This window comes from Podarcis bocagei (genome assembly GCF_964188305.1).
Source record: "Podarcis bocagei genome assembly, chromosome: 5".
NCBI lineage: Eukaryota > Metazoa > Chordata > Lepidosauria > Squamata > Lacertidae > Podarcis > Podarcis bocagei.
Genome location: NC_138129.1, coordinates 2,694,314 through 2,764,608, shown reverse-complemented (window position 1 = coordinate 2,764,608; position 70,295 = coordinate 2,694,314). Strand labels below are relative to the sequence as shown.

The 70,295-nt window shown below is 46.8% G+C and overlaps 2 protein-coding genes across 7 annotated transcripts; one reads left to right on the top strand and one right to left on the bottom strand.

Moving 5' to 3' along the window:
- Window positions 1-15,220: 15,220 nt before the first annotated feature.
- Window positions 15,221-33,308, top strand: CDK5RAP1 (CDK5RAP1 mitochondrial tRNA methylthiotransferase). Its single transcript, XM_081196258.1, has 14 exons — window positions 15,221-15,375; window positions 16,220-16,551; window positions 17,411-17,514; window positions 17,834-17,868; window positions 18,006-18,106; window positions 19,393-19,603; window positions 21,633-21,753; window positions 22,096-22,326; window positions 22,423-22,520; window positions 26,119-26,174; window positions 27,232-27,362; window positions 29,145-29,294; window positions 31,449-31,589; window positions 32,982-33,308. Exons 2-14 carry the CDS (start codon window positions 16,236-16,238, stop codon window positions 33,069-33,071), a joined length of 1,785 nt encoding a protein of 594 aa, XP_081052384.1. The 5' UTR covers window positions 15,221-15,375; window positions 16,220-16,235; the 3' UTR covers window positions 33,072-33,308.
- A 1,710-nt stretch (window positions 33,309-35,018) lies between these two features.
- Window positions 35,019-52,905, bottom strand: LOC308588098 (uncharacterized protein). Of its 6 annotated transcripts, XM_081196372.1 has the most exons (16): window positions 51,303-51,869; window positions 49,972-50,098; window positions 48,283-48,412; window positions 47,580-47,684; window positions 46,768-46,908; window positions 44,883-44,967; window positions 44,372-44,435; window positions 43,474-43,553; window positions 42,575-42,784; window positions 41,445-41,501; window positions 40,024-40,164; window positions 39,836-39,903; window positions 38,491-38,518; window positions 37,665-37,731; window positions 36,665-36,744; window positions 35,019-35,220 (listed from the first exon to the last, which is right to left on the bottom strand). In XM_081196372.1, exons 2-16 carry the CDS (start codon window positions 50,078-50,080, stop codon window positions 35,188-35,190), a joined length of 1,398 nt encoding a protein of 465 aa, XP_081052498.1. In that variant the 5' UTR covers window positions 50,081-50,098; window positions 51,303-51,869; the 3' UTR covers window positions 35,019-35,187. The 6 variants fall into 6 exon arrangements, 5 of the variants coding, with proteins under 5 accessions (XP_081052498.1, XP_081052497.1, XP_081052496.1 ...); XM_081196371.1 differs by lacking the exon at window positions 51,303-51,869 and adding an exon at window positions 51,909-52,905 and having other exon boundaries at window positions 35,019-36,744; XM_081196370.1 differs by having other exon boundaries at window positions 35,019-36,744; window positions 51,303-51,871.
- Between the last annotated feature and the right edge of the window lie 17,390 nt (window positions 52,906-70,295).

Here is a 70,295-nt window from a genome sequence, read left to right as displayed (position 1 = left end):
CCTTCTTGGTGGTGGCACTCACCCTGTGGAACGCCCTCCCACCAGATGTCAAAGAGAAGAACAACTAACAGACTTTTAGAAGACTTTTAGAAGGCAGCCCTGTTTAGGGAAGCTTTTAATGTTTAAAAGACCACTGTATTTTAATACTTTGTTGGAAGCCACCCAGAGTGGCTGGGAAAACCCAGCCAGATGTGTGGTGTATAAATAAATAAACAACAACAACAACAATATTCCATGTGTAGCTGCCCTTCTGCCACGTCACTCAAGGCAGTCTACCATTTAAAAATGTTTTAATTCATTAGAATGCTGAAGGTTGCCTGGGGTGGAGGACGGTGTGCTGAGGTGAACTGCAGAAAGGCCCTCCTATCCATGGAAGGGAAGATCTGTGGTCCACTTGTCTCTGCTGCCCCAGCTGAGAAGCAGAAAGAAAAATGCCTCCAGCGCGTAAAAGCCTGTTTCTGAGAGGTGAAGTGTGGGGTGGGCACAACCCAAGCTGTGCAAATCCCTGTGAAATCTCTCTGAAAACGAAGCCGTTGTCTGTCTGCAGACTTCCTTGCACAGGCACACTGCTTTATATAGCTGTGGGTCATGCATTGCAGGGGGCTGGACCCCAATTGAAGCCCCTTCCAACTCTAGGACTCCACAATTCTTTTTGGGAGAGATTTGAGCCACATCCTTTGGCCTACAATCCACAGTCCCTAATCCCAGAGGGAGGGGGGTGAATTGTGGTTACTTAATGCTAGAATTGTGGTTACTTAATGCTCTCTGGCCAGAACTCCTCTGACATGATTTTTTATCTCCTCGCAGACACAGATAAGTATGTGACCTGGCATCTAGCACGCTTTGCAACTGCTGCTAGGAAAATTAGAGCAAATTATATAGCCAAAGTGGGAAGCGGGTGGCGCTGTGGGTTAAACCACAGAGCCTAGGGCTTGCCAATCAGTGGTTCGAATCCCCATGATGGGGTGAGCTCCCATTGCTCGGTCCCTGCTCCTGCCAACCTAGCAGTTCGAAAGCACGTCAAAAGTGCAAGTAGATAAATAAGTACCCCTCTGGCAGGAAGGTAAACGGCGTTTCGGTGAGCTGCTCTGGTTCGCCAGAAGCGGCTTAGTCATGATGGCTACAGCTGTACGCCGGCTCCCTCAGCCAATAAAGCGAGATGAGCACCGCAACCCCAGAGTCGGCCACGACTGGACCTAATGGTCAGGGGTCCCGGTGTGGAGTAGTGGTTAAGAGCGGTAGTCTCGTAATCTGGTGAACCGGGTTCGCTTCCCCACTCCTCCACCTGCAGCTGCTGGGTGACCTTGGGCCAGTCACACTTCTCTGAAGTCTCTCAGCCCCACTCACCTCACAGAGTGTTTGTTGTGGGGGAGGAAGGGAAAGGAGATTGTTAGCCGCTTTGAGACTCCTTCGTGTAGTGATAAAGCGGGATATCAAATCCAAACTCTGATGGAGTGCTCTGATGGTGTTTCCTGCTTGGCAGGGGGTTGGACTCGATGGCCCTCGTGGTCTCTTCCAACTCTATGATTCTATGATTCTAACTCTTCTTCTTCTTCTTCTTCCCTTTACCATTAGATTACATCAAGCTATATTCTATCTTTATCATCAAACTCTGAATATAATTGCACATTGTATTAATTAACATTATTTTTTAATATATTAGTGGCCATGTGATAATTTTAGCTTATAATTTTTATTGTTTAATGTCTTAACTTTTATAGCTCTGTTTAGAGTAGGTAATGTCTTGATAATATAAATGTTTTAAGTTTTTTGCATCAATCCAGTATATTTTCTTTTAATTGCTGGATGGTTCTGTGTACATTGCGGCAGCCTTTGGCTACGTGCAATAAAACTGAGGGACTGGCTGGTGTGTCCTCTATTTGGATCCATTTCTGCCTTCTTGAATTATGTTCCTCCATATTATCCCAGCAAGGAACAAATCCATTTACAAGTCACAGGTAATTGGTCACTAATGTGAAGGCTTTGAAAGAGGAGGAAGCAGCCGTTTAGGAAAGCCATTTGGGTAATGGGACCCCCGCTGCCCCCACAGCCACAATTATTATGCTCTGCCTTTGACATCCCATCTCCTCAGGAGGAAGCAAATCTATGCCTGGCAGTTTCACATAAGGAGGAAACCTAAATCAAGCACAGGACAATCCATCACTTCTGGGGAGAAAGGAGGTCATCCTATATGCTCCCCCCTCCTAATCTGGGCAGCTGCAACAGCTATCCTGAATTCCAGAAACCGTCTCCTTCCGCATTCATTTCAATTTGCACAACTCTCGTTAGGCAGCCAAATGCAGTTTTATGTCATTGTGGAAATGGGGGTGAAGAAAACATTTTTGTGTCTTCTGACAAGTCACTTCTGGAAGTTATTAACACAGCACGGAAAGAAAGTGAGGATCCTCCAGGGATTCCCTTTTTGAGAATGCAGTTACGAAATAATCTGAATTTAGAACTTTTGGAGGAATGTCCTTGTTTTGTACTGAGTTGAATAGGATCCAAAATGCAGCAGTCTGATTGGTCCTAGAACAATAGGATTCAGAATGCAGCAGTCTGATTGGTCCTAGAACAATAGGGTCCAGAATACAGCAGTCTGATTGGTCCTAGAACAATAGGGTCCAGAATGCAGCAGTCTGATTGGTCCTAGAACAATAGGGTCCAGAATGCAGCAGTCTGATTGGTCCTAGAACAATAGGATTCAGAATGCAGCAGTCTGATTGGTCCACAAGAGCCATCCAATCCAGCTCCAGGTGGAAGTGAATCCGCAACCTGATTGGCCTACAGGTGAATCCAGGAATTAGCCAATCACGTGGGGCCCATTGTGTAAATAATGTATATAAAGCAGACATTCTGGGGGAACTTCCATTCCTCCTCACCACTATGAGCTGAATAAAGAGCATGAAATCCACACTCTCGACTCTGAGTATATTTCAGTCTCGATTGCACTTCTATAAAGGCTGTGACAATGTATACCTTGTATGGGGTGCAACTCGCATCGCCTACACCTCCAAGATATCAGGGTCTCCTCCAGGCCGACCTGGGAAGGGATGCGGATGGAAGGTAGCAGGTGCAAACATAAGAAAAGCACACGGAAAGCCAAATACTCATGCTAGAATATTTGCAACTAGCAAAACTGATGGGAAGAGTTAGAGGAGGATTGAACCAGAAAATATTTGGAGAATGGAGATCTCCAATCACACCATATTAGGAGAACTTGAGTGATACTTGTAAACACAACAAATAATGTTTGTGGAGTAGATGGGAACAATATTAAAGACTATAAAACTGTGCAGAAAAAAGGACAGTATAAACAGTACAATGAGAATGATTGGAAGACTCGTTTTGTCAGAAATCTTTTTTATTTAAGTGTTTAATTAAGTATTAATTAGGAAGATTAAGTTTTTTTATGTACATAAATTTGCTTTTTCTTCTTTCTTTTTTCTGTATTTTCTTTTCTTTTTTCTTAATTGTTTTTTCTTTAATTTTCTTTTTGTAGTATGCGATTGTAAATTCTTTGCGTAAGCGTGTAATTTAAATTAATAAAGTTGTTGTTGTTTTTTTTAAAAAAAGGAAAGCCAGTTGCCAAGACATGCAGCAGACAAGCTCTTAGCAGTCCTGGTTACCTTCTGGCTGTGGCTTCTCTCTCTGAGGGCGCAACAAGGCAGGGAGTCCTGTACAAGGTGCGTTAAACACACACCTGTTTGAGCATAATGTGTGGGACCATCTAGTGGATATTTAAAACCCTGCAGAGAGAAGGGGCAGAACATAAGTCTCCTGGATGAGGCCAATGGCCCATCCAGTCCAGTATCCTGTTCTCACAGTGCCCCAAAGGGAAACCTGCAAGCAGGATCCGCGCACTAGAGCCCTCTCCCCTCCTGCAGTTTTCTAGTATTCAGAAGCATCCCTGCCTTGACCCTGGAGACAGGGCAGAACCGTCCTGGCCAGGAGCCACTGAGAGCCCCCACTCCCCTGAAATGGTCTAATTTATGCAACGTGAAATATACTCAGAGTCGCAAAGTGATTTCATGCTCTTTATTCAGCTCATAGTGGTGAGGAGGAATGAATGGAAGTCCCCTCACAGTATCTGCTTTATATACATTATTTACACAATGGGCTGCACATGATTGGCTAATTCTGGAATTCTACTGTAAGCCAATCAGGTTGTGGATTCACTTCTATCTGGAGCAGGATTGGGTGGTTCCTGCCAACCAATCATACTGCTGCATTGTTCTAGGACCAATCAGACTGCTGCATTCTGAATCCTATTGTTCTAGGACCAATCAGACTGCTGCATTTTGGATCCTATTGTTCTAGGACCAATCAGACTGCTGCAGTTTGGATCCTATTCAACTCAGTACATAACACAACGCTTGATTGCAAAATAAACTGCAGAGTGGTTTACAAAGAGAATGAAATGGTAAAATTGTCTGTAGAGACAGCACTTTAAACTATAGTTTACTTTGTTCTTTGAGAAGCAGGTACTTGGGAGGGGGCAGGAAGCACGGTTGATAACAGTGGTCAATGGTTGACTCAGGTGACCTCCTGAGGACTGCTCCCTCTTTGTGACATATTTGTGATGTGATGCTGTTGCAAATGTATCATGGGAAAGGGAAGAGAGGGCTTAAAGTGAGGTGCAACCCCATGCTCGGGGTTCTTACTCTTTGTGTGTGAACCTTAGAATAGAATAGAATTTATTATTTATACCCCGTCCATCCGGCTGGGTTTCCCCAGCCATTCTGGGCAGCTTCTAACAAAGATTAAAAATACATTAAAAAACTTCCCTGAACAGGGCTGCCTTCAGATGTCTTCTAAAAGTCTGGTAGTTGTTCTTCTCTTTGACATCTGGTGGGAGGGCGTTCCACAGGGCGGGCACCACTACTGAGAAGGCCCTCTGCCTGGTTCCCTGTAACTTGGCATCTCACAGCGAGGGAACCGCCAGATGGCCCTCGGAGCTGGACCTCAGTGTCCGGGCTGAACAATGGGGATGGAGACGCTCCTTCAGGTATACTGGACTGAGGCCGTTTAGGGCTTTCAAGGTCAGTACCGACACTTTGAATTGTGCTCGGAAATGTACTGGGAGCCAATGTTGGTCTTTCAGGACTGGTATTATGTGGTCTCGGCGGCCATTCCCAGTCACCAATCTAGCTGCCGCATTCTGGATTAGTTGTAATTTCCGGGTCACCTTCAAAGGTAGCCCCACATAGAGCGCATTGCAGTAGTCCAAGCGGGAGATAACTAGAGCATGCACCACTCTGGTGAGACAGTCCGCGGGCAGGGAGGGTCTCATCCTGCATACCAGATGGAGCTGGTAGACAGCTGCCCTGGACACAGAATGGACCTGCGCCTCCATGGACAGCTGTGAGTCCAAATTGACTCCCAGGCTGCGCACCTGGTCCTTCAGGGGCACAGATACCCCATTCAGGACCAGGAAGTCCTCCACATCTGCTCACCTCCTGTCCCCCCAAAACAGTACTTCTGTCTTGTCAGGATTCAACCTCAGTCATAGAATAGAATCATAGAATCATAGAGTTGGAAGAGACCACAAGGGCCATTGAGTCCAACCCCCTGCCAAGCAGGAAACACCATCAGAGCACTCCTGACATATGGCTGTCAAGCCTCTGCTTAAAGACCTCCAAAGCAGTCTGTTAGCCGCCATCCATCCTTGTTGCAACAAATAAAAATCAGGTCTCCCAATTTGCTTCTTTTCTTGGCTGGAGACTCCTTTCTTCTGCTGACTAAAGGGACCCGTGGCGAGTTGCACCCCAACGAGATGGGCAGCAGAGCAAATCTGCACCCCAGGATTTTCTGTAGCAATACAAAAGATAAACTGAGCAAGAATCTAAAATCAGATTCAGGCACACGTTACACATAAAACAGGCAGCGTCCTCCTCTGCCTGCAGGCTGCATGGGCACGAGGTGGAAGGAGAAAATCCATCCTGGACTGGGAGAAGTTGTGGCAGGCACTGGTGCTTACTGGGAAGAAGGTGGGAAGGCAGATGCGGAATGAGCAGGCAGCGAGAGAGAAAGAGCCCCCGGGGCACTGTTTGGATGAGGATAGCATCTTACGCATTCATCACGGAGAGCAGTTGGCAACTGACAGCCCAGAACATGGGACAAAGATGCAGCACGTGTCCTGGTGGGAGTCAGAACTTCTGGGAACTCTGGGTTGTCTGGAAGGGAAATGATCTGTGGGGAAAAGGAACAGGGAACATTCCTGACAAGCATGTCCCACCCCCCCAGCGGTCTTCTGCTACTCATTAGCTCACCAGAGACTAACAAGGTGGGGGGTGGGTGTTCTGAAGATGAGCATTAGGGGGGCAAGAGTCGCAGGAGAATCAGCTCTCTCTGGGTGTGCAGATTCTTTGCAGTTTCATAGAATTGCAGAGTTGGAAGGGACCCGCAGGGGTCATCTAGTCCAACCCCCTTGTCACTCTCACAAAATTACAGGGAGGGTTTCCATGTAGCACCAACCAGATTGCTCCATCCTCACAAGCATTTGTGCTTGCCTGATGAAACGATCTGGCTGCTTCTGCATTCATGCACTCTTAGGCGCCAACTCCCTGCGGCCCTGGGAAGGAGGGGGAATTCTCCAGGATCCCAGGGGGCTGATACGGAGACATCAGAACAAAAAGCAACAACAGAGCGTCCTTCACACAGGTCAGCTTGCCCAGGCTGAGCAAAGCAGGGGTTCTCTTTAACCAGAGTCCAAAAATAGAAAGGGATCCTGAAATCTACTCGGAGTCGAGAGTGGATTTCATGCTCTTTATTCAGCTCATAGTGGTGAGGAGGAATGGAAGTTCCCCCAGAATGTCTGCTTTATATACATTATTTACACAATGGGCCCCACGTGATTGGCTAATTCCGGGATTCTCCTGTAGGCCAATCAGGTTGCGGATTCACTTCCACCTCGAGCTGGATTGGGTGGCTCCTGTGGACCAATCAGACTGCTGCATTCTGGATCCTATTGTTCTAGGACCAATCAGACTGCTGCATTCTGGGTCCTATTGTTCTAGGGCCGATCATACTGCTACATTCTGAATCCTATTGTTCTTGGGCCAATCAGACTGCTGCATTCTGAATCCTATTTTTTCTAGGACCAATCAGACTGCTGCCTTTTGGATCCTATTGTTTTAGGACCAATCAGACTGCTGCATTCTGAATCCTATTGTTTTAGGACCAATCAGACTGCTGCATTCTGAATCCTATTTTTTCTAGGACCAATCAGACTGCTGCATTCTGAATCCTATTGTTTTAGGACCAATCAGACTGCTGCCTTTTGGATCCTATTCAACTCAGCACAAAACAGGCTCTATAGCTGTTTGGTGTCCAATGCATCTAAAAGCAGTCTTTCAAAACTTGCTGCAATTTATTTATTATATATTTCTTGCACCGGTATCCCATCTTTCACACACACACCCCCCCCCCCAAAGCAAAAGGTGTCAAAAATGATTCTCCCTCCTGCAGCAAGACTACTGATCGCGAAGTATTGGAAGACCCAGGAGCTACCCACATTGGAAGAATGGCAGATGAAAGTGATGGACTACATGGAATTGGCAGAAATGACTGGCAGAATTCGTGACCAGGGAGAAGAGTCGGTGGAGGAAGACTGGGAGAAATTTAAAGACTACCTGCAGAAGCACTGCAAAATTAAGGAATGTTAAAACGATGTCTGATGGAAAATAAGTGGTATTGGTAAAAAGATTTTTAAGAAAATGTAAATAAGGATTGATAACTGGAAAATTGATATTTATAATAGGTTAATATCTGGAGTGAGGATAAATGCTAGAGGGTAAGGACTTGCTGAATTAAATATTTGAACTGGAATACAAAAAGGGAGGTGTGAGGAGGTCAAGAAACTAGTGAATGAAGTATAAGATATGAAAATACTAATCTATTTTCTGTTTTGTTTTTTGCTTTTTCTTTCCTTTCCTTCTTTCCTTCCCTTCTTTTGTTAACTGTTTTTTATTGTGTATTTTTTATGTGTTTTGTTTTTGTATTTTTTCATTTTTGTAGTTTTTCTTATGTTGAAATTTTGAAACTTTTCATTGTTTGTGAAACTTTCATAAACATTATTTTTTTAAAAAAGGTTCTCCCTCCCCTCTCGTTTAATCCCTACAACAACCCTGTGATGTAGGTTATGCTGTGAGGCAAGGGCACCCGGGGAGCTTCAGCGGGTTGGACTAAATGACCTTCGGGGTCCCTTCCAACACTATAATTCTACGATTCATGTCCGAGTGGGGATTTGAACCCTGGCTCTCCCAGGTGCTAGTCCAGCACTCTAACTTCTATACCACACGGGTTCTCAGTAAATCCCTTTTACAGCTTCAAGAGTTCGGTGCCATATGGGCCAGATGCTCTTGGGATCACCCCTCGCCCCCATTTCTGCTTTCACCTTATTTCTGTTGCCTGGGGTTGTTGCTTTTTCTCTCACCTCCTCCATTGCAGGGGGTTGGACTAGATGACCCTGGCGACCCCTTCCAGCTCTATGACCCTATGATTCCTCCTCCTTCCTCCAAGAGGCGGCTGCACTCCCAGAGTCCTGTCTGCAGTTGCCATTGCCATCCATGGAAGCCAAGCCTTTTCAGAGCTGTTGACAAACTGTTAAATAATCATTTACGATTGAAATCCATGGTGCAAACCCAGGGAGATTTTGGAAGCTCTCCCAGAGCTGAGAGCAGCTTTGAGCTAGCGTGGGAATCCCTGGGTGGGGGGCTTTGCAGAGACACAAACACCCACCCACACACTCTGTACGTAAACACAGGGACATCTGGGCTCGCACAGACAATTCTGTGTGCACAATCGCTGCTGGCTGATGTGCAGCTAATATTGATGCAGAGGCTGGGAACAGGGAGCTTGTGACATGTGTGAGAAGCAGAGGGCTCACACAACAGGCTTCTTCCAAAACCTCAATTATAATTCACTGTAAAACCCAAGGCATCTAAACCACAGAGACGGGCGCTGGAGAAATTCAGACCACATTTGCACTTTCTGAAACAGTACATGGACTGAGACACAGCTGTCCTTCAGAATCAAGGCCAGATCACCAAACAGACAGGGTGGGCAACGGCTGATGGGCCCCAAACCTTTTAGGGGCTACGCCTGGGCGATATATCGATATATTGAGGGGCAGACTGCGTTGCTGTTTTCACTCAATGGTATATCTGCTGGGGGCAGAGTGCAATGGGGGTTTTGCCCAGCGGCACAGTATTTTTCGCTCCATAAGACGCACCTAGTTTTTAGAGGAGGAAAACAAGTAAAAAAATATATTCTGAATGAAACAGTGGATGTATGATTTTTGTGGTTCATGCTGTGGCCACAGACATGATATGTGATTTGACAGTGAGTTTGGGGTGACCCAATGTAAGAATCCTGAGGATACATGTGGATCCGTGCTTTGTAACCACGTTTTTGCGCCATTGCAGCCCCACGAAACAGTGGGTGCGTGATTTTTTTGGTGCAGGCTTTAGACATGGTCATGCTATGTGATCTGATGGTGAATTTGGGGTGACCCAATGCAAAAATCCTGAGGATCCTTGTGCTTTTACCTCCCCCCTCCCAGACAGCCTCCTTTATCTCTAGAGTCCCTTATCTCCCTCCTGATCGCTTGCCGCTCAGCGGCTTTGTTTCAACACCCCCTTCCCTCTTTCTCAAAAAAAAAAGCACCACCTGCTTTTCACCCTGGGCAATTCAGCTCTAGGGACCACACATTCGCTCCATAAGACGCACAGACATTTCACCTTACTTTTTAGCAGGAAAAAGGTGCATCTTATGGAGCGAAAAATACGCTATGTCACTGGTGAAAACCGCTGCCGCTCCTGAGTCCCTCCAGCACCAGGCGCAGCGAGGAGCAAAGAAACAGGAGGCAGAGGGACTCAGAGCCGCAGCGGTTTCAGCAGTGATATACCGCTGGGCGAAACCACCATTGCACTCTGCCCTGGTAGAGGGAGAATCAAGCTGCATTTGCCAGTCACCGATACAGCTTGTTCCTCTCTCCTTTTCTTTAAACTGCTTGGCTGAGGATCGTATGGCTGCCCTCGCCCCAGCCAAGCTATTTTACAGAGCCCCCGACCCGCCACCGGCTCATACGAGCCATGGGCAGGGTGGGGGCTCCGTTAAACTGTTCCCACTCCCCAGCTGAGGAAGCCCCAATCCTTCTCCTGTGTAATAAACGGAAATCTGCCCATTGTCTTTTCCTTCACAAATCCTGTCTTAAGGGTATGTCTGTGTATGAATAGGGTGAGCCTGTGACCTGGCTCAGGAACTAAGTATTTATCATTACAAAAGACTGGCCAAGCTCCCCAGAGTATCCAATCAAGTGAGCATTAACAGGTAACCTGTCAGACAGGAGGTAAAAAACGCACTCAGATTTCTGTTGTAGACCGCTCTTTCTGTGATTTAGGTATGATGTTTCTGGGGATGGTCTTGGACTCCAGGGTGGGCAATTAAAAATGTCTATATAAGTGCGGACACACCTTTCTTCTGGGTCCTCCTCCTTTCCTGCGAGTGAGGGGAGCACCCTGTTGCAACAGATCAATAAAGATCAGGCTTATGAGCTGCTTTGCTTCTCAATATTCTCTGGGTGGCCTCTGTTCTTTTCTCTGACCAATGGAGAACCTGCAAAGGACTCTATAAAGGCTCTTGTGTCCCCCATAAGGGCAGATTTTTGTTTATTACACTTGCAAACTGAACCTGTCAGACTCCGTCGCAGGACTGGCTCCCTCTGTCTTGGGGAGTGGAGGGCTAGTTCAGCTGGGGCCGGGAGCCTTCGTGCCCCCCAGCTGAGCAGTGGGCGGGGCCAGATGCATTGGCCCCGACCTGCAAGGCGCTGGGGTGAAAGCGTCTCAGCTCCCGCCTGGTGAGAGCGGAAGCAGTTGCACCCAGGCCTTCGCAGGCTGGGGCCGAGGCAGGTCTCTCAACATCACGATATATCGCTATGCCACAATGTTTGACTGGTGATACTGAAAACCTATTTTTGCCCAGCCCTATTAGGGTCCCCGCGACAATGGAACAAGATAACATTGATTTGATCTTGAAAGAAAATTACAATCAGGCTTTCTTAGTTCAAGGCACTGTTCAGAATGTACACTTTTCTGAATTTTGCAATGCCTTCTACTACCATTGTTTAATGCATATATTAGGTGAGAGGGTGCATTAAAATGAATTTATTAGTGAAAATGATACATGAAATGCACTTTTGGATGTTTGTTTTTAGAAGGCTTTTAAAAATGCCGATGTTTTTACCACCCTGCACTCCTTCAGGAAGGGTGGGATAAATATTCGGTAAATTATATTATTATTATTATTATTATTATTATTATTATTATTATTATTATTATTATTATTTTATTATTGTTGTTGTTGTTGTTGTTGTTGTTGTTGTTGTTGTTGTTGTTTTGTTGTTGTTGTTGTTGTTGTTATTACATGGGGTAATTTTTGCAAACATGTGTACGTTAGTCAAAGCTGCATCCAAAAAAATGTGTTTATCAGGAGAAATTAACTTAAAATGTTGGTGAATTTTCCAGAGGGCTTTTGGCAAAAAAATAGCAATTGCAAATTTATTCCAGAAATGTGGAGAACTGAATTTATGGTTGGAAAAATGAGAAGAGGAGGGAGAACCGAAAGGGGCAAACTCTTCCACCCCTGACTGAAGTTACAAGAAATGAGATTCTGACTAAACCTTAGGAAGAACTTTCTTAGGATAAGCGCCATTCAGCTGTGGAACCGACTCCCGCAGAAGGTTGCAGACTCTCCTTCCTTGGAGATGTGCAGACAGAGGTTGGCTGGCCATCTCTCAGGGCCATCGGCATGGTTCCTGCATTGCAGGGGGTTGGACTAGATGGCCTTTGGAGACCCCTTCCAGCTCTAAAATTCTGTGATCTCCCTGACCGCCCAACTAGCCCCACAGGGAGCGTGAGGCATGTTTATCCTTTTATTCCCTTGGCTGCCTCAGCCAACAATTGCAGGTGGCAATCACAGCGCCCTTTTGAAGTGTGGCAAGATAAACGTTGCCCAACGCCTCTCAGATAGATGTTTCACGCACAACAAAGGGTGCGTTCAAATCAATGGCAAGCGCCCGTCCTTTGCTGAAGCCCCCACCCATCAGGATGGGGCTGCTATTTATATTTATTCTGCTTCAGAAATATCCTTCCCAGAAAAGTAGCCATAAACAGCTGGCAACCTCCTGGGGAATAATGGAGCCATCTGCAATGATGGAGAGCAATCTCTTTCCAGCGGGTCTGATGTGATCCGCCCCCTTTCAAAAACGGACCAGGCAGAAAGCTCAGCGCAAACGAAGAATGCTGTTTGTGCAAATGTCTGAACTGCAGAATGCTTGGCGATGCACCAGTGCGATGTGATGGGTGACCTTGAGCGCACCGTCATCCAGTGCGGGTGTGTGGCTGGTTTATCAGCCCCCCTATCTCACAACGGGGTGTGTGGGGTGCTAGGGGAAAGGGTATCCCTCTGGTGGGGACACATCCTGCTCCTTCTGGGGTCGTTTGTCCTCCTTTGCGCCCCCCGCACTCATCTCACACTTTTTTTTGGGTACAGTTTTTATTAGAAATTTCAACAGAACATTTCATCAAAAGACATATCATCCTTAAAGGTAAAGGTACCCCTGCCCATATGGGCCAGTCGTGTCCGACTCTAGGGTTGTGCGCCCATCTCGCTTAAGAGGCCGGGGGCCAGCGCTGTCCGGAGACACTTCTGGGTCACGTGGCCAGCGTGGCAAAGCTGTTCTGGCGAGCCAGCACCAGAGCAGCACACGGAAACGCCGTTTACCTTCCCGCTATAAAGCGGTCCCTATTTATCTACTTGCACTTAGGGGTGCTTTCGAACTGCTAGGTGGGCAGGAGCTGGGACCGAACGACGGGAGCTCACCCCGCCGCGGGGATTCGAACCGCCGACCATGCGATTGGCAAGCCCTAGGCACTGAGGTTTTACCCACAGCGCCACCCGCGTCCTTAGTTCCCCCCTATTTTTCCCCTCCCCCCTCCTGGGAAAGACCCCCCCCCCCAGACTTCCCTCAGCTCCTCTCCCTGGTTTTTCAATACCTGTAATTCTCTGCATATTATAAAATTGTAAAGAACCTTAATTTATCTATCTATATCTTGTTAATAATAAATATGTGTGTGTTTATTCCAAACCTGCCAAGGAGTCCAGTTCATTTTGTTGTTTCTTTAAGTACTTCATAAAAGGTTCCCATTCTTCTTTAAAGTCACAGTTCTCCTTCTCACGCAGTTTGTGTGTCAGTTTCGCCAATTCCGTGTAGTCCATCAGTTTTTCCTGCCACAGGTTTTTAGTCGGGACTTCTTCATTCTTCCATCCTTGTGCTATTAAGCCTCTTGCCGCCGTTGTTGCATACATGAAAATATTCTTAAACTTCCTTGGCAGGTCTTTTCCTACAATCTCCAATGCTTCAGGTTTTTTAACAAATGTTAATTTCATCTTGCACTTGAAGCTCCTATAAGCTGTTGGCACGCAACATCGGCCACATCCCAGGAACGGATTCGACTGGCCGGCTAAACCAGGTGAGGGTCGCCAATAGGTCTCAAGCCCTCAGACCTTCTCAAACCATCAGACCCATCCAGCACGATAAATGGTCCAGGATGATGGGAGTTGTAGTCCAACAACATCCGGAGATATACCAGCTCCTCACCCCCCAAATTTAAAGCAACTGCATTTGCAGCCAACCTTTTCCGTGAGGGAGGGGTAGTTATTTTTCTGATCTGCACGCTGAAGAATTCTGTGTAATCTGGAAGACTGCATCATCGTTCATGATCACACTGACAGCGCAATTCTATCCATGTCTACTCAGAAGTAAGTTTTAATTCATAATAATAATAATAATTTATTATTATTTAGGATTTTTCTAGTGTATAGTTTAGCTATGGAACCCCCTCCAGCAGGAGGCAGTGACAGCCACCTACCTAAATAATAATAATAATAATAATATAATAATAATTTATTATTTATACCCCGCCCATCTGGCTCGGTTTCCCCAGCCATTCTGGGCGGCTTCCAACAGAACACTAAAACACAATAATCTATTAAACATTCAAAGCTTCCCTAAACAGGGCTGCCTTCAGGTGTCTTCTAAAAGTCTGGTAGTAGTTTTTCTCTTTGACATCTGCTGGGAGGGTGTTCCACAGGGCGGGCGCCACCACCGAGAAGGCCCTCTGCCTGGTTCCCTGTAACTTGGCTTCTGGTAAGCAGGGTTAGGACTGCAGCCTAAGACAGAGAATCAGTAGAGTTGGAAGGGATCTCCAGGGTCATCTAGTCCAACCCCCTGCAATGGGGGACTGAGCTCCTTCTCTCCTGCTCTGGAGGACAGGATTAGAATCAATGGCTTCGTGTTACAAGAAAGGAGATTCTAACTAAATATCAGGAGGGGGTTTCTGACGGTAAGAGCTGTTCAGAAGTGGAAGGAACTCCCTCAGGAGGTGGTGGACTTCTCCTTCCTTGGAGGCTTTGAAGCAGAGATTGGGCGGTCACCTGTCACTGATTCTTCAGCTCTGATTCCTCCATTGCAGGGGGCTGGACTAGATGACGCTGGAGGTCCCTTCCAACTGTACAATTCTGATTCTATATAATAATAACAGAACAGGTTTGGGGGAATGGTTTTAATGAAAGGGCTGGTGCCCTGCTATTTTTATTGTAATTATTTGTATGGATTTAATAGCATATTTTATTTTAACAGACTATTCTATTAAATAGAATATTAAAATTTAAAAGAATTTTCTATTAAATAGAATATTAAAATTTAAAAGTTTTCTATTAAAACCACGCAAATAATGTAAGCATATACAAATATCGATATCTCTGTCTATACCCATCAATGTCTGATTGCTTTTCAATTGCTTTTTCTCTATGTTTTTATCTTTAATCTGCAAACTACGGAGGGTGGAAGTACAAATAAAATACATTTTGCTGATTTGGACGCTTCACCCGACGAACCTCTGCCTGCCCGCCCAGCAGCCCCAGGCGCGGAAGCCTCTTGCAACCGGAAAGCAGCGTCGCCGGCTCCGCAAGGAAGCCGCCCTGGGCCTCCGACGGAGCCGGAGAGAGAGAGGAGAGCCCGAGCAGAGCCGCCCAGGGTGGCCTTGGCCGGGGAAGACGCGCGGCGGGCGGGCGGGGGAACGTTTCCAGGGCGGAACGGAGCAGCGCCGGAAGCCGTTTCCACGCCGAGGGGAAGGATTTCACGGCGCACCGGCGTCCCCTGGAGGCGCCACGTGGGCGAGCAGGGAGGGCGGATCAGGCTGGAGGCGGAGGCGGAGAGACAGCTGATTGATTGATTGATTGATTGTCAGGAGCCTGGGGGGCCGCTCACCTGGCCGCTCGGGTCCCCTGGAGCCCCTTTCCTTCCTCTGCCAGGTAAGCCCAGATGCCCTCCTTGGGAGTGGACCTTGTGGGGGGCCCTTCGCCCTGGGGTGCGGGGTGGGGCTCGGGGCAAGTGGGCGGCATTGGGGCGAGGCTGCTGACGCGCAGAGTTTGAGGCGGATCGGACCCTTTGCAAGCACAGCGCCACCCCCGAGCAACCAAGGCTCCAGTCCGCTTCTTTCTTAAAATATTTTTTTTAATTAAATTTTCAGTTTTGCAATTCCCAAAAACATTTTACAAGCTTTAAAATATCCAATGACTTCCCTTTCTTTCCTCCTTCCACTGTTCATTTTACATAACATACATCCCTGCGTAGTTTACTATAACCATTCAAATCAGTTTTCCACTTTTACATCCGTCAAAAATTATTTACTCTGCTGAATTTATCTTAATGCTGCCAGCATTTTCAGCTGTATACAGTCATCTTCCACATATTCAATAAATGTTTTCCAATATTCTTTGCTCCAGCCTGCTACTGTTGTTTTTTGTCCCACTTCTGTTGAGCTGTAGCTTGAGGCTGCCCCTCCAGAGGGCAATAATCTGGTAACACCGGGGAAGCATCTCAGAACAAAGCAGAACGATATATATAAATTGACCATTAACACACTATTGTTTTTCCAGTCAGTCTGGAGGGGCACTCAGAGGAGGCTGTGAAACTCTGGAGAACCACAACTTCTCCATTCATGTAGAAATGCGCTGTTGTTGCACGTGGTGATGTTTTGCATTTGTGTCTGTGCTCTTTCCAGTACTCAAGTGCTTTCCGCTGGTTGGATTGTGTTTCATTTGATGCTGCCTTTGGAAAAGGTTGCTGCAGTCACTAATCTGCCGGTTGTCTTAGGGCACAGGAGGTGAAGATGCAGTCCATACGCAGCTTCATCGTGGGAGGTCTGAGGGTGTGCCGTCGGAGGCCTCCATGTTGGACCCTGCAACCGGCTGGACCCTGTGCTTGGGCTTCCACCAGGGGCTTGGATCCTGGGGTGCCCAGCAGAGAAGCAAAGTGCAAGGGAGGCCTGGAAGATTTTCATGCTAAGTTGGCGGCAGGGCCATCATTGCAGCATTTCCTACAAGACGCTGGACCTGTGCAGGAAACTCACCGTTTGCCAGCTGAAGCAGCGGAGGACTCAGCACCCTATCTTGGCTCCAGAACCCTGGCAGATGCCCCAAGAAAAGGTCTGTGTTCTGCCTTGCTTTGTCCTGCCACACAGCACCACACACCTTCCAGAGCTGAGGATTCATCTGGAGACTGGAATTGCAGATCCTCAATTCTGGTTTTGCAACCTGTGTGGAAAGGAGGGAGGTTGGAGTGGGCTGCAGGTGGGGATGGCGGGATGAGTCCTGATGCCTTGCCAATGTCATGCTCCCTTTGATTCCCAAACTCAGGCGTGATGTGTCAAGGGAATTGCATTCACACAGCAGACATCACAAACATGCTTCCAAGATTATAATTTAGGCCTAAACACTTTGGAAAGAAATGCCTGAACCACAGTTCTCTCTCTATAGATACAGCCTCTTGTGTGTACTTTGCAACTTTAAATATCTTTATTGCATAAACAAACACCTTCCTCACGAAAACACATTATTTTTGCTAGGCTAATCAGATCTCTGCTTGGAGAAGGCAGCTAATCAATTATAGCAGCAGATTATCTTCCTTCATCAGACACCAGCATACAGCACAATAAGCATGGTTTTCTGTTCTCTGGTTAGAAATTAGTTGGGGGACGAAGACTGTGGGTAAGTCTTATTTCAGTTCCCAGCTGCAAAACAGGAAGAACCATCCACCCATATCATGGGGTTATCGTAAAGATGACATTTAAGTGTCTTTGCTGTGTTTCATAAATTGATGGTTCGGTTTTTGATTGTTTTCATAGAATTGTAGAGTTGGAAGGGGCCAATGGGTTATCCAGTCCATTCCCCTGCAGTGCAAGTATCAGTGATGGGAATGGGAGACAGAGCGTTTGATCCCCTCCCCAAGAAACCCACCCTTTTCTCCTCCTCCTCCTCCTCTTCTCCTCCTCCATACCCCTTGCAGTGTACCTGGAGACTTATGGCTGTCAGATGAATGTCAACGATACAGAGATCGCCTGGTCCATCCTCCAGAAAAATGGCTACCTCAGGACCAGCAGTCTGGAGGAGGTAAGCTTGGCCTCCGCAGTTGTTTGTGGCAGGGAACTGAGAGCGTGGGGATTTATGGCAGTCAGAGAAACACTTGTGATTTTCCGGTTTCGAAGCCCATGGCACATGTTTCCCTCACCAATGGCTCTCTCCCACCTTAAGGGCTAGAAAGTTTGCTTTTTCTTTTTGAAACAGAATGATCTGAGTCTGAGGGTTCTAGTCCGGTACTAGAGTTCTGTCCCACTTAGATGGAGCATTTGGCCTCGGATGCTTCCCATCCGGTTTTAGAAATATTTTTTCTCCCTTTCATTTCTCCCCTTCTCCTTCTCTCTTCCATTAGGCAGATGTGGCTCTCCTTGTCACGTGTTCAATCAGGTACGGAAGTATTATCTGGTTTGCAAAAGGGGGGCAAGAGAGGGAACCCTGGCTGATTGTGACGTGCGTTGGCGTCCTTCGGAGAAATTGTTTCCTGGCTCTGGCAGAAAAGCTGTTCCTTTGCTGATCCTTCTCAGGGAGAAGGCTGAGCAGACAATCTGGAACCGCTTACGATACCTCACGGCTCTGAAGTCCAAGCGGCCCCGATTGCAAGCGCCCTTACGGATCGGGATATTAGGTAAGGCGAAACGCCACAGCAGGGGGGATTGGCATTGGGTAGGGCATAGGAAGGGGGAGAGGGTTTATTGTTTTGTTCTTGCTCTTGTTTTTATTATGCACTTTGTGTTTTTATCCTGTATTTTTATGCTCTGAACCTCCCTGAGATCTACAGATGAAGGGCAGTATACAGATTGAACAAATACCGTATTTTTCGCCCTTTAGGACGCACTTTTTCCCCTCCAGAAATGAAGCGGAAACCTGGGTGCGTCCTATGGGGCGAATGCAGGCTTTCGCTGAAGCTTGGAGAGCGAGAGGGGTCGGTGCACACCGACCCCTCTCGCTCTCCAGGCTTCAGCAAGCTATCAGCAAGCCTGGGGAGCCCGCAGGAGTTCCCGCAGGGCTCCCTAGGCTGCGGATATCAGCCTGCTGCCCGGAGCGCGGGGCACGCTAAAAGCAGAGCTCCTGGCGCTTCGGGAAGACACCCGCAGCCTGCTTCCTGGAGCGCGGGGCGCGCTGAAAGCAGAGTGCCCGGCGCTTCAGGAAGACATCCGCAGCCTAGGCAGCCCTGCGGGAGTTCCTGCAGGGCTCCCTAGGCTGCCGATAGCAGCCTGCTATCGGCTGACATTGGGCAGCCCCACAAGCTCGGGGGACAGCGGAGAGGTGCAGCGCCGTCATCCCGCTGTTCCCCGACCTGGTTTGGATTCCCCGACCTGGTTTTGGGGGGAAATAAAGGGGAAAAAATTTCCTTTATTCCCCCCCCCAAAAAAAAACTAGGTGCGTCCTATGGGCCGGTGTGTCCTATGGGACGAAAAATACGGTAAATTAGAAGACAGTGAAATTAACAGTTGTTGTTGTTGAGTCGTTTAGTCGTGTCCGCCTCTTCGTGACCCCCTGGACCAGAGCATGCCAGGCACTCCTGTCTTCCACTGCCTCCTGCAGTTTGGTCAAACTCATGTTGGTAGCTTCGAGAACACTGTCCACCCACCTCATCCTCTGTCGTCCCCTTCTCCTTGTGCCCTCCATCTTTCCCAACATCAGGGTCTTTTCCAGGGAGTCTTCTCTTCTCAAGAGGTGGCCAAAGTCTTGGAGCCTCAGCTTCAGGATCTGTCCTTCCAGGGAGCACACAGGGCTGATTTCCTAAAGAATGGATAGGTTTGATCTTCTTGCAGTCCATGGTACTCTCCAGAGTCTCCTCCAGCACCAGAATTCAAAAGCATCAATGAAATTAATGGTAAAAACAGTAAAAATATCTCCTTAACGTGCAAAGTATATATTCAGCAGTAAACAGTTCTCCCCCGTTTGCAGGTTGCATGGCCGAGAGGCTGAAGGAGAAGATCCTGGAGCGGGAGAAGTTAGTTGACGTTGTGGCAGGCCCTGATGCTTACCGCGACCTTCCCAGGCTCCTGGCAGTGGCCGAAACGGGCCAGCAAGCCGCCAACGTCCTGCTCTCCCTGGATGAAACTTACGCAGACATCCTTCCTGTCCACACCAGCACCAGCCCCACGTCAGCCTTCGTGTAAGTGCCAGGTGGGCTGCATGCTCCTTCGGTCAGGCTCTGCGGGGTTGTGAGTTCAAGTGTGCTTGCACACGGGTTGTGAATCCGTTCAAAGTGATCAGAGCCCTTTGAGGTCCCAAGTCTCTCATCTTCATGCATGCACCTGCCTCCCTCTGAGTTGCAGAGCCTGCTTCTTTCTACGAGCCAAGCTCCATGGGCTGCAGGCAGTTGGATCTGAAATAGCCTCATTTTAAAAATCAAGATGCTAACCCTCATGTTTGAATATACAATTTGAAGAAATTGCAGTTGGCATTTCCTGAAGGCTTTTTTAAAAAAACTTTTAAGTTCTGTTAGCTTTTAATTTCTTTTTAGTGATTATATTTTCCATATTTTTAGCTTATTATGTTTTATTTCTGTCATTTTGATAAACTCCTTGAATCCTGGGATATAAATAGTGATTGCACACACATATAATCTACACTACTTGATAGTGAAAAAACTGCTCAAAGTGGTTTACAAAAGGATAAAACAATAAAACTGAGAAAAAATCACCACCGTGTTTAAAACATACAAAAAGTTAAAATACTAAAGCAGGCTAAAATTCGCACCGACTTTCTAAGCATGTGGGTAGACTTGGCTGAACAGGAATGTTTTTAGTAGGTGCTGAAAACCTGCCCCATAATTAATATTAGTACAGTGGTACCTCGGGTTACATACGCTTCAGGTTACAGACCCTGCTAACCCAGAAATAGTACCTTGGGTTAAGAACTTTGCTTCAGGATGAGAACAGAAATTGTGCTCTGGTGACGCAGCAGCAGCAGGAGGCCCCATTAGCTAAAGTGGTGCTTCAGGTTAAGAACAGTTTCAGGTTAAGAATGGACCTCCGGAACAAATTAAGTACTTAACCCGAGGTACCACTGTAAAGAGAAACACGGGCTTTTGGGAGGCTCCCCAGAGTCAAATCTTGGCTCTCATTCCCTTTGCTTCACAGCTTCTTTTAAGCACCCTGATTTTCCTCCCTGTCCCTTGGAGGAAAATTAGATACTGCAATTGGAACAGACCATAGAACTTGATTTAAGGTTGATCCCATCCTTTTTCTGCAGGGGCCTTGGTCTGTCCAGCTGGGGAGGGGTGTCCTAAGTGTCAGGAGTTCAGCCTACACTTGAGTAGGACCTTGATAGAGACACATGCCTGACTGGTATGTTCTCTCCCTCCTGGTCATTTGTTTGGGAGCTTCAAAAGCTTTCTTCTGCCCGAACATCACAGTGACCGATGCCAAGAGACATTGGCACACTTAGGGATCAGCAAAGTCTTCGCAGTTTACGTCACAGACCTCAGCAACTCAGCATTTTGGCTAATCTACTTTATTGACATATAAACACACACGGAACACTGCAACATGGCTCCGTCTCTCTCTAGCATCAGACAGCAAAGAGAAAAAGAACAAAGGACAATAGTCCCACTTCACGGAACACAGGAACAGAAACATCCTGTCTCCGTCACTTCCTACTCTGTGGAGTCAAAACATACACCGCCATGTGATAGACAACAATCCCATGACTGCAATCATGGAGCAGGAATTCTAACAATAAGAAGAGCCTGCAGGATCAGGCCAGTGGTCCATGTAGCTCAGCATCCTGGTCTCACAGGGGCCAATCAGATGCCTCTTTGGGGAAGCCAGCAAGCAGGAACCAGCTCTCCCCTCCTCCTGAAACTGGGACTCTGTTGAGGCAGAGTGTAGCCATCTTGGCTAATATCTGTTGATACCCTCTTCTCCGTAAATTTGTCCAGTCCTCTTTTAAAGGCATTTGAATTGCTGGCCATCACTCCCTCTTGTGGGAGGAAGTTCCACTGCTTAACTTTGTGCTGTGTGAACAAGGACTTCCTTTTAGCTGTCCTGAATCTTCCAACAAATTGGTCTGGCAGACTTGGCGTATATCTCAGTCCTGGGAGGGGAAACGGTGACAAACTCCCCTGCCTTGGAAGCAAACTGAAGCCAGTCTGGCCACCGCCCACCCACCCCATGGGGACTTCCCCCTCTCTCTCACAGGTCCATCATGCGCGGCTGCGACAACATGTGCACCTACTGCATCGTCCCCTTCACCCGCGGGCGCGAGAGGAGCCGGCCAGTGGCCTCCATCCTGCAGGAGGTGCAAGCACTCTCGGACCAGGTGACCAGCCCCACTGCGAAACTTGCCTGCTGCATTGTGGGCAGGGATGTGGGAGGAGACCTGGAAGCCAGAAATGGGGATCTCCAGGAGTGGGTGTGCTCCCCCCAGGCCTCTCTGCCTGGGCCCAGCCTCATTCCTCACCTTGCTTGCCTTGCACCCTGGGACCCTCCACTCCTGAGTTTTTTTTGCCTCGGCTGGAATGCTGCTGTGACCTCCGGTGATGCTTATTGCTTGCCTGGATGGAATGTAAAATGCCTCCGGTTCCTGGCTTCTCCCGCCACCCTCTCCCTCTGTGCCTCCTTGCCCACGTTGCCAATAATGACCCACTGCCTCCCTCTGCAGGGGGTGAAGGAGGTCACCCTGTTGGGCCAGAACGTCAACAGCTACCGGGACACCTCCGAGGCCCAGTTCCTCTCGGCAACCCCAACTCAGCTGAGTCGCGGCTTCAGCTCCGTCTACAAGCCCAAGCAGGGTGGGTTGCGCTTTGCAGACCTCCTGGACCGGGTGTCCGCCATCGATCCGGAAATGAGGATCCGTTTCACTTCCCCGCACCCCAAGGACTTCCCAGACGAGGTGGGTTTAGCTCCCCTTTCTCTGCTGGCCTACTGGCCAAGGGCAAGTGGTTTCCCACAGCCTGGGGTCCACTGATGGCCGCTCTGTTCTCTGCAGGTCTTCCAGCTCATGAAGGAGAGGCACAACATCTGCAAACATCTGCACCTCCCAGTCCAGAGCGGGAGCACCCGTGTCCTGGAGGCGATGAGGAGAGGGTGAGTTGGAGCTCTTGCACATTTTAGACATCCCTACTATATCATTAGGGATGCGGGTGGCACTGTGGGTTAAAACACAGAGCCTAGGACTTGCCGATCAGAAAGTTGGCAGTTCGAATCCCCGTGACGGGGTGAGCTTCTGTTGCTCGGTCCCTGCTCCTGCCAACCTAGCAGTTCGAAAGCACGTCAAAGTGCAAGTAGATAAATAGGTACTGCTCCGGCGGGAAGGTAAATGGCATTTCCGTATGCTGCTCTGGTTCGCCAGAAGCGGCTTAGTCCTGCTGGCCACATGACCCGGAAGCTGTACGCCGGCTCCCTCGGCCAGTAAAGCGAGATGAGCGCCGCAACCCCAGAGTCGGTCATGACTGGACCTAATGGTCAGGGGTCCCTTTACCTTTTACTATATCATTATCAGACGGTCATTAAAAATACATATATATCATGGAATTACAGTGGTGCCTCGCAAGACGAACGCCTCGCAAGACGGAAAACCCGCTAGACGAAAGGGTTTTCCGTTTTGGAGGCGCTTCGCAAAACGAATTTCCCTATGGGCTTGCTTCGCAAGACGAAAGCCCATAGGGAAATCTCTGGGACAGCGGGGAAGCGCAGCGCATTTAGAAGCGCTCGGGGAAAGCAGCGCACTTCGCTGCTTTCCCCGGAGTGCTTTTAAATGCGGGCGGCTGGGAGGGAATCCCTTGGCCCCCCGCGGGACTTCCCGAAGCTCTTTTTAAGTCCGGCGGGGGGCCAAGGGATTCCTTCCCAGCCGCCCGCTTTTAAAAGCACTCTGGGCAAAGCAGCGCACTTCGCTGCTTTGCCCAGAGTGCTTTTAAATGCGGGCGGCTGGGAAGGAATCCCTTGGCCCCCCGCGGGACTTCCCGAAGCTCTTTTTAAGTCCGGCGGGGGGCCAAGGGATTCCTTCCCAGCCGCCCGCTTTTAAAAGCACTCTGGGCAAAGCAGCGCACTTCGCTGCTTTGCCCAGAGTGCTTTTAAATGCGGGCGGCTGGGAGGGAATCCCTTGGCCCCCCGCGGGACTTCCCGAAGCTCTTTTTAAGTCCGGCGGGGGGCCAAGGGATTCCTTCCCAGCCGCCTGCGTTTAAAAGCACTCTGGGCAAAGCAGCGCACTTCGCTGCTTTGCCCAGAGTGCTTTTAAATGCGGGCGGCTGGGAGGGAATCCCTTGGCCCCCCGCGGGACTTCCCGAAGCTCTTTTTAAGTCCGGCGGGGGGCCAAGGGATTCCCTCACCGCCGCCCGCCTTTAGAAGCGCTCGGGGGAACACCTACCCCAGCCGCCCCACTTCGGAACGCTGTTCCGAAGTGGGGCGGGGGGGCGGGGACACCTGCCGCCGCCGCCCCACTTCGGAACAGCTTTCAGAAGTGGGGCGTGGGGGCGGGGACACCTGCCGCCGCCGCCCCACTTCGGAACAGCTTTCCGAAGTGGGGCGGGGGGGCGGGGACACCTGCCGCCGCCGCCCCACTTCGGAACAGCTTTCCGAAGTGGGGCGGGGGGGCGGGGACACCTGTCCCATCCGCCCCACTTCGGAAAGCTGTTCCGAAGTGGGGGGGGGGCGGGGACACCTGCCGCCGCCGCCCCACTTCGGAAAGCTGTTCCGAAGTGGGGCGGGGGGGCGGGGACACCTGCCGCCGCCGCCCCACTTCGGAACAGCTTTCCGAAGTGGGGCGGGGGGGGCGGGGACACCTGTCCCATCCGCCCCACTTCGGAAAGCTGTTCCGAAGTGGGGCGGGGGGGCGGGGACACCTTCTGAAGGCGGGCAGGGGGCGAAAGTCTTTGTCCCCCCTGCCTGCCTTCCCAGGGGCTTTTAAATCGCCCCGGACAGCGGAGAAGTCCTCCGCTGTCCGGGGCGATTTTAAAATGCCGCCCGCCAGCATTTTAAGATAGCCTCGCACAGCGGAGAAGTCCTCCGCTGTCCCAGGGTTTTTTAAAATGCTGGGGGTGGGAAGAAAAGCCCTTGTCCCCCCCCCCCCAGCCTTCAGAAGAGGTCCGGGGACAGACTGTCCCCGGACCTGGTCTGAAGGCGGTTTCCCTAGGAACGCATTAATTGATTTTCAATGCATTCCTATGGGAAACCGTGCATCGCAAGACGAAAAAACCGCAAGACGAAGAGACTTGCGGAACGAATTAATTTCGTCTTGCGAGGCACCACTGTATATGGTTGGAAGGAACTATAAGGGTCATCTATTTCAACCCTCTGCAATGCAGGAAACCTTTTGCCCAACGTGGGGCTCAAACACACGACCCTGAGATAAGAGTCTCATGCTCTACCGACCGAGCTATAAAGTACTGCCTCCAGTTTCAGTCCAGGCGAATAAGAGCTGACGTGATAAAAGTTTATAACATTTTGCATGGCACAGACAAAGTGAATAGAAAAAAGCTTTCCCCATCTCTCATAAAAGCATCAGTATCCCCTTGTGTACATGGCGTTCATTTAATAAGCCAACAATCTTCGTTAACAATTCAGTTGGTCTCTAGAGTTGGTGTCCATCTCATGCCTTCCATACGTGAAGCCTTTTTTTTGTTCCAAAAGTCTCTTGGAAACTGACTGCTTTTAACAAAACAGCCTTGCTGTTTTCATTGTAATGACTTGCATGGTTTTTAATAGATTTTATATTTGTATAGTTTTACTTCTATGGATGTTTAATTGCTTTTTCTGTGTTTTTAGGGGTTCTTAGTTTTTATGTAAGCCACGTTAAGTTCCGTCCGGGAAAAGGGCAGGGTGTAAAGAAATATACTACTTCTCCTACGACTGGAACTTACGGACATCCAGTGAAGTTGCATGTTGGAAGATTCAGGACAGATACATTGCAAAGAGTTAAACTGCTGAACTCTCTGCTGCAGGAGGCAGCGATGGCCACAAACTTGGATGGCTTTTAAGAGGATTAGATAGATTCATGGAGAAGGAGAGGGCTATTGATATCTACAAGTCAGGGTGGCTGTGCTGAAGCCGGGCTCAGAGCGGCTAGCAACAATAAAAGTAACACAGTTTACATAAAATCACAATCAATTAGTTGAAATACATTCTAAAATCAATTCATTCTAAAATCAATTCAGAGTCAAATTAATGGCAACCATTGGGCTAGAGTTCTATGAGGATTACCAAAGGAGGGGGTCAGACTGTGCCTTGGCCAAAGGCCAGGCGGAACAGCTCTGTCTTGCAGGCCCTGCGGAAAGATGTCAAGTCCTGCAGGGCCCTGGTCTCTAGTGGCAGAGCGTTCCACCAGATCGGAGCCACAGCCGAAAAGGAACAGGCATTCCGTGTCCTAATGTTGCTTCATGTTGCTCAAGGCGGTTTACAATATGAAAAGATTTACATAGTTACCAACATAGCAAAGTAGTCATAAAAGTAAATAAAACACATCAAAAACTACATAACCAAACTGAACAATTTCCACATAAAAATAAAGATATAGAAAATTAATATCATTAACAGCAAAAACTCCCGACAAAACTTTCCCCAAAATATCCCAGTCCTTGCAGGGCAGCAGCAGCAGTTCTTATGAAGCCTGTCTGTATCTGTATGCCACAGGGTACCTGAGGCTGTATCGGTGCCTCCTAACTTCGCCCTCTCTGCTTCACCCACCCAGATACACCCGGGAAGCTTACTTGGCGCTCGTACACCTCATCCGAGACTCTTTGCCAGGTTGGTTCCTCCTGTAGCCGTCGTCGCTGATGGTTACTCTCCCCCCGTCCCTACTGGCTTGACTTCCATCTTTATGGACTTTCCGCTTCACCTGTGAGCCCGTGTGAAAGTGCAGTGCTGGGGCTGCATTGCACAAGGTGTATTTCTCTGTGTTGGTGTGATGGGGAAATAGTTTTGCTTCTGGAGACTGGAGATTCGTGGGCAAGGGAGCGCCAGGAGAGGGTGCAGGATTGGGGAGCTGAAGAAGCAGGCTGGGTTCAAGGCCAGGTGGCCAGGATGATATTAAAGGCAAGGTTGCTCAAAATGTATGGTGCTGGTGGTGTCACAGATTGCATAGATTTGTAGAACGGGAAGGGACGCCAAGAAGAACGTGACAGCCAAATTCTCAGGCTGTCAGATGGAAGCATAGAGCGGCTGGGAACTGATCCGCTCCTCTCAAGCCACACGTACACTTTTCCTTGGAGCAAGGGGCTGGGCGAAAGGCTGCCCTCTTCTTGCTGAGGTTTTCCCAAAATGAGAGTTTTGACGGGCACCTCATTCCAGACCTGAGCGAAGTTAGGAATTCCTTCCTGAGGTTTAATGGTCATAAGTGGGTTCTTGTTTTTATTTCGATTATGTATTTTTTGGTTTTATATTTTGATTTTGTTCTGTGAACCAGCCTGAGACCTCCGGGTATAGGACGGTACAGTGGAACATCGGTTTAAGAACAGTCCTGTTTACGAACAGTTTGGTTTACGAACTCCACAAAACCACAAGTAGTGTTTGCAAACTTTACCTTGGTCTAAGAATGGAATCCGAATGGTGGAAAGGCACTGGCGGTGGGAGGCCTCATTGGGGAAAGCGCACCTCGGTTTGAGAACGGTTTCGGTTTATGAATGGACTTCTGGAACGGATTAAGTTCGTAAACTGAGGTACCACTGTATATAAATTCAGTAAATAATACGTGGGTGCTGAGACAGAAAGAACCTCCTTGTTCTTCGCTGGTTTCCACCTGCTACACCATCCCATTCTCCCTGATTCCCGCTGAGTGTCTCACTTTGTCCCCTTCACGTTGCAGATGTGACTCTCAGCAGCGACTTCATTGCTGGCTTCTGCGGGGAAACAGAAGACGACCACCGGCAGACGCTGTCCCTCCTTCGTGAGGTCGGCTACAACACGGCCTTCATCTTTGCTTACAGCATGAGGGAGGTGAGAACGGCAGCCCCTTACTGAACGGACAAAGCAAGCACATTCTGCCTCCAAGTCCTGGGGGGGGGGGGAGATCCTGGAAGGGACCCCCAAAGGTCATTTAGTCCAACCCCCTGCAGTGCAGGAATCACAGTTAAAGAAGCTCTGGAAGCCATCTTCTGCTTAAGAACCTCCGAGGGAGAGGCCACTACCTCCTGAGGGAATCCATTCCGCTGTAGAATGGCTCTTGCCATCAGAAAGTTCTTCCTGATGTTGTGTTGGAATGACATGAAATGACATGAAAGGGTTCCGCCCTCCAGATCAGGAGAAAACAAGCTTGTTCTGTTCCCTCTTCCATGTGAGAGCCCTTCAGATATTTTTTTAAAAAAATATTTTTTATTGTTTTCCTTATACATACTTTTATAATATAATACAATACAATACAATAAATCACTTAAATACCTTTAGCTCTGCTGAGCTTGCGACTTCCTCCCTTCAGCGAGTATCCCTTATTTTCTTATATCGCATATTATGTTTTTTAACTTTTATCTGTCGTACATTGTAAGAGCTATTTCAGTCCTGCCAGTGTTTTTAAAGTTTTACAATTATCCTTTATATGCACCATAAATTTACTCCAACTTTATTGAAACCTCTGATCATCCTGATCCCGGAGTCTTCCCGTCAGTTTGGCTAGCTCTGCATAACTCATCATTTTCGTCTGCCACCCTGCAATAGTAGGAATTTCTTGTGATTTCCAGTTTTGGTCGAAGCCCTTCAGATATTTGAAGGTGGCTGTCATATCACCTCTCAGTCTTCTTTCCTCCAGGCTAAACATACCGTATTTTTCACTCTATAAGACGCACTTTTCCCCCTCCTAAAAAGTAAGAGGAAATGTGTGTTCGTCTTATGGAGCGAATGCAGGCTGTCCAGCTATCGCTGAAGCCAGGAGAGCGAGAGGGATCGGTGTGCACGATTCCTCTTGCTCTCCTGGCTTCAGCGATAGCCACGCAAAGCCTCCTGAGCGTGGCGGGAGGAGCGCACCCCCTGCCCTGAAGAGGCTTGGCATGGCTATCCCAGAAGCCAGAACAACAAGAGGGATCGCTGCTTTCTCTGTGCGGTGATCCCTCTTGCTGTTCTGACTTCGCTTCGCTGGAGAGCCGCTGTGCAGCATCCCTCTCTGCGCAGCGCCTCTTCAGTGCTGAAGAGGCGCTGCGCAGAGAGAGAAAGCTGTGCAGCGCCCCTTCAGCAAAGCGGGAGGAGAAACGGAGCACCTTCCGTTTCTCCTCCCGCTTTGCTGGAGAAAAGTGGGAGGAGAAATGGAAGGGGCTCCGTTTCTCCTGCCGCTTCACTGAAGGGGCGCTGCGCAGAGAGGGAGAGAATATTTTTTCCCTTGTTCTCCTCTAAAACAAGGTGCGTCTTATGGTCGGGTGCATCTTATAGAGCGAAAAATACGGTAACCAGCTCCTTCAACCGTTACTCATAAGGCGTGGTTTCTAGTCCCTTGATCATTTCGTTCGTCCTCCTCTGCACACCTTCCAGCTTGTCAATATCCTTCTTGAATTGTGGTGCCCAGAACTGGACGTGGGACTCCAGGTGTGGTCTGACCAAGGCTGAAGCCTATGACTTCCCTTGATCTGGACATAACTTCTATTGGCCCCTTCCAACTCTATAATTCTCTGATTCCCATTGCAGAATTTGAAGAGCCACAGAATTTTGAACGTGGTGTGTGCAGAATGCAGGTGACCCCTTTTGAACAAGGTGCAGGGCTTCTGCCTCCGAGTCATTGGCACTTTGTTTCCCCAGAAAACCCGGGCGTTTCACCGCCTGCAGGACGACGTGCCCCCTGAAGTGAAGCAGAGGCGGCTGAAGGAGCTCATGACCGTCTTTCGTGAGGAGGCGTCCTGGGCAAACGCAGCCGCCGTGGGACGAGTGCAAGTGGTCTTGGTAGAGAGTGTGAGTGCCACTTCGATAAATGCCGCAGGAGTCAAGAGGGCGGAGGCAGAGAGCGGTCTTAGTCCTCCCAGGACATCCTATATAAGATCTCAAAATAGCTGTCATATTACAAAAGAATTTCAGAAATAGACTGGAAAGAGAAGTTGCTGAATTGCAACTTATTACCAAACTTAAAACTATGGAGAGTCCTGGTCTGAATAGAGACATTGGATTCTTATCTCATTATACATGATAAAGCTATTTTTAGCCATCTCACCCCTTGCTTTTTCCTTTAAGACCAATTGCAGTCGTTAACAGTCGTCAACAGGTTTACCACACCTATCAGCCAGTTACCCATTCCCAACCCCCTTCTGAGTAATACCCCTCCCCACCCTCTCACTAAATATAAGGGTCTGGTGACTTCTGTTTCAGTGTATCTGGAGAAGTGTGCATGCACATGAAAGCTCATACCAAGAACAAACTGAGTTGGTCTCGAAGGTGCTACTGGAAGGATTTTTTATTGACTATGGCAGACTAACACGACTACCTACCTGTAATTAGTCCTCCCATGTCTGCCTCTTCTGCACATAGCGGGTGGTGGTGTCGGGGGGTCTGCTTTTAGCATCAAAAGAGGGCAGCAGAGAGGAGAGGAGCTGACCTTGCTGTGTGTCTCCACCCCCATCGTTCTGCCCAGACACTGAGGTCCAGCTCCGAGGGTCTTCTGGCAGTTCCCTCCCTGTGAGATGCCAAGTTACAGGGAACCAGGCAGAGGGCCTTCTCAGTAGTGGCACCCGCCCTGTGGAACGCCCTCCCACCAGATGTCAAAGAGAAGAAAAACTAGCAGACTTTTAGAAGACATCTGAAGGCAGCCCTGTTTAGGGAAGCTTTGAATGTTTAATAGGTTATTGTATTTTAGTGTTCTGTTGGAAGCCGCCTAGAGTGGCTGGGGAAACCCAGCCAGATGGGCGGGGTATAAATGAATTATTATTATTATTATTACTAGCTACAGTATCCGGGACTGTCTTCAAGGGCAGCCCTTTGCAGAATGCATTACAGTAATCAAGCTGGGAACATGAGAACCTAGGAAGACCCCACTGGATCAGGCCAGTGGCCCATCTAGTCCAGCATGCTGTTCTCACTGTGGCTGATCAGATGCCCCCATGGGAAACACGCAAGCAGGATTCAAGCACTCTCCCCTCCTGTGGTTTCCAGCAGCTGGTATTCAGAAGCATTTACTGCCTCCAGTAGCCAAGCCATCTTGCCTCCGCCTCCAAAGTAGGCTTTGACAGCTTTCCCCATGATTTTGTCTTATCTTCTTTTAAGGTCGCCATCACTGCCTCCTGCGACAGGGAGTTCCATGGCTTATCTCTGTGCTATGTGAAGGACTTTATTTTATCTCTCCCAAATCTCCCAAAGTTCAGCTTAATTGGATATCCAAGAGTTCCAGTGTTAGGAGAGAGGAAGAAAAACTTTCCCCGCTTCCTATATTCCATGCATGATTTTATAAACTTCTGCGTGTCACTTCTTGAGTAATAAATGAAAAAGCCCCCAAAGCTGCAACATTCCTTAATAGGGGGCGGGGTCGTTTATCTCCCTAATCATTTTGGTGGCCCTGTCCTGAACTTGGAAATTTGTAAGGCTGTTGCCCAAGCTTTTTTCCTCCAGGTTTAGGAATGCCTGTCAAATCCTGAAATACCCTCGGTCCTAATAATTTGGATTGCTCGTATTCAACAGTTTGGCAAACTGCCCTTCTTGGAAAGATATCCCATAAACTAAAAGTATCTGAAGGGCAGAACTCAAATTCTCTTTTAAACTGATATATGGCACAATTTTATTCTGTATACAAACATTGAGACAAAAGGTCACTCATTGACGGCTCGTTTAAGACTCTAGAAGCTTTATTCTCAATCATGATGGAATTCACAGGTGGAGAACACTTATTTTTTCAAAGCTTTATTATTTGTAAAGGGAATCTTTACAAACAATATTTGATTTATCCCATTGGAGCTGTGCTGTATCTTTGTACTTTTTTCCTTCTCAGCTGTGATGCTTCATGCTTTACATTTTCAATCTTTTGCCCCTCTTTGTTATGTTTGCATTATTTTGTTGTTGCTGTTGTTGTTAATTAACCAATGAAATAAATAAATTTAACACACGCCCTCCTTGCTTCCCCAGACGAGCAAACGCTCAGCCTTGGACCTGTGTGGCCGGAACGATGGCAACATCAAAGTGATCTTCCCAGACATGGAGGTGGATGATGGCACCGGCTTGGGGTCCCAAGTCCGAGTCCAGCCGGGCGATTATGTCCTGGTGAAGGTGATTGACCAGTCCCTTGCTTTTTCCTAGGTGGAAGCAAATGGCCTAAGGAGAGAGTAGCAGCTAAATGCGCTCCAAGGCCAAACGAGTCCAGTATCCTGTCTGCCCCTCTCCTCACTTGGGGTCCCAGAAACTGGTATTTCAGGACATGCTGCCTCCGACAGTACAAGGAGAACATAGCCATCAGGCCTAGTGGCCACCTATGGCCATCTCCCCCTCCCTTAATTGCATAATCCTCTTTAAAAGCTATTTAAACAGCCTTGGTCCAGTATACCTGAAGGAGCGTCTCCACCCCCATTGTTCTGCCTGGACACTGAGGTCCAGCGCTGAAGGCCTTCTGGCAGTTCCCTCACTGCGAGAAGCCAAGTTACAGGGAACCAGGCAGAGGGCCTTCTCGGTAGTGGCACCCGCCCTGTGGAACACCCTCCCACCAGATGTCAAAGAGAAAAACTACTACCAGACTTTTAGAAGACACCTGAAGGCAGCCCTGTTTAGGGAAGCTTTGAATGTTTAATAGATTATTGTGTTTTAGTGTTCTGTTGGAAGCCGCCCAGAATGGCTGGGGAAACCCAGCCAGATGGGCGGGGTATAAATAATAAATTATTATTATTATATTATTATTATTATTATTATTTAGGTAGGTGGCTGTCACTGCCTCTTGCTGGAGGGGGTTCCATAGCTAAACTATACACTAGAAAAATCCTACTGCTTGATTTATTTATTTCACTAAATGTCTATACCGCATGATTGGATTTTTGATTTTTTTTTTAAGTCCTTCAAGTGATTTACAAAAAAAGATAATTCTTGTTAGTGATAATTTTGTTGTTTTAACAGCAATAATTTAAGACTTTTCACAAAGTGAAAATGATAGGCTAAAAATGGATGAAATCTCACACCGACTTTCTAAATGTCTGCATTGGCTTGACTAAACTAAGATGACTTACAGTGGGTGCCAGAGAGAGTACAGTGGCACCTTGGGTTAAGTACTTAATTCATTCTGGAGGTCTGTTCTTAACCTGAAACTGTTCTTAACCTGAAGCACCACTTTAGCTAATGGGGCCTTCCTGCTGCCGCTGCACCTCCAGAGCATGATTTCTGTTCTCATCCTGAAGCAAAGTTCTTAACCTGAAGGACTGTTTCTGTGTTAGCGGAGTCTGTAACCTGAAGCTTATGTAACCTGAAGCGTCTGTAACCCGAGGTACCACTGTACAATGAAAGCGCCTTTCCTGTTATCAATAGGCAGGGAGTTCCAAAGTGTAGGCACTGCCAGTTCCACAGATGGAAGCGGTTGAGTGGTTGCATCTGGAGGTCAGGCGATCTTGCAGGTGAACTCACCGGTTCCTTATTATGGGGGCATCTCCTAACATGCATACGCACCTTCCTTCTTTCCAGATCTCCTCTTCCAGCTCCCAGACGCTGAGGGGCATCCCACTCCGCCGAACCACCCTGAAAGGATCCACAGCGTTTGGAGGAGCAGACTGAAGGGGTGGCTGGAAGGGAGGAGCAGAAGGCGATTTGGGGACTGGAGACAGATCCTGGCATGTCCCAACTCTGCTGAGAGGGTTGCTCAGTTTAATGACCTGGTCGGTCAGCCTTCCTCACCCCTCTGCTTTGCCAGGCAGGGGGCAGGGTCAGTTTTCTAGTACACCTGCCATTACGTGGGGCCCAGCCAGCGCTCCTCCTTGCTGATGCTGCACTTGGTTGACGTTTGTGCTGATGAAGGAAACTTGGTTGACGTTTGTGCTGATGAAGGAAACTTCTAAGGCTGTTGTCTTCCAAAGAGACTTGTCTGACTGGGGAACGACCAGTATCCTTCGGTGGAGAGTAGGAACATTGGCAGAAACTTAAGTCACTAATGACTTAGGCATGTCTGGATTGCTCCAGCCATACAGTTTGGCCTGAAATTTTAATAATAAATAATAATAAATTTTATTTATACCCCGCCCTCCCCGGCCAGAGCCGGGCTCAGGGCGGCTAACACCAGTAAAAACATAATAGGGGAAAAAAACCTATGTAAATGTATGTCTTCTTAAAATAAAAGCTGTTGACCCGAGTATTGTATGTTGGTTGCATATTGCAGAATGAGGAACGATTTATAATGTTTACTCACATTTTGATGTATTTTCTCTTGGGCGTGACACACACAACCCGTCAGGTCAGAACTTGGGGCGTGTCCTGTGCCACATTTTGACATTTGTGGTTGCAGCACCTAAAGATATGTCTTACCAGGGGTCAGCAACCTTTTTCAGCCATGGGCCGGTCCACCGTTCCTCAGACCATGTGGGGGGCCGGACTATATATTTTTTTTGGGGGGGGGGAATGAACGAATTCCTATGCCCCATAAATAACCCAGAGATGCATTTTAAATAAAAGGACACATTATAATCTTGTAAAAACATGCTGATTCCCAGACTGTCCGTGGGCCGGATTGAGAAGGCAATTGGACCACATCTTAGGTTGCCTACCCCTGGTAGCCTCTTAAGCGAGCTCCACTGTTTTTGGATTGGAATCAAAATTTCTTTTATATATGCAATTATTTTATACACATTTTAATTGCATTGGGAAAGGAGACCTAGCATCTCCTTCCTCTGCCCATTTTGGACCATGTGTTTAATTAGGGTTTATGAAGGGTGGTTAGATAGATAGTAGATATGGCTTAAAGTTCTTTTAGAGTTTACATTTTCTTTGTTTACTTCATTTTCTCTTTTAGTGTACACAGCTTCAATAACTACATTGTGAAGTGGCTTATAAATCCGCTGAATATAAACAAGTAAATATGCCGAGGAAGCAAAAGGCGTATTAACGCCGAAAGAGGACTTTATTACAGCAAACCTTCATGAGGGGGAAATAGCAATGCTGACAATTTGGGTGGGAAGTCCTTGATGCATCACAAAGGAAGAAAGTGAGGGGGAGACAAGATAGTCAGACAAGCAGTATATTTTGCTGGACACGATCCACAGGATGATGCTTGGAATACAGGAGGAATGGGAGACATAAACCCATCAAAGGAGCCCCGTGCTCTATTCGTCCATCAAAAGAAAGACATCAGAAGAATGTCAAAGAGAAAGCTGGATTAGGCCAATGGCCCATTTAGTCCAGCATCCTGCTCCCACAGTGGCCAAGCAGTTGCCTGTGGGAAACCAGGGAGCAGGATTGGAGCACGAGACCCCCTCTTCCCTCCTGCTGTGAAGGCAGAGCATAGGCATCCTGGCGAGAAGCCATGCAGAGCCCTGGAAAGACACAAACCACTTGAAAACTCTCTCACGCAAGCTTCCTTGAAATGAATGGGAGCTGTGCAAAGCCTCTTCAGGAATCCTGGTGTGGCTCCCATCTCTTCCAAAGGGGTTTGCAAACACAAGTCCCACACACGGATTGCGCACATTGCCTTTTGCCACAACTCAGACGTTTAAAGCAATTTTATTTCTTGCATGCTACTTGACTAGTAATTCCAAGGCTGGGAAAAGCATTGTCTGCCACACACCCCCACACACCCCGTGCATGGTTGGTGCAACAGAAGGAGCTGGATCCAAATTTAGAGGAAATAGTAAGGCACAATTCCAACCACTTGGTTTTTCATGCAGGGCTCCAGAGGGCATCATTACTTGGGGATGAGAGACATCAAAAGGTATTCCTAGGTTGAAGAAAATGGAAGAGTTCAAAACGGGCCGCCCGATTCCTGAAGTGGGACCATTAAACTTTTTCTAATTCTGCTTTTTGACCTCTCCAAGCTGCTGCTCACCCTCCGTCTCCCAAACCCAGTGCTAAGGGATTTCTCTGCAGCCTTCAGCACAGTTGATCCTCCTTCCTACCTTCGATCCTTTTCGCTGCCGAATTCCGTGACCTGACATTGGCTGGCTCTTTTCTGAGCTGCCGGATATCTTTTAGCCCCTTTACAGGGGAAACGCTTCCTTGGTTTCCTTCGGAGTCCCTCATAAACGTGTCTTTTGCTCTTCTATCTCTGCCTGTTGGCCACAGGCAACATCCCTGAACCCCATGTGGACTTGGGTGCCACATTTCCCATTCCTGACTCTGGGTCAGTCGCCCCTCCTTCAGGGAATGAGTGGGAGAGGGAGTTTGTCCAGTTGTCCATATGAAACCAGGAGCTCTTGTGCAAGAGAAGCCCATTCTGCTAGCCCACCTCCAACCCAAGGGTGGCATGGAGCCCACCTCTTCCTCAGAGGGCTCAGCAGTCCTGGGAGAAGTACAGGCTTCCCACTTCTCTGCAAACGACAACTCTTCAAGCCAGCCGGGCTCCTTTCAATGAAGACACTCATCTCTGCGCAGGTGGAGCCAACAGCTACAGCGGAACTGCACCTCCCAACTTAAGGCTCAGTCTGAGGATGGCTGCCTCTGAAACAACACCTGAGCCCTCTCTTACGGGGGTCTCCAGCCTGAGCTTGCCATTGCTTTTGACAGAGCACTACCTCTGTACCCCAGAACACACACTCTCTCTCTCTCTCTCTCTCCAGTAGCTCATCTACCTCACTCTGAGTAGCTGATATAAAGACATGTTCCTCCTCTGAGTATCCCTTTCCATACCTGCCAGTGCGGGCTTTTAGATTGTCCCCTGTGCTGAGTTTTAGGTTGTAAGGTCCTTGGGGCACGAAGTTATCCTCTGAAAAAGTGGCTCCACTTTTGAGCTTTTCCCCCTACACCCCAGGACTACGTATTACTGCTTCTTTGATATATGTATTTTATACCCCGCCTTTTCCCCTGAGAGGACTCAAGACAGCATACAGATAAAAATACGAACCACTAAAAACACAGGAAAAAAATCATTAAATAACAATTAAACAGTGATAAAATTGAAACTATGTTTATACGTAAGAAATCTATTAAAAACATACAGATCACTGTCACAAAAACTGCACTGCACCCCCTTTCATTAAAAGGAGTCAGTTCCCAACAGCCTTTTGGAACAAGAAAGGTTTCACCTGCTGGCAGGAGGAGAATAAGGAGGGAGCCAGGATGGCTTCTTCAGGGAGGCGTCTCCAGAGACTGGGAGCAGCCACTGAGAAGGCCCTGAGGAGCTCTAAACCTACATCCTGAAACATGGGAAACCCCAAAGGACTCACTTTTGTACAGCTGGTTTTCATTCTGACCACATCACCCACGCCTGGAGCCAGCGGCAGCAGGAACTCCTGCTCCAGATTGTCTGAAGAAAAGAAGCACAATCCGCATTTGGGCAAACAGAAGGTGACCTATCTGGACTGGCATGTGACCATCTAGAAACTCTGCAGCAGGGACCTTGTGTTGCTCTGCCTGCCAACCCCTTCCTCTGTCTAATGTCATTTACTGTGCCTGCTGCCCCACAATTTCAGGTTTGTCCCTAATGAAATGACCCACTGCATTTGGACTAACGCCCATGAAAGCTGCCCTCCTAGAATTGGCTGATCTTGAAACTGCTCAGCTATATGCTATTGCTCAGACATACACTATGTCACACACACACACACACACACACACACACACACACACAGAATTGACATGACTAATTCAAAACGCCATTATAGATTACTTGAACAAGTTCTGTTCATAATGAGTGCTACTTTTAACGTTAAAACTTTTAGCATATTCAGAAGTGAGTCAAACTCCTTTTTCTATCATTTAGGTTTTTATCATTTGTCTGTGCGACTTCTCTCTAGATATGCTTTTTAAAAATAATGATATTAGATGCTGCCAAAATTATTTTGCTTTACTGATAGTTAACTGTGTTGAATCAAAATTGCAATGCATGGGTTTGGGGCATATAATTTATCAAATATTTTCCTGAAGATGTCTAACCTTTCTAAATTATCTCCCTCAAATGAAAATTTTCTGAGTACATATTTGAAGTGGTAGGTTAACTGTCCCTTTAACATGGCAGTTATAGAATGAACTTGGCTAAAAAAAATAGCTATTGGACTCAGTTTCTGCTACACAGAAATTAGACAATTAGATTTGTTCTTTGAACAGAGCAAAACTGTCACAACCCTAACAGATGTGGGACTGTCCCTAACACAACTGTACCCACCAACTGTCAAGGTTCCTCTGAAGCAAGTGCCGCCCCCCTCACAAAACTGGACAAATTCTTACCCAACAATGCAACAGGATCCTCAAATTCCAGTAGGGTTTCCAGCATGCCAACTACGTTGGATAGGTCCTGTTTTGGGATGAAGAAATGTCATTACCAAAGTCCAAGAAACAGCCCAGAAGCAAAAGCACCTGGAGTGAGGACCCTGAAGCAATGCAATCAGGGTGGTTTGCATGGGGAGTCAGCACAAAGACTGAACTGAGGTGGATTGTCTAATGGTTGCTTATTTCACACGCCCAGAAATTTAAATGGGGCTACTGTGCAAACCCCACTGACTGGCGCTGTAGCATTCCAAGAAGATTGTGGAGAATTATTTCAGCTGGGTCGTGCCCCACAGATCAGAAGCCTCTGTCTCCTACGCCAGGGAAGTTCCACGGAATGCAGGGGATCCTTCAAGGAATCCGCTGGAGGGGAGAGTGCTCTGCTGCTTGAATCCTGCTTGGGGTTTCCCACAGGGATCTGGTTGGCCACTGTGAGAGCAGGACTCCAAGGAAAACTCTCTTAAATTATTGCATTAGCTTCACTTGCTGCTGCACCACACTCCTGGCTCATGTTATGCTTGTGGTCTACTAACAAGCCAAGTATGCAAGCTTTCACACACTCCTCCTGTTGCCCCTGGTTGGGGGGGGGGGCAGGAATGGCAAAATGCAAAGGGAGGGCAGGGGTGGTTGGGGGTGAGCTGTAAGGGGAAGGGGTTTTGGGAGTAAGGTGCAAAGAGAGAGGGGTTGCAAGCAGGTGGAGGCGGGATATGTGGGGATGGCAAGCAATGCAAGCAGGGATGCAGCCTCTAGTATGATCACATAAATTGAAACATAAGGAAGAACTTACACCCCTCATATGTGTTTGAAGAAATCCACTGAAAATAAGGAAACCGCATGTTAGACTCGGCATACCGTAAGGTTCCTGTAAACAACATCTGCCAGGAGCCCCCAAGAAGCTGTTTGCAGTGATATCAAGCTGAGATCCCAAGGCCTTAGGTAGTCCCTAAGGTGACTTGGAGCTAAGTTGTTCAGGGCTGCCCACCCCCCGCCTGTGCTGGGTGCCATGCCCCCAGGATGTGCGCCAGCCCTGCCCCCACCTGCTCTTCGCCCCCCCCCCCGGTGAAGCTCCGCCACTGCAGCCAGTGCAGATGTTTCAACCGTGACACCACATGTTGTTGCTCAGATGCCCCCACCAGCAATCTGGCCACAACATTCTGCACCCTCCCAAGTCTACATTTCCTTGATGCTATGGTTCTGTAGTCAACTGGCTAGCCCTGTTCAGGAACAAAGTACAGTGGTACCTCGGGTTACATACGCTTCAGGTTACAGACTCCGCTAACCCAGAAATAGTACCTCAGGTTAAGAACTTTGCTTCAGGATGAGAAAAGAAATTGTGCAGCGGCAGCGCAGCGGCAGCAGGAGGCCCCATTAGCTAAAGTGGTGCTTCAGGTTAAGAACAGTTTAAGGTTAAGAACGGATCTCCAGAACGAATTAAGTGCTAAACCTGAGGTACCACTGTATTAGATCCACACTAACTGTTGCCGGTATAGTCCGTATAGTTAAAGCCATGGTTTTCCCAGTAGTGATGTATGGAAGTGAGAGCTGGAAATTGATGCTTTTGAATTCTGGTGCTGGAGGAGACTGGAGAGTCCCGTGGACTGCAAGAAGATCAAACCTCTCCATTCTGAAGGAAATCAGCCCTGAGTGCTCACTGGAAGGACAGATCCTGAAGCTGAGGCTCCAAGACTTTGGCCACCTCATGAGAAGAGAAGACTCCCTGGAAAAGACCCTGATGTTGGGAAAGATGGAGGGCACAAGGAGAAGGGGACGACAGAGGACAAGATGGTGGGACAGTGTTCTCGAAGCTACAAACATGAGTCTGACCAAACTGCAGGAGGCAGTGGAAGACAGAAGTGCCTGGCGTGCTCTGGTCCAGGGGGTCAAGAAGAGTCGGACAGGACTAAACGACTAAAGAACAACAACAAACTGTTGCCCTGCAGACTGTGCTGTATCTTACTTTTGAGCCATGTCTTTAGCTGCATTTACACTTTACAGCAGATGACGAATAGAAAGAAAATATGAAACACAACATTAGACTATCTACTTAGGAAAAATGATGCATTGGCACTGCTAGCACCATCCTGCTTGTGTGAGCAAAGCATGTGACAGCAAGGCAAGTGGTCTGGTCTTACCTTTCTAGAGACAATGAGACCTTCAGCTTGTTGTCTGCAATCGAAGTATCGGCTGGTGCATAGTAAGTCTGCCATGAAAGGAAGCAAAAGAGGAGCCGTTCAGCAGAAAGAGATGGTGCTGATGGACACCATCCCCTGGGAAGTTCTCCTGCACAAGGCTCTGCAGAGAGAGCTGGGCCGAAACTTACTTCATCTAGTCTCCAGACGGAGATCCCCTCAGCATTAAACGTCTCCAGCTTCAATAGATGAATCACGTAAAGTCTGCCAAAGTCGCTATAGAATCGAGGTGGTTCATGAGCGGTTAAGTTCATCACATAGTTTTCTAACTCCTGCACAGATTTGGTTTAAATACAGGAATGAGGGCACAAATGATGAGTGTGTAGATAATAATTTAAAATGCAAAGCAAAGGAAACAACCTCCCTAAAACATCCAGGATGATGTTGGCACAGCCTGAAATAATTCAGAAATGCCTTCCTCATATATCTGGGCACCTGTGTTTCCACAGGGAAATAACAGAGCAGTTCCAACCATGTCCTCTGTGTAGAGGCAACGCTCTGCTTTGCGAAGGCAAACCTCGCACCAGACGTGCAACAATATGTCAAGGAGCGTTGAGCCTGCTTTCCCTGACCTTTTGCCTTCTTGGCTAGAAAACAGGGTTTCCCCCCTGACCTTTTGTCGTTTCACAATTTGTTTGCTAGACATATCGCTTGGCTGGAGCATGACGCAGATGTAATCAAGTATTGGGGGGAAAGTTTGAGGGAAACACCTGCTGACACGTGTATTTGCTAACGCTGAAAATGTGCTTAGATGGAAATATGTTAAGTTCAGGGTGGTCTCACTACTGTTTCCAATTGTTGACTTCTGCTAATAAAAGGAGCCTCTGCAGAACTAGCCGGCAGCTTTCTTGGAGCATCCTTGCCAGCATGCTTCCGCACAGCTCACCTGCATTACCAAGACCTGTCTCATGTCCATCACTTCACTCTGAGTAGGAAATCCCCTTGAATAAAATGGGATGTAACAACTCCAGATAAGGTACAAGGAGGGTTTTGAAAGGTACCATGAAAATGGGCTGAGTAAAGGTGCACCTCAAGGTCTGTAGTTGGATGAAGAGATGGTGAGGTCCTGAAAGAGCAGAAGCTAATTGGGTGGGAGGATGAGCAGCTAAGATGATGTACATTTCCCACACAGCAGGGGTATCAAATAAAATATGGGGGGGGGGCAGGTAAGCCCCACCCCACATAATCCATCATGGCACGGCACACACACACTATTTCAATGGGAATTCCCCCCCCCCAACTTTGAGGGGGTGGCCCTCAAATATTTTATCGGGGGGGGGGGAGGGACTTCAGCCCCTAGGACTTGGCTCCTATGCCACACCGTGTGTGTTCTACTGGAGATGCTGTCACAGGCCCTTTGGACTCTGTCCTGTAATGCATTGCTGAATAAAGTCTGTCTGGCTGGGAGTTTGGTGTGAGCCTCTATCCTTCAACTCCCAAGGGGAATTTATTCCATGCTGACTTCTGAGTAGACGTACTTACCATTATACAAGTAAGAGCAGGCAAGAGGGAAAGGAGGGTTCAGAAGCCGAGCAGATAAAAAGCCACTCACCTCATCAGAAACTTGCCCTGGAAGCAGAGGCTGAACACTTTCCAACATGCAAAAGCCCTGGGAGGTATATGAAATGACAAGTAATTATTATGATGATGTTCATTATTATATTTAATTATACAGTGGTACCTCAGCTTAAAGGGACGCGGGTGGCGCTGTGGGTTAAACCACAGAGGCTAGGACTTGCTGATCAGAAGGTTGGCAGTTCGAATCCCCGTGACGGGGTGAGCTCCCGTTGTGCGGTGCCAGCTCCTGCCAACCTAGCAGTTCGAAAGCACATCGAAGTGCAAGTAGATAAATAGGCAGGAAGGTAAACGGCATTTCCGTGCGCTGCTCTGGTTCGTCAGAAGCGGCTTAGTCCTGCTGGCCACATGACCCGGAAGCTGTACGCTGGCTCCCTTGGCCAAGAAAGCGAAATGAGTGCCACAACCCCAGAGTCGTCCACGACTGGACCTAATGGTCAGGGGTCCCTTTACCTTTACTTTACCTCAGGTTAAGAACTTAATTCATTCTGGAGGTTCGTTCTTAACCTGAAACTGTTCCACTGTATCCCGCCTTCTTCCCAGGCAAGGACTCAAAGTGGCTAACAGATAAAATAGAAACAACTAAAAACAGAGAAAAAACACTAATCATTAAAAGGGAATTAAACACTGATTAGAATTATATATGTGTCTGCCTGTGTCATCTATTAAAACCTACAGATAATTGCAATAAAAACATCACAGCACCCGTTCTTTCCTTCAAAACAGTTAGTTCCCAAAGGCCAATGGGAGGACAGCAAGGAGGGAGCCAGTCTGGCTTCTCTCGGGAGGGAGCAGCCAGGCAGTGGAAAATCCCAACGGACGGCATTGGACCAGCATCTCTTCACTCTTCTTCTCTCTGTCCCTGCCCTCCACACAGCTAGTCTCCATTTGCCAGAGCCACACTCTGGCCTTGAGCCACAGCTCCTTGGGGCTCCAAATCACATGTGCAGCTTGATGTGACTCAGCATGCGACCTAATATGCCAACTAGCGCTCCATGCCTGCCGCTGGGCACTGCCAACATGACATGAGAGAGGGCACAGGTCTGGGGTACGGGTGAAGCACCCCCTGCAGAGTTTCCACTTGGGCCAGGGTTTGGCCCCACTCGCCATTTTGTGGTTCTTATCCAGAATGATGGGCTTTATAGGTTGTAGGAGTTGGGCAAAGTTCCAGTCCAGCTGCTTCATCGCCATGGCAATGTCTGTGACAGCTTCCTTGTGCATTTTAGGAAGAGAGTCCAAGAGGCTGGCAAGCCTTTCTTTTGCTTCACCGCCTGCCTCTTCTGCTCTGCCGCCCGGCTTTCCTGCTTCTTCCGAGACCTGGCAGCAGCAGCATCAAAAGAAGTACATAGTTAAACTATGGAACTCACTCCTACAGGACGCAGTGGGAGCCACCAATCTAGAAGACTTTTAGAAGAGGACTGGACAAAATTCACAGAGGAGAGGGCCGTGAATGGCTATTAGCCACGAAGGCTATGCCCTGCCTGCACAGCTGAAGGCAAGCAATAATTCTGAATCCCAGTTGCAGGGAAACACAGCAGGGGAGAGGGGGCTTATGTGCTTGAATCCTGCTTGCTGGTTTCCCATTGGGGTGTCTGGTCAGCCACTGCGCTGTATGATCTGTTCAGCTCAACAGTTGGGCAGCTGCATTCTGCAGGAACTGAAGCTTCCCAAATCATTTTCAAAGGCTGCTGCATGTATGAAGTTTCTGAATGGTTTCCAAAGGACACTCACATACAGCGCATTGCCACACGCCAACCTTGAGGTTAGATTACTGTAGCCCAGTTATTCCTCTCCAGATAGGGTCATAGTTGAGCCACCACCATGGTCGCGGAGTGCCATTGCAAGTCCCTAACTACTTTTCGGGTTGAGATGGTGTTCCTCCTGATTGGGAACAAAAACCTTTGAAGACTGATGAATAGTTAGCAGGGCAGAGAGTGTAGCAAGCCCTTGGCCCCCCGAATCCCTTTTCAGAGAAGCAGGAGCGCATGGCGCTGGTTGGTACTTACACGCAGCTCGAGGATGAGAGTGTCATTTCTCAGAAGGAAGCTCTCAAGAAAGTACTGGATCCCAAGAGGTGACAAGTCAACTGCAGGGAAGCAAAGAATTTATTTATGTATTTATTGTATCTGTATCGCACCTTTTTGCCAAGGAACTCAAGGTGTCATCTGTGACTCTTCCTCTCCTCATTTAATCCCACAACAACCCTGTGAGGTTGGTTAATCTGAGAGGCAGTGCCTGGCCCTCAAGGTCACTCAGTGAGAGCTTTGTGGCTGATTTGGGATCTGAACCATGGTCTCCCAGTTCCTCCTCTGACACTCTACCCACTACACCACACTGCCTCTCAAGCGAGGAGACTCATTCAGTGTTGGTACTCTTTAACTAAGGAGCAAATGTCTTTACCCCATGGCCTCAGAGCTCCTGGGAAATGCATTACCTGCATCAACCTCTCCTGTCTTTTAGGAAATCTTCCCAGTTGCCCAATCTATTGAAAGAATCCTTGCTATGGACTTCCCCATTCATTTCAATGGGAAGACTCTTTCCTCTTGTGCAACGGCATGCACACAAAGATCAGCGCCTTCGGCTGAATGAGTGGGGAAGTCACAGGACCAGTTACAGCATCAAAGGAACATTATTTGAATTTTGAAGTTTTGCAATTCTGGTCTTCAAACAAGATGTCTAATAAAAGCAGGGGGGATATATTGAAGGCACTGTTTCTCTCCCAAACCTAATGGCATCCATAGTCATTTAGCTCAAATTTGGGGAATGTGCATATTTCATTTACTCCCCCTCTGTGTGTTTAAAATATCAACTAAACCAGCATCAGAGGAATCTGCTTCTCCCTGATTTGCCTTAGCAAAATTTGCCTTAGCTTAAAGGAATGTGCAAAAGAAGGAAGCCGCTTACACAGAGTCTGGCTCAGAAGGCAACCTCCAGGCCTGGACAGGGCAGACTGCAAGAGGCCACAGCTCTGAAATATAAAGCCAGAAAAGCAAAGTGAGAGTGGAAAACACAAGCCTGGAAACCAAGCCTTATGAGGAACAGCTGGGGGAGTTGGGTCTGTTTAGCCTGGAGAAGACTGAGAGGTGATATGGCAGACAAGCTTACTTTCTCCTGCTCTGGCGGAGAGGACTCAAACGAATGGTTGAGACTGCGGCTAAACATCAGGAAGAACTTCCTGATGGGAAGAGTTGTTTGACAGTGGAACGGACTCCCTTGGGAGGTGATGGATTCAGAGGTTTTTAAGCAAAGGATGCGTTGCAAGGGGGTGGATTAGATGACCTTTGAGATTCCCCCCAACTCTACAATTCTATGAAGACCGGTAGCACCAAGAACAGCATCAAAATCAATTCACTTAACATCAGCAGTCAGATCCCTATGTACATTTCAACCTCAGCTCCAGCAGGATAAGACCAACCTTTTCATCCAAAACAGGGATCAGTCTTTCCCCCAGAGCAATCTGTACCATTGGCGTGACACCCTCTATTGAAGTGCTGGAAGATCTGATGAGTGATAAAAATGGGAAAGAGATGCAAAAAGCTTGCAGAAGTTAGAACAGCTGCCTACAATTTAAATGAAAAGGTACATCCTAGCAGTGCCTGTTAGGGTGTCGTCCTACTCTCGAGTAGGACCCTAGCAGAGACACATGCTTGACTGGCATGTTCTCTCTCTCCTGGTCAATCGTTCGGGAGCTTCAAAAGCTTTCTTCTCCCCAAACATCACAGCGACTGATGCCAACAGACATCAGCACACTTAGGAATCCACAGAGTCTTCGCAGTTTGCGTAACAGACCTCAGCAACTCAGCATTTTGGCTAATCTATTTACATGTAAACACACACGGAGCACTGCAACATGGTTCCCTCTCTCTCTCTAACATCAGAAGGAAAGAGAAAGAACAAAGGACAATAGTCCCACTTTAGGGAACACAGTAACACAAACATCCTGTCTCCGTCATTTCCCACTCTGTGGAGTCAAAACAAAGACAACAATCCCATGACTGCAGTCTTGGAGCAGGGATTCTAACAGTGCCGTTCCAAGCCCTTGGAAGACAGTAAAACAAACAAACCAGTGCATACAAACGCACACACTGCCGTGTCATAAAAAATATACTACAGTGATCCACAACAATATAGAAATGTAAAACTAGACAATGAAATCATAAAAAGTGAAAAACGAGTTAAAAGCAAATAGAAATTAAAAGCAAATATCAATAAAGCCTTGGTTGGGGGTTTACCCTTAATTGCTTGCATTGGCTTGGCAGAATAAAAAGCTTTCCAGCAAGTCTTTAAAATCTGGCGCAGAAGGCAACTGCTGAAAATCCAGTAACAAAGAGTTCCAGAGGAACTATCAAAAAGACTATGGATTGTTGTTTACAGTGCAATTCAATGAGGATGAGAGAGGGAGAGTATGTGCCAACAGAATGGCCAAAACCCAAGGCTTGCCTTTCTCATTCTGGTGAGGGCAGGAGGAGAAATACATTGGTGAGATCCAGGGCTGGTAGACATCCTCCCCCCCCTCTCCCCCCCCAATCCTTGGAGCACATTGGCGGAATGAAATGCTTCGGATCAAACAAAGAACCAGAAAACTCTGCTTTTAATTTGTTTTTATCAGGTAGGTTAAGCAGTAAACAAACAAAACAAAACAAAACAAAACAAAAACCTGGTCAGATTGATGACTTGAAATCATTTGCCAACCATCAGGAATGCCAGAACACAACATTCATTTACATGGTCTAGCCCAGGGGTCTGCAACCTTTAAGACAAAAAGAGCCACTTGGACCCGATTCCGAAGAAAAAAAAACTGGGAGCCGCAAAACTCGTCATTATAAAAATAACTTTTTTTGTCACTTTTTATTATTATTTCTTTGTTTGACCCCTCAGAATTACTCCTCCTCATAGAAATAAACGTTAAATTAACAAGTTACCTTTTTGTGTGTGTGTGTTCTTCACTCCCCTTCAAAACAGTGACCAGCGTACATGCCCCTTACAATGTAGCGGGCAGGCGGGCAGGAAGGTGACGTCGGGACAGTGCGTGACTAACGCACACACCGCCCCATGCAACGTCACAGCCAGTACAGCGCCTACCACAGTGGGGAGTGTCGGGGCGCACAATGCGCCTCCTCCCCTTGCTAGTATCCGCCCCGGAGCCGCAGCAAAGGTGTAAAAGAGCCACATGCGGCTCCGGAGCCACGGGTTGCAGACCCCTGGTCTAGCCTGCCATTCTTTGCCCTGAGTGAATTGCTTGGCTGTTTCTCTTCTTCCCCTGTCACCCGCCCAAGGAAAATGTTCTGTCTGCTACTTACTTGTACCAGGTTTTGATATCTGACCAACCACCGCAGGAGCGGCAGCTCTTCATCTGAAATCCACTGCTGTTCATGGTCATGACAGTTGAGAAGTCCTTTGTGACTTGAATCTCCACCTCTTTGCCCAAAGGATCAAAGGAACTAGATGGAAGGAAAGGATACATTGCATTTCTATCACGCCCTGAAAACACAAAGTGCTGGTTTTAGCCTACCTAAGAACGTAAGAACAGCCTGCTGGATCAGACCACTGGTCCCAGAATCCTGTTCTCACAGTGGCCAACCAGATGAGAAAGCCACAAGGAAGATCTGAACACAAGAGCTCTCTTGCCTCCTGGGGTTTCCAGCAACAGGTATTCAGAAGCATTGCTGCCTCCAACTGGGCAGGAGAGAATAGCCATCCCGACTAGCAGTCATTGAGAGCTCTTTCCTCCATGTACTTGTCTAATCTAATCTGTTTTTAAAGCCACCCAAGTTGGTGGCCATCACTGCATTCCATGGGAGCAATAGGTTCCATGCTACCAATGAAATTTTCCATCCTAATGGCATAATACTTCATCTATTTATTTATTTATCTGAAAATTCCACCACCCATTCCAGCCCAAAAGGCATCTGAACTGGCTTAAAATGATCAATAAGAAGACCCTTTGGATGCTCACACAGATTTGACCTCTTTGGGGGGGTCAACAGAGTTCATCTCTAACAGCTAGATTGCTTGGATGCTCCCAAATATCACAGACTTATAGAACTGCAGAGTTTTCACTGCTGGTCTTCAAGGCTATTTCCTGAAAAGAAGATGCTGAAAAAGAACTTACTATTCTAAATAGACACCAAATACCACTATCCAATGGAGGTTCAGTGAATCGTCTGATCGCATTGTTATATCAATAGCTGGGCGATACGGGGTCTCCACCGTTATTCTGCAAAGACAACAACAGGCAACTCAACTAGTGGGGGCTCTGAGTTAAATGGAGAGGTGCCTAAAACTGTGGGCTGGACATTTCTGGTACCCCATGAAGAAGGGTAAGGTAAAGGCAAAGGGACCCCTGACCATTAGGTCCAGTCATGGCCGACTCTGGGGTTGCGGCGCTCATCTTTATTGGCCGAGGGAGCCGGTGTACAGCTTCCAGGTCATGTGGCCAGCATGACTAAGCCGCTTCTGGTGAACCAGAGCAGCGCATGGAAACGCAGTTTACCTTCCCGCCGGAGCGGTACCTATTTATCTACTTGTACTTTGACGTGCTTTTGAACTGCTAGGTTGGCAGGAGCAGGGACCGAGCAACGAGAGCTCTCCCTGTCGCGGGGATTTGAACCGCTGACCTTCTGATCGGCAAGTCCTAGGCTCTGTGGTTTAACCCACAGCGCCACTCGCATCCCTTGCATGAAGAAGGGAGTCCTCAATAAAAGAGATTCTCTTGAACGCACCCTATTAAGTGGAATGGGATCTGCTCACAAGCATTTCTGTGCTCTTCCAGAGTTCCTGTTTCAAATGGGGCTCCCAATCTGCACAGATCCTACCTGGGTGGCAGATGTGGGATGTGTCCAAAGAAGGGCTTTCCAGAATCAGGGGGTGGTTGAGGGCTGAGTTCCCCTACCAAATGGGTTAACTCTTCTCCCATGTCAGAACTGATCAGACATCTCCCAAGCTCTGAAAGAATTGTAGTTTGATCCATCAGTGACTGTGCTTTAGAGATAGCGAATAAAAAGTCAAACAGCTCAGACATTTATTGACTGTGAAAAATGCTGAGATTTAGGACGATGTACTTCATTGCTTTTCTCATGCTACATTATTTTTTTTTATTATTTAAAAATATATCAAAACAGTGATGTAATGGAGAGGTAAGCAAGGACCAGTTTTTAGAATACTGTATTTTTCGCACCATAGGACACACTTTTTCCCTCCTAAAAAGCAAGGGAAAATCTGTGTGCGTCCTATGGAGCGAATGCAGGGGGGAGGCAGGCGGGAAAAGCCCCCAAGAGCCGCACACAAGCTCCGTGCGCTCTTGCGGGCTTTTCCACAGGAGGGAGAAGGGACTGCCTGGCCGCATCAGTCCCGTCTCCCACCTCCCAGAAAAGCCAGGAGAAGCCGCAATCTCTTTAAAGGGGTTGTGCGGCTTCTGCGAGAGGTGAGGGAATCCCCCCACCCTCCCAGAAAAGCCAGGAGAAGCCGTGCAGCCCTTTTAAAGTGTGCCCGGCTTCTGCCGGTTTTGCGGGAGGTGGGGGAATTTCCCCACCTCCTAGAAAAGCCAGCAGAAGCCGCGCAGCCCCTTTAAAGAGCGCACGGCTTCTGCAGGCTTCTGCGGGAGGTGGGGGAATTCCCCCACTTCCCGCAAAAGCAGGGAGAAGGTCTGGAAGAAGCGCACAGGCTGCACGCTTCTGTCCCCTTCTCCCCAAACTGTGGGCTTCTGCGGGAGGTGCGGGAATTCCCCCACCTCCCGCAAAAGCAGGAAAAAGTTCTGGGAGAATCGCACAGGCTGCCTGCAGCCTGTCCGCTGCTCCCATAGCTGGGGGGGGGGGAATCATATTTTTTCCCTTGATTTCCCCCTCTGAAAACTAGGTGCGCCCTATGGTCAGGTGCGCCCTATGGTGCGAAAAATATGGTATGTTAGTCCTGGTTTGTATTTATTTATTTGAATCATAGAACTGTAGAATTGGAAGGGTCCCAAAGGGCCATCTAGTCCACCCCCTCCCATAATCCAGGAATCACAGCGAAGAGATGGAAGACAGGCCAAAGAAGTTCAGCCTACCTAATTCAGGACATCTTGTGCAAAATGGGGAAGATGAGACCCAAACACCTGCCTCACCCTGCTGACTGCAAGGATTGTGAGGTCTGCATGTGAGGTTTGTTGGCTATTTGCAGTTTAGTAGCGCTGCAGAGAACTTGCTGGGGAGACCATGCATAACAAGGAACTCAAAAATAACTTTAACAAGGTTTTAATAACAAAGCAAGAATTCCTTTTACACTAAATACGTCAACAACAAACCAGACCCAACCACCAACCCATCCCCCCGGGTAATGAGAGAGCTAGGTGCTGCTCCTTATATACTATGCCCAAATGCTGACACAGCTTCATTAACACAATTTAGCAGCACCTGCTATGTTTCACAGCTGTAAGACTGGGTCTCGTTATTTGCCCTGGCCCTTAAAGACATACACAACTTGTGAAACAATAATGAACCTTCACATTTTACATTCAACAAGGTTACCTTCCTCCAGGTATTTCCTCCTGATCCTCAGAAAGGCCCCTTGGCCTTCATGCCCCCAGGTCAGGCTCAGGAGACCCCAGAAGAAGAGAAATCCCCACGGCCGGATCATCTCCGCCTCTGATTGCAGCTGCAGAAAAATTCCCAGCATGACATTAAACCCATTATAAAATGCTTATTATGGATATATATATATATATATATATATATATATATATATATATATATATTATAAACAATTGTAAATCAACACACACACACATATATAATTTTCATTTTTTAAAAAAATAAACATTTCAACAAAAATCAAAAACAAAATTCTCACCTATCAATCCTAAACTTCCCTCCCCCTCTTTCAGCAGTTCCATTAATTTACTCTCTTTTTTTCTTTTAGAAACTGGACGTTTTTACAATAGTCCTGCTAATGTCTTAATTTGTTTACAATTTGTTTGTAAATTCTCTCTCTCTCTGTGTGTGTGTGTGTACCTAAACTGTAACAACTATACAATTAAGCTTAAGAAACTGAAGTGAAATAACCAAAAAGAACCTAGTTTAGCAGCCTGTAACATCCACTAGGTTTAATAGATCTAAAAAAAGTTAACGGTTCCTTGAAAGATTTCTATCACCTGACACACCTTTCAATTACCAGCTTTGTTCTGTAAAATAAATTCTTTCAGCTGTTAAACTATCTCCCTAAGTCTCCAAGTATCAGAGAATTTTATTCAGAAAAAAATGAAGATGGAGCTCTCCACAATTGGTGGAGCGTCACAATAGGAAAGAAAATCCCACCAGCAGAAGAAAGTGTTTTAGATTTCTGTGAGGGAAAATTCCTGTCAGGAAATGGCAGCCAGAGGCAAGAGGAGAAGCTCAGTCAGAAGCAGAGACTTCTGAGGGAAATTCTGGTCAGGAGTTTGAACTTAGAAAGATCAGACTTGAAATGGAAAGCAGAACAGAAGCAGAAAAACAGATTCTGTTAGCCGAAATACAGGCAGAAGATAAAGAAAAAGAGGCCAAAATCAAGCAGAAGAAGAACAAGCCAGGCTTTGAGTAGAACAGATTCAGTTATCTAAAATACAAGCAGGTGACAGAGAAAGAGGCAGACCAAGAACAAGAAATGTATAATCTTAAAATGCAAGAAATAGAGTTTAGAGCAGAATTGCTGGTTCCAGAGAGAAGTGGGGAAGTTACCTCAAGGAACAAAGGAATATTCCAGGATATCGAAAAACAGAGGATGGAGAAGCACCTTGTTAGGAAGCCTGTAACATCCACTGGGTTTAATATAGATATATAAATAGGATAACTGTTCCTTGAAAGATTTCTATCTCCTGCCACACCGTTTGATTTACCAACTTTGTTCTGTAAAATAAATTCTTTCATCTGTTAAACATCTCCCTAAGCCTCCGATATCGGAGAGTTTTTCTTCCTAAAATTAAGCAGCGGTTAAGACTGGGCTCGCTGCAATTGGTGGAGCATTTTGATAGGAAATAAAATTCCCAAAGTAGAAGAAAGTGTGTTATACTTTGGTGAGGGGAAATTCCTGTCAGGAAATGGCAGCTTCTCATAAAGCTCCAAGGCAAGAGGAGGCAGTCAGGGAGAAGCTCAGTCTGAAGGAGCGATTTCTGAGGGAAATTCTGGTCAGGAGATAGACCTTGAAATGGAAAGCAGAATAGAAGCAGAAAAACAGATTCAGTTAGCCAAAATACAAGGCAGAGGAGAAAGAAAGAAAGAAAGAAAGAAAGAAAGAAAGAAAGAAAGAAAGAAAGGTCAAAATACAAGCAGAACAAGAACAAGCCGATTCAGTTAGCGAAAACACAGGCAGGTGACAGAGAAAGGGAGAGAGAGAAAGAGGTGGAACGTGAAGAAGAAATGTATAATCTTAAATTGCAAAAAATAGAGCTTAGAGCAGAAGGACTGGTTCCACAGAGAAGTGGGGAAGTTACCTCAGTGGAACAAGCCAAATTTCAAAAAGGAGATGATATAGAAGCATTTTTGTTCAGTTTTGAGAGAACCAAATTCAGAGCTTCTGGATGAGGCCAGAAAGAAGGATCTCCTGAGGGAGATTTACTCAGAAATGAGGGGTGAGGAAACCGCCATTTGTGGACTCTTTAAAGAATGAGGGAGAGTTTGACTGAGCAGAGCAGGAAAACATTTTGGAGAAATTAAGAGGAAACCTGGGGGAACTTCTGCCCAGTTATGTTCTGGCCTCCAGAGCCTGGCTGAGGGAAGGGTCAGGCGCTGGAGGAACTGAAGCAAATGATGGTTTGGGAACAGCTCTGGAAACATGTCTCCTCACATCTGGGATAGAAAGCTGAAAACAGCGGGGAAGCCCCCAGTTCCCTGCAGGAGATGGAAGGAGGTTGGGGAGGTTTGTGGGTCCCCCCCGCCTTCCGGAAAAGCCAAGTTTGGGGCTGCTCAGAGAAGCCGGAGGCGGCCAAAACCAGCCCTGCGAGGCGGGTCCCTCCCCTACAGAACAGAAGGGGGGGATCTGTTTCCCCTCAGACTAAGCTCAGAGGCTTCCTTCTCTGGCCAGAGGAGAGTTAGAAGGGATCCCAAGGCAGGAATCCTATCAGAGAGGCCAGAGAGAGGAGGGGAGAGGCCAGGATCAGGCGCTGCCGGGAAAAGGAGTCCCTTGGCAGCCCGGCTTGAGCAACGTTGTCCCTGAGGAGAAGGAGGTGCATTTGCCCTCATCTCACACCTGAGCCCCAAGCCCAGTGATGGCTGCTCAGAATCGCAGGACTCGGAGCCGGAAGGAGGAAGGAGAGAACCTGATGCCCATTTCTCTGTTTCTCATCTCCCTGCATTCGGGATCCGGGGGGGGGGGGGAGAAGTCCCCAGGGAAATCCATCAACAGTTCAGTGTACATTTCTCTGGATACACACATGGTTGCGTGCAATTCTTCCTAACACGCACAGTTTTGCAAAGCAATTTCTCCTCCCATAACATGCTTTCCTAGGTTATTTTCACTTTATCTTAGTATCTATCTATCTGTACAAATTTCTTGGCCAGAGGACTGCACTGCAAAAACTGGGGGGAGTGTAAATTTCAAAGGACGGCTGTGTATTAATATCTGGGTATTCAGCCCCCCCCCCTAATTCTAGTCCTCCCTTCCTTGAAAAAAGGACTTTCTCCACACCTGGTGACTAGGTGACTCATGGGGGTTGCAAGGTACCTCCAGGAGAGAAGGAGCCCTTGGCCAAGGGGGTCCCTCTGGCACAGGCAAAGCCTCCCCCCATTTCATGGGCAGCCCCTTCATCCCACCATTTGCAGGGAGTTCCTGAGAGATGCCCCCCATTTTGGTCTCCCCACAGCCAGCAGGTGGGAGGGCCCAGAGCCAAGATGGAAATACAGTGGTATCTCGGGTTAAGTACTTAATTCGTTCTGGAGGTCCATTCTTAACCTGAAACTGTTCTTCACCTGAAGCACCACTTTAGCTAATGGGGCCTCCTGCTGCCGCCACACCACAATTTCTGTTCTCATCCTGAAGCAAAGTTCTTAACCCGAGGTACTATTTCTGGGTTAGCGGAGTCTGTAACCTGAAGCATCTGTAACCTGAGGTACTACTGTATTGGGCCAGACTAACTGATGGGTGGCTTTTAAAGGAACAGCAAGCAAGCAACTTTCCTCAAATTTGTAGAGTCATTCGGCAAGGAAGGAGCAACCTAGCAAACGAAACCGGCCAGCTTTTCCCTTCCTGCTGCTGCCAATGCATAGCTGTCAACTTTTCCCTTTTCTTGCAAGGAATCTTATTTGGAATAAGGGAATTTCCCTTTAAAAAAGGGAAACGTTGACAGCTATGTGCCAATGCCTGGGTGGCACCTTCTGGGCACACTGTGCTGCAGTGTCTGATGCAATGAAGAAGGGTGCTGCCACTCACCTCTCAAGCTGGAAAGGCTTCTGCAAATCCTGCCAGGCAGGAGACTGTCCAGGGAGCCCTGCTCTCCTCCTCCCGCTGGCTGTGCAAGTCGGCTCTGCCCAGAAGCCCCTAGAAAAGACCCTGCTGGGTTCCAATGGCCTTTCCCCAGATGCTGAGCTCTAGGCAAAGGGAGGCCAGGCAGCCGCTCACTCCTGTCGCTGACTCTCCAGGGGATCGGTGCCATCGCACAGCAACTGGGCACCTCCCTCTGGGCACCTGGGAGAAAAACTCTGCGGGGAATGTAATTGAGCGGTGGCCTTGGGTGAGTTGCCAAGGCCCTGGGCGAGGCAAGTATTGCAGCCCAGTATTGAACCCCTTATGCCTCTGGCAGATGTATTGTATTTTAAGAAAAGACTGGTGTTGGATCAGGCCCATCTAGTCCAGCATCCTATTATTAAGAGGATGGGGGTGGGAGACACACATAAGGCTCCACCTGTTGCATGCCTGTCTGTTGCAAAGCTTTTAAAGGCACAGAGGGCCTTTTAATAAATAAATAAATTAATAATAATAATAATAATAATAATAATAATAATAATAATAATAAATTTTATTTATACCCCGCCCTCCCCAGCCAAGCCGGGCTCAGGGCGGCTAACACCAGGTATAAAAACAATTGATTAAAATACAACCTAGAAACAAGATTAAAATACTACATTAACATTGGCAGAAGAAAAAGCCCAAGAAGTCATTGAAGGGCCCAGCCAGAGGGACACCACCATAGGCAGGGCTGCTCTGCTTAATAAGCCTCATGGCTGCCCTCAGGGACACTGTCTGTCTGTCCTCCCTCCCTCAGGGTCTCGCCCCCCTGCTTTACCTGTTACCTTCATCTTTCACCTTCGCTATGGCATTAACTGGGGGCTGCATGGCTGAGGGGCAGGGAGGGAAATGGACGGAGTACGCATACCCTCCAACATTTGTCAGAAAATAAGGACCTTCTAATCTACATCAGTGCCAACCCCCCCATATTTGTGCACCGCTGATGGAATAAAGGGGAAAGAGCCAGGCTGGCTGATCTGCTCTATTGGGACTTACTTTAAAGCAAGCAAGGTGTTGTGTATTGAGTCAAAGGATTTTATATCTGTATTATTATTGTCTGTATTTGCATTAGGGTAAAGTAACTGCCTTTTGGTTCCAGAGGGTACAGCTACTATTGGTTCATTTAAGCTGCTGTATTTGGATCCTCTGTCTTATTGGTTTCCTCCAAAAGGCAGGACTGTGATTGCCTGATATTGTTCCCTCCAAAATGTATCCTTTCTTGCTAGTTCACTGTCCCTATAAATGTAGCTTTCCTCTCCCCAGTCTTTAGTCTTGTTGCTTTAATAAAGAAGTGTTACTAGAGAACTGTCTCCAGCATGTTATATCAAGAGAGCTGAAATCACAAACCCCACGTCACAACATAAACAGGGCTCAAAATGTGAGCTCCACCAATCTCAAATACAAGGGTGTTCAAGTCTGAAATCTTATACACATGCTGTCCCACTCAAGTCAGTGAGGGATTTGCCACCCTTTAAGTGGGAATTTAAAAGCTGGTTCTGACCTGCTGAATTTCTGCCTGCCATACATCTGTTAAAGGGACACTAACTCTGCAAGTGGGGGGAGGTGCCAGTCTATATAGGATATAAAGTTTACCTTTGCATACATACACACACACACACACAACACACAAACAAACACACACGATGATGACACACATAAACACATGCAGTGCCATCATACTCAAAGGCTTGCAGTGCTTTAAAAGTCTAACAGAAAGATTTATTTGCAACATCAAAAGGGGTTAATGAAAAAGCTTAACACACTTATTCACAGCACCAGCCCAATGGAGTTCATGTAACTTTTAAGGACCCCCAAAACAACAGCCTCCAGCCCCCACACAAATGGCAAATTTGCTTGCTTTGCCCAGTACCTAAGCCTAGCAGAGGCAGCAGCATGCACCTTTACTTCCAAGTAGACATAATAAAAAAATTCCTTCCAGTAGCACCTTAAAGACCAACTACGGTAAGTTAGTTCTTGGTATGAGCTTTCGTGTGCATGCACACTTCTTCAGATACACAAGTGTGCATGCACACGAAAGCTCATACCAAGAACTAACTTAGTTGGTCTTTAAGTGGCTACTGGAAGGATTTTTTTTATTTTGACTATGGCAGACCAACACGGCTACCTACCTGTAACTGATTCCAAGTAGACATGTTTGGGATTTTGCTGGGGAGGGAAGGGGGGAGGGAGGGAGACCGCTAGCTAATTTTGCAAAGCCTAGAAAAACTCTGGAAACATGACTTGAAATTTACAGCATATTATTCTTTGAAGGAGAACCAACTGAAAATGATTCACAGATGGTGAATGGACATATAAATGAGTAAAAGAGTATTGGGAAATGATCTATAATGTATCGAAAAAAATGTTTATAAGTACTTGCCCCCCAAAACCAGTCCTTTCTGTTGGGGATAATTGACTGAAATTCCCAGGTGTCAGAAATGATTATTTATGTATGCTACACCTGCGGCTTGTGTTTCGTTAGCCCCAAAATGGAAAACAAACGAGGTCCCAACCAAAGAATGGCAACTTAAATTGACAGAATATGCACAACTTGCAGACCTAACATATAGAATAAGAGAACAAGAAGAACACACATTAAAAGAAGATTGCAAGACGTTTATTGGATATATGGGAAATAATTGTGCACAGCTGAAAACACTGGCTTTATTAAGATAAATTCAACAGTGTAAATTAATTTTGATGGATGCAATAATGGAATACTGATTGCTATAGTTTTTGTAAAATGTGCAGGGATGTATATGTAAAATGAACCATGGAAAGAGAAGGAAAGCCACTGAAATCTTAGGGATGCAAAATGAGTATTTTAAATTATAAAAAAGAAAAATTAATAAAAAGCCTAGCAGAAACTGCGTGCACCTTTACCTGGGAGTAAATGCAACTGACTTTAATGGGGCTTACGTCCAAGTAGACATGCTTGGGATTGGGCGTGGGGTGGAAAAGAAAGGCTTGCAAAATGAACTTTTACTTGTGGAAGCCACAGGGGATTGCAAAAAGTAAAAAGATGAACTCTAGGAAGCAGCTCCCTACTAAAAAAAAAAAAAAAGCGCGCAGGGTGTGTGTGGAGCTTGAACCATGCATATTGCACGTGCATGTATTGAACTGAAGTTAGAAAGTACTGCCAGGTGCCCCGGACTCTGCAATTGAGCAGACAACAAATAATTTGGAAAGAGCCGCTCTGCTGCCCCAGCTGCAAGCATTTCTGTTTCGAGCCGTTTTGCAGCCCATCCAGGACCTTGAAGAGAAGGGAGGGCAGATGATCCCTGGGATCCTTTCAAATCAACCCATCCCCATTGCTCCACCTGCCTCGCCTCTTCTTCCCGCTTTTGCAAACCTGGTTTGAATTCTGGCCAATCCGGCCCGGCCAAGGGGGCGGGGCTTGGGAGCGGACCTGGAGGGAGCGGGCTTCACTCTGGTCCGCCCCTTTGCCATAAAAGGCCACGTGCCCCGCTCCCGGGACTGCAGAGCGGCTGGAAGAGCGGCAGAGAGGGGTCGATGCTTCTTCCCACGGCGACGGCTATCCAGGTGATTTTTGCCTTCAGTCTTGGATTATGCGGGGCTTTTGTGGGTGGGCGAGAGAGAGAGAGAGCTCACGCGGAGTTCATTTCCTTCTATTTTAAGGCGAAACTGCTGAAAAGCTGTACTTTATTTCCAAGATGCATTTTGTGGGGCAGTAAATTACCAGCAACAACCAAAAATGCCATTCTAATGCAGAGTGAATTACAATGAAAATTAATTGGCATAAATTCATTTATGAATGTACCTACGAGCTGCTCTTAATCAATTTACAGAGCAAGCAATCGAAATAGAATTGCTATATCTTTGAGCTGGGTGAGGGGGGATATTTAAAGCTATGAAGTCGTGGAGTGGGCTTGAGACGTTGAGTAAAATAGGCGACTTTCCTTCAATTATATCTTCTTGAAGGGCATAAAGGAAATTCTGGACTGACTGTATGATTAAAGAAAGTGAGTAAATTGGTTGTTAAAAGGTGGAACTTGAATGTGCAGGCATTGCCTATCTGAGGTTTGAGTTATGACTTTGATTTATTTCGAATAAATGATCGTTAAAAGGTTTCCATCGGATCAGCCCAGACTGATCTGGTGACCTGCTTTGGACCAGGGGAACAAGGTTTAATGTCTTTGGGAGCTTTGATTTTAAATGAGTTCAGTCTAGCCCTTTTAAGGTCTGGGCTGTACAAGTGTCTTTTTCTCTAAAAGGTTTTAGCCTTTGAGGCATCTGTCCACACCCTCCCTTCTCAATGGGTAAATTTACTCCTGAGCAAGCTTTCTTTAAAAAGGTTATTTTTCCTCTCATTTGACCAATCATTTCCAGGTGGTGCAGTTTGCTACTTTAGGTTCCATGTGAAGTGGTTAGTTGCACTTTTGCAAGGCTTCATTTAGTTGTGGACCAAGTATAACGGCTGTGATTGTTAGCATCAGGTTCTCTCCTCCCCCTTCTCTGTTTTTAACCCTTGTTACTCCTGCTGTGAATTTGGTGAATCAGCCTTTGAGGTATTTGTCTTCCAGTATAGGTTTAGGAAAAATGGCCCCTTCTTTCCATTCTTCTAAGTTGCCTCCCAAGAGAATTTCTGATCAGGTATGTGTTATGGGCACTTCTTGGAGTATGAACAATGAGCAAAGTTGTGAAAGGAGTGAGATGCTGTTTTATCCAACTTCTGTTAAGCCTGTAGTAAAGCATCGTTTTGGAGTGTGCATGCTTGTATGTTGAGTGTGGGTCCATGTATGTCTGTGGTTGCATTTCAGCAAGTCAAACAAAGTCTATGCAAAGCAAGAATAAGCAGTGAGGGTTACTGCTAGGGAAAATCAGAAGTGTGGCATGTGAGTTCAACCATGATTTTTAAGGAATATATGTTGTGAAGTGGCTGTCCAAGGATGCACTGTTTGCAATTGTATGGTGATTGGTTTAATCCTTTCCTGAACTAATTCTGAAGGTCCTGTGTGCACAAAGTTGTTATGAAGGCAGAGGAAGAGGTGCTTTTCTTGTTCTGATGCCCCCAAGAGAAAAGACAAGCCATTTCTCTGGAAGCATCTAAAGTTGCAATGAGGACAAACATTAAATACTCAAACCATGGCATGGTTCTCAAATTTTTTTTTTTTTTTTAAAAAAATAATCTTTATTAAGTTTTCAAAAGGTTACAAATAACAGAGCAGATAAGAAGAAATAGAAAAGAATAAAGTAAGAAAACCAAAAAAGAAACACAAAAAACAACAAAGAAAATTTCCACCTTTTAACACTCATTTTCAGTAACTTTTCAGGACTTCCCCACGTCTCCCCTTATTGTATTCCAACTCCAGGTGTTTATTCAAGCAAGTTTTTCCCTTAATGTCCTAAACATAGTTTATTAAAATCACTTAACCTTAATTCAATTAAAATAATTTTTTGTGATAGTTTTTAGCTTTATTTCGTTGTTATACCTTAGCAGTTTTTAAAATATATACCTTAACCCTATATAAAGAAAAGAAACAAAGATGTAAGGATAAAATTAAAAAAGATACCTTTCCTAAGGTTGCCACTATTTCCCCTCCACGGATTCCCCGTTCTTATAATAATAAAAAACCTATAGTTTTTACACTGCAAAGACGAAAAGCAAACCCCCTTTGGACTTCTAGATCCCACCCTTCTCTCCCCGGTTTCAATCCCTAACCAAAGTCCAATTAGTCCATCTTTCTAGCCTGGTGATCTTACGTCCGAGGCACGCAAATCTCTCTCAGTCCCTTTCAGCCGGTTTCTTCGAAAGTCTCTAATACTAAACACCCAGGATCGAAGAAGTATTTTCCCAAAGCTGACCATGGTTCTTCCAACGAGGCCTACTTGTTTAAAGGTAGTGCTCCAACTCTGTTTCTTAAGTCTGTATATCCCAAATAGTCTAACTTTCACCTTGGTCAGTTTAAGCTTCTTCTTGGTAGGTCTCCAGCTCTTTTTTCTTCTGTAACATTTCAGCCATCCCTTCTTTCAGCTCCTCCTGTTTGGCAGATGTCTTTTCCTCCTCAATCTTTGGTTCTTTTTCTTGTCCAGCTGCCTGTGTTTTGAACATCGAGCCCCTTTCCAACTCAATGGGTATATTTTCAATTAACTTCGGGTTTGAAGGGCTTGTAGACAAAACATGGCCTTTCTCATTCATCTCTTGCAACTTTCCCACGAGAAAGATCAGATTTTTCAGGCCAGCACGTATTTCCTGTATTCCCTGTTTTAGCTCCATTCTTGTAATGTCCAATAATCCCCTCTAGAGGGATTAGTGTTCTTTTCCCTTCCGATCCAAAAGTCAGATTTATTTGTATCAATCTTTCTTAGCTTTCAATATTTTGTAGCAATATAACCGGTTAGAGTTTCAGCTTTCAGTTTTCCCAATTTTGACAGCTAGTTTGACAGCTGTCAAAAGTTCCTGTAAATCCTCAGCAGGCTCTTTACACGGGTTACTCCCGGGCTTTAAAAAGTGGTACTTAATCCAAATAAAGTAAACTCTAGTCCTCCAGCACATTAACTTAGTCCTTTAAATCTGTGGAATTTATATCCTTATCCAATCACGACAATTCTTCCCGCAACCTTAGTTGACAGGTCCTTGCTTTGAACTGTTTACAATAGGGGGGAGATGGACTTCCTTTTTTTTTTCTTCACCTCCCCCGCTCGTGCCAAATCCAAGTTTGTAATCCAATTTTCAAATTACTCACGGGTTGTTGTTCTTGCTTTTAAGTCCAAATTTGATAGGAAGAAGTCAGCGCTATCCGACAAATGGCATGCGGCTTTGCTCGGCAGGGGAAGCGGAGGACTCACAGCACCACGCCGCTCCCCGGCACCCGTTCCGTAGCCTTTAAAAAGGCTCCTTCACGAGTCGGCAGGGCGCTTATGGTGCCCGCCGAGTCACCATGTCCACGGGCTCTGTGCCCGTGGTTTTTAAGGGTCCCCGTGTCGCCGGCACGGCAAGACCCAGCCCCCTGCTAAGCCGATTCCCTCCGGAGCTCGGAGGGAATCCGCCATTAGCCGGTCACGCCAACCCGGAAGTCCTCCATGGTTCTCAAATTTCTATCAAACCTTTGCACACGGATGCACTTGGAGGGGTCTGAGTGGATATTAGTCCTCACCTAGGATTAGGAGAAGAAATTAGAAGGCCAGAACAGCCAATTTGGGCCACTGGGCAGTAATTGGTTCCGACCAGCATTTTCTGCTGTAGACGTTCCTTTGATGGGCTTTATATTCTTTTAAGGCAGGTTCTGAGAGAGAGGCTATCAGTTATCAGATGTTAGGGCGGCTCTGTAGGCGTTTTGCAAAGCTTTCTTAGCCTGAATACAAATGTGATCAAACCAAGGTTTATTTGCTGTTAACAGTTTAGTTGACCTTTCCTCAGAGATACAGAAGAGATGGGGTTTTATATGTTGTAACAAGCACTCATATTCCAAAAGTGGGTCCTCTGGGTTGGAATTCTTCCCAGAACCGTTTGTAAGTGTGAGCAGTTTTTCAGAAGCCTTCAATTTAGTGTCAAGCTCAGGGGTCCATTTGACCCGACACCCAGGGCGCTCTAAAGCCGTAATCTCTGCAGGATAAACTGTTTTGAGAAAGATTATTTTGTTTTTAAGGGACACCTGCAGATGTAGAGGGAAATGATCCCCCTCTACGTATGGGAGCACTTGCAATGTCCGTTTTTGATAGTAAATCGCTATCAGCCAGCATGCAGTCAATTGTACTGGTTTTTGTACTGATATGAACGTGTATTCCCCAGGAATATCGCCCCTAGTGCAGCCATTTAGTATGTACAAATTTAACTGCCGTGGAAATTTGAAGAGGCAAGCACCAGCATAATTTGAGTGTTAGTCTTTTGATAGCTTTGGTTGCTGAAGAACTTCTGGGCCAGACACCTCAGGGAACCCAATTTTATACCTGTATTTAACTGCTAAACTAGTCAACTGGCCCATACCTTGCATTTAGGTCACCCACCAACAGGGCCTTTGCCCCCGGGTAATCCAATAGCAGTGACCTAACATAGGTTTCCAGTCTTTTCCACTTACTCTCGATATCAATATTTTTGCTAGTTGGAGGAATATAAACATTTATAATTAACAAACTACATATTGGAGGGGGATTTTCAACTGCTGGCAGAGAAAAGAAACTGTGACTCCATGAGACAGGTGTAAAACCAAACTTAAATAAAGGTTTTATTACAAAACAACAAACAGAAACGCTTGTGGGTTTTTCCTGCAGGCAGAGTACAAACTGCAGCTTTTTTCCTTTTGTAGCCACGGCCAGCTGCAACCAATTAACCCAGAGCTTACAGAAACTTCTTAAAGGTACACACGTTTCTGTGCAGAATGTCTCCCAACACTACAGCTTCCGCATGATATAAGTAAGGCCATTGCTGGTTGATCTAGAGGGTGCAACTCTTTGCAAGTGGCATTTAGGCATAGCGAGATCAAAGGACATAACACCCCTTTGAGTCTGCCTGGGACAGCCTTAACTGCGTATGAATAATACCCTTTCAATGTTGGATTTTCCGCCGCCCATGTCTCTTGGAGGGCAATGATATTGAAATTTTGGTGATAAAAAGGAATGTGGGGCAGTGGGCAACGGAATTTGATAGGCAGCTGTTGTGGTTCGCAGGACACCCCCCCCCCCCTTACCAGTTCTCCAGACACAGGCAGGACCTAGCAGGGAGACGGACAGGACGCGAGGGGTTTTAAGGCACAAGCCAAACAGTAGAAAGCTGCCCCCACTTCTTTTCCTGGGCCAACCCTCGGAGTCCAAGGAGGAAAATACCCTTTCGATATTTACCGGATTGCCCAACTCTGTGTCACAGTACCGTGATGCAGACAGAAATCCAACAGGTAAAACCAGTAGGTGTCCAAAGTGGCCAGGCACTGGTTTAGCTTCTCTGGGCAAAGGTACAGAATTCAAAAAGGCAAAAGTCCTTTTCCAAGTTTATTGGAAAGGGCACTCAGAAAATAAAAGCTTGCATGTTTCTTAAAAGTTACAAACAAGAACATAAAAAAGTTGCACAGTATAACTGACTAAAAACATGCTCACAAAATGACAGTAGTTCAAAGCATAGCAAGTCCATAAGATTTCTTAGCTGGTCAAGCGCCCTCAGGCACAAACACCAGGGCAAGGTGGTCTGCCTAGCAAGAGGATTTGCATGGCAAGATGGTCTGCAGTTTGCATCTCAATTCCCCAAACCTTTATTCCTGAGAATCCCATGTGGATAAATGGTTTAGGGACCAATCAGGTCTTTAGATTGATTACCAATTTCCCAATGGCTGTATGTGGAGACAATAACTTGATTGTCTGGCGACTCAACAGCTGAACTCTGTTTAGTCTCAGAGACCTTGATGATCAAATACCCCCCCTTCATTCCCAGAGACATCAGGCTCTTTGAGCTGCAAATTGCCTGATAGCCTTTTCACACCAATCCACATCCGTACAAATCAGATAAACGGCTTCTTCCTGCCCAAAGACAGGAGGCAATTGGATTCACACCTTCAAAGACAGAGTTCTACAATTAAAGAAACCAGATACACATTCTCCAGGAGTCCAGTTTTAACTCTCCCACACAATGCTTCACTCCTGTAGGAACCAAAGTTTGGAGCTACTAGGATTTCCTAACTTCACTACAGGAGCAGTTTGGACTCCTGATTTAGTTCATAGCTTTTAAATCCTTATTGTCTCAGGTTGTTTCAAAAGGAGGAAAAAAAATGTTCTTAAGATCCACCCCCACTTAGGACCTTGATCGATATTAGAGGTTACCAAAGCAGAGGTCTAGCAAAGGTTCCCTGGTGGCAGACAAGAACTATAGTCACACTCAAATGCACAGCCAAGAATTACTTTATGCAAGCATTTGGTTATACAAGCATTTTCTTTCTCTTTTCATATATGAGCCCTGAGCATATCCCACACCAGTAGACGACATTTTTGAAGAAGTCCACCTGGTCACCTGCTCCATACGTTATCAAGCCATAGCTTTACCCCTTCTTCATCCATCCAGACTTTTTCATTCACATGTACAAAACAACCAACAGGGAACTTGAGTTTCGGCATTGTTTTTCTTTTAAAAAATAATCATTGGTCTCAGTTTAGCGCCATCAGCTGTGCATGTTAGAGGGGGGTTTTTCACTGGTGGCATATGACAGAGACTGTGACACCATGAGACAGGTGTAAAACCAAACTTAAATAAGGACTTTATTATAAAACAACAATCAGCAAAGCTTCTGGGTGTTTTTCTTGCAGGCAGAGTTCAAACTGCAGCTTTTCTCCTTTTGTAGCCATGGCCAGCTGCAACCAATTAGCCCAAAGCTCACATAAACTGTTCTTAAAGGTACAAACATGTTTCTGTGCAGAATGATTCTTTCAACAGTGCATCCTAGTACCACTGTAAAACTGGACTCCTCATGTCCTGTTGTTTTAGTTAAAATTGTTTTTTCACCTTTTTGATGGACAGTTTTATTTCCATCCACATGAAAATTCATTGAAGTTTCATCCATATTTCCAATACTACTTAATGCATAGCCATGTTTAGTGCGCTGTTGTATTACGTATTGGTAGAAACTATTTACTTTGCTATCAAGATGTGCAGGTAATTTTGGGGCAGTTTTTGTCTTTTGCCTCAGTACCATATTATGCCTTCCCATGAATCTAGTACACCAGGATACAGTGGCCTTAAATCTGTTGCTGTGATCTTGGCCCACTGAAATGCAAACAAACATTTTGTGTCACTACATAACTGGGCGATGCTCATTCACCGTGTCTGCTGCATGTTTTTCGAGTTCTGGCCAATGTGGGGTGCCTCTTCTTAATGCACACTTACCCCTTGGCACACACTTTAAGGCTGTTTCATTTGCTTTCCAGTCCTGAACCATCTCTTCTGTTACTCCATATTGTCTTGCAGCAGTGCAGTTATTATGTTCCATGGCAAAGTTTACAACTTTAAGTTTGAAACTGGCTTCGTATTTCATTCTTCTTGCTGGTGGAGCTATGATGGGGCTTTAACTGTTGGACATTTGTATACTGTACTGTGTGTACCTTACCGGCGATTGGCTGGTTGTTGTATACAAAGCCTGCTTGGATTGGTCAGCTTTCCCTGCCTGCCCAGCCCTCCCTGTCTTCAAGACCATCAGAGCGGTAGCACAAACACGCCCTTTTCACCTGTGCAGTGGTGCTGTGCCCATAAAAACACGCCTCTTTCACCCATCTGGCCCTTGTATCCTATTACCTCCTTCTCTGCCTCTCAGATCTCGCACATGCGCGCCTGCGCCGCTTCACTGCAGTCCTCAGGAGCAGAGAAGGCTGTACAGTGGTGCCTCGCAAGACGAAATTAATCCGTTCCGCGAGTCTCTTCGTCTAGCAGTTTTTTCGTCTTGCGAAGCAACCCTATTAGCGGTTTAGTGGCTATTAAAGACTTAGCGGCTAAAAGGCTATTAGCGCCTTAGCGGCTTAGATAAAGGGGGGGGAGTGAAAAAAATCGCAAGACTCGCAAGACTTTTTCGTTTTGCGCAGCAAGCCCATAGGGAAATTCGTCTTGCGAAGCACATCGAAAAACGGAAAACATTTTCGTCTAGCGGGTTTTTCGTCTTGCGAGGCATTCGTCTTGCGGGGCACCACTCTGCGGTAATAGGATACAAAGGCGGGCCAGACGGGTGAAAGAAGCGTGTTTTTCTGGGCACAGCACCGCTCCATCTTTTTTCCATACCCTGGACGCCTGCAGCTTCCTCTGCCCTTCACTTACACCTTCCCAGTGAGGTGCCCCCTCACCTCGTCATTGGGACCATGTTAAGTCACTTCTTCCCACGAATCCTGGTGAGTGGATTTTCTTCTACCGTACTTGCACAGTGCTGCCCTTGCTGCTTTCATGTGGGTGGGGGATGCGGCTGCTTTTGAGCTCCCCCCACCATATATGGCGAATGCAGATTCTCTGGTCCGGCTTGGAAGTTTCAGCACCCGCCCTATAAGACGACCCCCAGTGTATAAGAGGACCCCTGACTTTTGAGAAGATTTTCCTGGATTAAAAAGTCAGATAGATAAATAGGTAGATAAATAGGTACCACTCTGGCGGGAAGTTAAATGGCGTTTCCGTGCACTGCTCTGGCTTTCCAGAAGAGACTTGGTCATGCTGGCCACATGACCTGGAAGCTGTCTGCGGAAAAACGCCAGTTCCCTCTGCCTATAGAGCGAGATGAGCACGCAACCCCAGTCATCCATGAGTGGACCTGATGGTCAGGGGTACTATGAGATAAATAACAGTATCGTAGATGATAAAAAATAACATTTTTTTCCCTTACCTGCACTGATGATAGTCATTGGATGGGTGGCTTTTATCCATTTCTGCAGTCACACAATCAACCAGTAGCTGAACTGGGTTCCACCCCCTAAAAAAAACAATGGTAGAAGGCTGAGTCCCCCAAAACAAAGGAAAAAGGCACAAGGCACACGCACAAAAATTACCATAAGGCAGAATCCCAAAATCTTCCACTCAACCACTCCCAGAGGATGGGTGGGCTTACCTGACTACAAGCGGGGGGGTGGGGCTTGCGGAGAGTTGCCTGCATGCTGAAGCCTGGGCGCGGCGCCAGGCTCCCACGGCTTGTGGAGAGTTGCCTGTTCTGGCTTCCCCAGCCCCGCGCCTGGGGGGGAATAATTCCCCCCTTTATTTCCCCCCCAAAAAACTAGGTGCGCCTTTTGGGACGGTGCGTCCTATAGGGCAAAAAATACAGTAATCCATTTTTTATTTTATTTTTGCTTTTATGATTTTATTGAATTCCAACTCATTATACATTTTATCCATTATACAACAAATCATATCCGTTCTAGACTTCCTTCAACGTCACTGACATTCTTTCATAGTTATCCCTTTAGTACACATTCCATTCTACTATATTGCCATTTACACCTCCCTTCCCTCATTATTTCTATTGAACAATATTTATACATTCTTTACAGAGCCTCTTTAAGCCCCGCCAGCGTTGTATTTACACCATAGTTATTTTCCAGATAACACACAAATTTCTCCCAGTCCTTTATAAATTTTTGGTCTTTAGTAAATCTGATTTTCCCTGTTAATTTGTCCAATTCTGCATATTCTATTAATTTTGCTCTCCACTCTTCTACCCGTGGGATTTCCTCCTGCTTCCACCTCTGAGCCAATACGATTCTGGCAGCTGTTACAGCATACTGGAAAAGTTTGCAATCTTTTATTCTGATATCCTTCCCTACAACACCTAATAGAAAAGCCTCTGGCCTTTTCACAAAGGTATACCTTAACATCTTTTTCATCTCGTTATAGATCTCATCCCAGAAGCTTTTAACTTTCTTACACTCCCACCACTGGTGGAAGAATGTCCCTTCTTTGCGTTTACATTTCCAGCATTTGTTATCTATCTTATACATCTTTGCCAATTTTACGGGTGACAGGTACCATCTGTAGAGCATTTTCATCATATTCTCTTTCAACAACGTGCAGGCCGTAAATTTTATGTTCTCTTTCCACAACCTTTCCCAATCCTCCAGTTGGATATTGTATCCTAAGTCCCTTGCCCACTTGTACCATCACTGACTTCACCTCCTCGTCCTTCGTGTACCACTCTAACATTATTTTATACATCTTTGATAGATTTTTAAATTCATTATTTATTATCTCCTTTTGGAAGGTTGATTCTTTTTCTGCATACCCCCTTTCTTTCAGCTCTTTTTTAAACATTTCGTTTATCTGAAAGTAGTGTAGCCAATCGTATGTTAATACTTTGACTTGGTCGTACGATTTCATTTTCCACTTCCCTCCTTCGTTGGTAACCATTTCTCCATATGTTCCCCACTTTCCTCTCATGTTACCGTATTTTTCGCACCATAAGACGCACTTTTCCCCCTCCAAAAATGAAGGGGAAATCGGGGTGCGTCTTATGGGGCGAATGCCTGCAAGCCTCGCGCGCCCGGCAGGAGGTCCCACCGGGTGCGCGAGGCTTGGGGCGGCAGCCTGTCGCCCGAAGCACGGGGAGCCCTCTGGAGGGCTCCCCCTGCTTCGAGCGAGTGTCTGCAAGCCTCGCGCACCCGGCAGGAGGTCCCGCCGGGTGCGGGAGGCTTGGGGCGGCAGCGGACTGCTTGCCGGCATGCAGAAGCTTGGGGCGCGCTGAGCTCAGCCCGCCCCAAGCTTCTGGATTAGCGCAGGGGTCCGCTAGCCCTGGGAGAGGCGCCCGGCTCTCCCACGCTAGCAGAGACCTTGCCGGCACGCAGAAGCTTGGGGCGTGCTGACCTCAGCTCGCCCCAAGCTTCTGGATTAGCGCAGGGGTCCACTAGCCCTGGGAGAGGCGCCCGGCTCTCCCACGCTAGCAGAGACCTTGCCGGCACGCAGAAGCTTGGGGCGCGCTGAGCTCCGCACGCCCCAAGCTCCTGGTGTAGCGCAGCGCACCTGGGGGGGAAATAAATTTTTTTTCCTTTATTTCCCCCCCTAAAATCTAGGTGCGTCTTATGGGCCGGTGCGTCTTATGGGGCGAAAAATACGGTAATTGTCTTGACACACATTATTTCTAATGGGGATAACCAATGTGGGATTTTTGGTTCTAGTATATTTTTATATCTGTCCCAAACCTCTATTAGTGCTCCTCTAAAAATGTGATTTCCGAATCCCTTATGTACCCTCTTTTTGTCACACCACAGGTACGCGTGCCACCCAAATTTGTTATTGAACCCTTCTAAATCTAATAATTCTTTGTTTTCCAATTTTACCCATTCTTTTAACCAGCACAGACATGCTGCCTCGTAGTACAGTCTCATGTCTGGTAGGGCGAAGCCTCCTCTCTCCTTTGCGTCCGTCAATAACTTAAATTTAATTCTAGGCTTCTTTCCTTCCCAGACATATCTTGAAATCGCCTTTTGCCATTCCCCGAAAATTTTTGTACCTTTTAATATGGGTATAAGAGGATTCTAGGCCTTCCTCAAGGAACCCCAGCAGCTTTCCTGAGGGTGGAGGTTGGATTACCCTCTGTATCTGCCAGGGCCCACTTAAGATTCCTACGATTTTACATCAATCTTGCAAACACTTCAAACACCTTATTGGCCAAACAAGCCTTTGTATCTTTTCAAAAGAACACCACTTGGTGCCAAAACTTATCTGAGATCCTGGTTAGATACACCCTACCAGAGTTTAATATCCTTAAACTGTGGAGCCCGGACAAAGTCTGGAAATGGATCCTGGAGAGAGACGCTTTGTTAGATATCACAAAAATACAGATCCTAGGGTCCTCCCACTGGTTTCCTCGACTGAAAGCAGTCAAAATCTGCGCCAATTATTTGGCGAATATCATCAATCCCACTCTTCGGAGAGCCTTTACTATGGCCCGTTTTCAAACCATTCCTACGGCCTATCTGACAGGCAGATATGCAAAAATCCCAGTAGAGCAGCGTATATGTCCTTGTTATATGAGAACTAAAGAGGATCTCATACACTACATGTTGTATTGTCCCATCTATTCGGCTTTCAGGGATGCGATGTTACAAACTATTCCCAAATCAATAGTCAACTCTGAGGACCAAGTAAAGTTTTTACTGGTGGACGCTGATCCACGGATTTCTCACGTGGTAGCGGTCTTTGTGGTGAAGGCTATGAAAACTAGGGTATGGTTCCTGGATGAAACGGTGAGGCCCCTTCCATTGCTCTCCTAACCTGTTGCTATATCTTCTTCCCTGAATGGTGGGGTTTATTGGGTAGTTTCCTTGCTGGGACAGCATGGCATGAATTTTAGCTTATTTTTATAATTTCATTGTTTATCTTTTAATAATGTTTTATGGTATTTTGTGTAAAGGCATGGACCTCACAAATTTAATAAACTTGACTTGACTAATATGGGTATAGTTTGAAATAAAAATAACAACTTAGGAAGCACCATCATTTTTACCATTGATATTCTTCCCCACAGTGATAGTTTCAATCTGTTCCAAACCTCCAAATCCCTCTTTATTCCTTTCCACATAGGGATATAATTATATTGGTATAAATCTATATTCTTATCCGAGAGCCAAATTCCCAAATATTTAACCTTTTTGACTACCTCAATCTCCGTTTGTTGTTTTAATGATTCAATTTTATCTTGGTCCATATTTTTAACTATCATTTTGGTCTTCCTCTTATTCAGTCTGAATCCTGCTAGTTTTCCAAATTGTTCCATCTCATCCAACATTTCTTTTGTACTTTCTATAGGTTCTTCCAGAGTCACAACCACATCGTCCGCGAAGGCCTTAACTTTATATTCATTTGTACCTAACGTCACCCCTTTAATTTGCTTATTTTGTCTTATTGCATTTAGTAGAACTTCTAGGACCACTATAAATAGCAATGGCGAAAGCGGACAACCCTGCCTTGTTCCTTTAGATA

What these genes read in the sequence shown, in the direction of transcription:
- LOC308588098 (XM_081196371.1), bottom strand. Translation starts at nt 50,080, where the DNA reads ATGATCCGGCCGTGGGGATTTCTCTTCTTCTGGGGTCTCCTGAGCCTG. An exon ending in GAGGAAATACCTGGAGGAAG is followed by an intron (nt 48,413 to 49,971) that starts GTAACCTTGTTG and finishes CAATTCTTTCAG; the next exon opens with AGCTTGGGAGATGTCTGATC. An exon ending in CCTTCTGAGCCAGACTCTGT is followed by an intron (nt 43,554 to 44,371) that starts GTAAGCGGCTTC and finishes GCTTCCCTGCAG; the next exon opens with TTGACTTGTCACCTCTTGGG.
- CDK5RAP1 (XM_081196258.1), top strand. Translation starts at nt 16,236, where the DNA reads ATGCAGTCCATACGCAGCTTCATCGTGGGAGGTCTGAGGGTGTGCCGT. An exon ending in GGCAGATGCCCCAAGAAAAG is followed by an intron (nt 16,552 to 17,410) that starts GTCTGTGTTCTG and finishes TACCCCTTGCAG; the next exon opens with TGTACCTGGAGACTTATGGC. An exon ending in CTGGAGGCGATGAGGAGAGG is followed by an intron (nt 22,521 to 26,118) that starts GTGAGTTGGAGC and finishes TCACCCACCCAG; the next exon opens with ATACACCCGGGAAGCTTACT.